The sequence below is a fragment of the Kogia breviceps genome, chromosome 5 (genome assembly GCF_026419965.1).
Source record: "Kogia breviceps isolate mKogBre1 chromosome 5, mKogBre1 haplotype 1, whole genome shotgun sequence".
NCBI lineage: Eukaryota > Metazoa > Chordata > Mammalia > Artiodactyla > Physeteridae > Kogia > Kogia breviceps.
The window spans coordinates 25,144,369-25,214,140 of NC_081314.1; positions in this window are offsets into that span (position 1 = coordinate 25,144,369).

Genomic DNA, 69,772 nt, shown 5'->3' on the forward strand with positions numbered 1-69,772 from the left:
CCGGCTAAGCTCACTTGGGAAGTACAAGTGCCAGAGTTACATTCCGGGGCACCTTCAAGACACCAAATTCGTAGTAGGCGGGTAAGGTTTCCTCCTACACTGTGCATTCGCAGGCAGGTTGAAGGTGATCATTTTGTGGATAGAGTCTCGTGGGGATGCCGGCTAAGCTCACTTGGGAAGTACAAGTGCCAGAGTTCCTTTCCGGGGCACCATCAAGAGATCAAATTCTTAGCAGGCGGGTAAAGCTTTCCTCCTACACTGTGCATTCGCAGGCAGGTTGAAGGTGAGAATTTTGTCGATAGAGTCTCTTGGGGTGCAGGCTAAGCTCACTTGGGAAGTACAAGTGCCAGAGTTACTTTCCGGGGCACCTTCAAGACATCAAATTCGTAGCAGGCGGGTAAGGTTTCCTCCTAAACTGTGCATTCGCAGGCAGGTTCAAGGTGTTCCTTTTGTGGTTAGAGTCTCGTGGAAATGCCAGCTAAGCTCACTTGAGCAGTACCAGTGCCAGAGTAACTTTCCGGGGCACCATCAAGAGATCAAATTCGTAGCATGTGGGTACTGCTTTCCTCCTAAGCTGTGCATTCACAGGCAGCTTGAAGGTGTTCATTTTGTGGATAGAGTCTCGTGGGGATGCCGGCTAAGCTCACTCGGGAAGTACAAGTGCCAGAGTTCCTTTCCGGGGCACCATCAAGAGATCAAATTCGTAGCATGCGGGTACTGCTTTCCTCCTATGCTGTGCATTCGCAGGCATCTTCAAGTTGTTGTTTTGTGGTTACACTCTCGTGGAGAAGCCGGCTAAGCTCACTTGAGAAGTACAAGTGCCAGAGTTCCTTTCCGGGACACCATCAAGAGATCAAATTCGTAGCATGCGGGTACTGCTTTCCTCCTAAGCTGTGCATTCGCAGGCAGCTTGAAGGTGTTCATTTTTTGGATAGAGTCTCGTGGGGATGCCGGCTAAGTTAACTTGAGAAGTACAAGTGCCAGAGTTCCTTTCCGGGGCACCATCAAGACATCAAATTCGTAGCATGCGGGTAAAGCTTTCCTCCTAAGGTGTGCATTCGCAGGCAGCTTCAAGTTGTTGTTATGTGGTTACACTCTCGTGGAGAGGCCGGCTAAGCTCACTTGAGAAGTACAAGTGCCAGAGTTTCTTTCCGGGGCACCTTCAAGACATCAAATTCGTAGCAGGAGGGTAAGGTTTCCTCCTAAACTGTGCATTCGCAGGCATGTTCAAGGTGTTCCTTTTGTGGTTAGACTCTCGTGGAAATGCCTGCTAAGCTCACTTGAGAAGTACAAGTGCCAGAGTTCCTTTCCGGGGCACCATAAAGAGATCAAATTCGTAGCATGCGGGTACTGCTTTCCTCCTAAGCTGTGCATTCACAGGCAGCTTGAAGGTGTTCATTTTGTGGATAGAGTCTCGTGGGGATGCCGGCTAAGCTCACTTGAGAAGTACAAGTGCCAGAGTTCCTTTCCGGGGCACCATCAAGAGATCAAATTCGTAGCATGCGGGTAAAGCTTTCCTCCTAAGCTGTGCATTCGCAGCCAGGTTGAAGGTGGTCATTTTCTGGATAGAGTCTCGTGGGGATGCCGTCTAAGCTCACTAGGGAAGTCCAAGTGCCAGAGTTCCGTTCCGGGGCACCATCAAGAGATCAAATTCGTAGCATGCGGGTAAAGCTTTCCTGCTAATCTGTGCATTCGCAGGCAGCTTCAAGGTGTGTTCTTGTGGTTACACTCTCGTGGAGAGGCCAGCTAAGCTCACTTGAGAAGTACAAGTGCCAGAGTTCCTTTCCGGGGCACCATCAAGAGATCAAATTCGTAGCATGCGGTACTGCTTTTCTCCCTAGCTGTTCATTCGCAGGCAGCTTGAAGGTGTTGATTTTTTGAAAAGAGTCTCGTGGGGATGCCGGCTAAGTTAACTTGAGAAGTACAAGTGCCAGTGTTCCTTTCCGTGGCACCATCAAGAGATCAAATTCGTAGCATGCGGGTAAAGATTTCCTACTAAGCTGTGCATTCGCAGGTAGCTTCAAGGTGTTTTTTTGTGGTTACACTCTCATGGAGAGGCCGGCAAAGCTCACTTGAAAAGTTCAAGTGCCAGAGTTCCTTTCCGGGGCACCTTCAAGACATCAAATTCGTAGCATGCGGGTAAAGCTTTCCTCCTACACTGTGCATTCGCAGGCAGGTTGAAGGTGATCATTTTGTGGATAGAGTCTCGTGGGGATGCCGGCTAAGCTCACTTGGGAAGTACAAGTGCCAGAGTTCCTTTCCGGGGCACAATCAAGAGATCAAATTCGTAGCATGCGGGTACTGCTTTCCTCCTAAGCTGTGCATTCGCAGCCAGTTTGAAGGTGTTCATTTTTTGGATAGAAACTCGTGGGGATGCCGGCTAAGTTAACTTGGGAAGTACAAGTGCCAGAGTTCCTTTCCGGGGCACCATCAAGAGATCAAATTCGTAGCATGCGGGTAAAGTTTTCCTCCTAAGCGTGCATTCGCAGGTAGCTTCAAGGTGTTGTTTTGTGGTTACACTCTCGTGGAGAGGCCGGCGAAGCTCACTTGAGAAGTTCAAGAGCCAGAGCTCCTTTCCGGGGAACCTTCAAGAAATCAAATTCGTAGCATGCGGGTAAACATTTCCTCCTACATTGTGCATTCGCAGGCACGTTGAAGGTGAGAATTTTGTGGATAGAGTCTCGTGGGGATGCAGGGTAAGCTCACTTGGGAAGTACAAGTTCCAGAGTTACTTTCCGGGGCACCTTCAAGACATCAAATTCGTAGCAGGCGGGTAAGGTTTCCTCCTAATCTGTGCATTCACAGGCAGGATCAAGGTGTCCCTTTTGTGGTTAGACTCTCGTGGAAATGCCAACTAAGCTCACTTGAGAAGTACAAGTGCCAGAGTTCCTTTCCAAGGCACCATCAAGAGATCAAATTCGTAGCATGCGGGTACTGCTTTCCTCCTAAGCTGTGCATTCACAGGCAGCTTGAAGGTGTTCATTTTGTGGATAGAGTCTCGTGGGGATGCTGGCTTAGCGCACTCGGGAAGTACAAGTGCCAGAGTTCCTTTCCGGGGCACCATCAAGAGATCAAATTCATAGCATGCGGGTACTGCTTTCCTCCTAAGCTGTGCATTCGCAGGCAGCTTCAAGTTGTTGTTTTGTGGTTACACTCTCGTGGGGAGGCCGGCTAAGCTCACTTGAGAAGTACAAGTGCCAGAGTTCCTTTCCGGGGCAGCATCAAGAGATCAAATTCGTAGCATGCGGGTAAAGCTTTCCTCCTAAGCTGTGCATTCGCAGGCAGGTTGAAGGTGGTCATTTTGTGGATAGAGTCTCGTGGGGATGCCGGCTAAGCTCACTCGGGAATTACCAGTGCCAAAGTTACTTTCCGGGGCACCTTCAAGACATCAAATTCGTAGCATGCGGGTAAAGCTTTCCTCCTAAGCTGTGCATTTGCAGCCAGCTTGAAGGTGTTCATTTGTTGGATAGAGTCTCGTGGGGATGCCGCCTAAGTTAACTTGGCTAGTACAAGTGCCAGAGTTCCTTTCCGGGGCACCATCAAGAGATCAAATTCGTAGCATGCTGGTAAAGCTTTCCTCCTAAGCTGTGCATTCGCAGGCAGGTTCAAGGTGTTCCTTTTGTGGTTAGACTCTCGTGGAAATGCCAGCTAAGCTCACTTGAGAAGTACAAGTGCCAGAGATCCTTTCCGGGGCACCATCAAGAGATCAAATTCGTAGCATGCGGGTAAAGCTTTCCTCCTAAGCTGTGCATTCGCAGGCAGCATCAAGTTGCTGTTTTGTGGTTACACTCTCGTGGAGAGGCCGGCTAAGCTCACTTGAGAAGTACAAGTGCCAGAGTTCCTTTCCGGGGCACCATCAAAAGATCAAATTCTTAGCATGTGGGTACTGCTTTCCTCCTAAGCTGTGCATTTGCAGCCAGCTTGAAGGTGTTCATTTGTTGGATAGAGTCTCGTGGGGATGCCGCCTAAGTTAACTTGGCTAGTACAAGTGCCAGAGTTCCTTTCCGGGGCACCATCAAGAGATCAAATTCGTAGCATGCTGGTAAAGCTTTCCTCCTAAGCTGTGCATTCGCAGGCAGGTTGTAGGTGGTCATTTTGTGGATAGAGTCTCGTGGGGATGCCGGCTAAGCTCACTTGGGAAGTACAAGTGCCAGAGTTCCGTTCCGGGGCACCATCAAGAGATCAAATTCGTAGCATGCTAAAGCTTTCTTCCTAACCTGTGCATTCGCAGGCAGCTTCAAGGTGTGTTTTTGTGGTTACACTCTCGTGGAGAGGCCAGCTAAGCTCACTTGAGAAGGACAAGTGCCAGAGTTCCTTTCCGGGGCACCATCAAGAGATCAAATTCGTAGCATGCCGATACTGCTTTTCTCCTAAGCTGTGCATTCGCAGGCAGCTTGAAGGTGTACATTTTTTGGATAGAGTCTCCTGGGGATGCCGGCTAAGTTAACTTGAGAATACAAGTGCCGGAGTTCCTTTCTGGGGCACCATTAATAGATCACATTCTTAGCATCTGGGTAAAGCTTTCCTGCTACGCTGTGTATTCGCAGGTAGCGTCAAGGTGTGGTTTTGTGGTTACACTCTCGTGGAGAGGCTGGCGAAGCTCACTTGAGAAGTTCAAGTGCCAGAGTTCCTTTCCAGGGCACCTTCAAGACATCAAATTCGTAGCATGCAGGTAAAGCTTTCCTCCTACACTGTGCATTCGCAGGTAGGTTGTAGGTGATCATTTTGTGGATAGAGTCTCGTGGGGATGCTGGCTAAGCTCACTAGGGAAGTACAAGTGCCAGAGTTCCGTTCCGGGGAACCATCAAGAGATCAAATTCGTAGCATGCGGGTAAAGCTTTCCTCCTAACCTGTGCATTCGCAGGCAGCTTCAAGGTGTTGTTTTGTGGTTACAGTCTCGTGGAGAGGCCGGCTAAGCTCACTTGAGAACTACAAGTGCCAGAGTTACTTTCCGGGGCACCTTCAAGACATCAAATTCGTAGCAGACGGGTAAGGTTTCCTCCTAAACTGTGAATTTGCAGGCAGGTTCAAGGTGTTCCTTTTGTGGTTAGACTCTCGTGGAAATGCCAGCTAAGCTCACTTGAGCAGTACTAGTGCCAGAGTAACTTTCCGGGGCACCATCAAGAGATCAAATTCGTAGCATGCGGGTACTGCTTTCCTCCTAAGCTGTGCATTCGCAGCCAGCTTGAAGGTGTTCATTTTTTGGATAGAGTCTCGTGGAGATGCCGGCTAAGTTAACTTGGGAAGTACAAGTGCCAGAGTTCCTTTCCGGGGCACCATCAAGAGATCAAATTCGTAGCATGCGGGTAAAGCTTTCTTCCTAAGCTGTGCATTCACAGGTAGCTTCAAGGTGTTGTTTTGTGGTTACACTCTTGTGGAGAGGCCGGCGACTCTCACTTGAGAAGTTCAAGTGCCAGAGTTCCTTTCCGCGGCACCTTCAAGACATCAAATTCGTAGCATGCGGGTAAAGCTTTCCTCCTACACTGTGCATTCGCAGGCAGGTTGAAGGTGATCATTTTGTGGATAGAGTCTCGTGGGGATGCCGGCTAAGCTCACTTGGGAAGTACAAGTGCCAGAGTTCCGTTCCGGGGCACCATCAAGAGATCAAATTCGTAGCATGCGGGTAAAGCTTTCCTGCTAATCTGTGCATTCGCAGGCAGCTTCAAGGTGTTTTTTTGTGTTTACACTCTCGTGGAGAGGCCGGCTAAGCTCACTTGAGAAGTACAAGTGCCAGAGTTCCTTTCCGGGGCACCATCAAGTGATCAAATTCGTAGCATGCGGGTAAAGCTTTCCTCCTATCCTGTGCATTCGCAGGCAGCTTCAAGGTGTGTTTTTGTGGTTACACTCTCGTGGAGAAGCCAGCTAAGCTCACTTGAGAAGTACAAGTGCCAGAGTTCCTTTCCGGGGCACCATAAAGATATCAAAGTCGTAGCATGCGGGTACTGCTTTCCTCCTAAGCTGTGCATTTGCAGGCAGCTTGAAGGTGTTCATTTTTTGGATAGAGTCTCGTGGGGATGCCGGCTAAGTTAACTTGAGAAGTACAAGTGCCAGAGTTCCTTTCCGGGGCACCATCAAGAGATCAAATTCGTAGCATGCGGGTAAAGCTTTCCTCCTAAGCTGTGCATTCGCAAGTAACTTCAATGAGTTGTTTTGTGGTTACACTCTCGTGGAGAGGCCGGCTATGCTCACTTGAGAAGTACAAGTGCCAGAGTTCCTTTCCGGGGCACCATCAAGAGATCAAATTCGTAGCATGCGGGTACAGCTTTCCTCCTAAGCTGTGCATTCGCAGGCAGCTTGAAGGTGTTCATTTTTTGGATAGAGTCTCGTGGGGATGCCGGCTAAGTTAACTTGGGTAGTACAAGTGCCAGAGTTCCTTTCCGGGGCACCATCAAGAGATCAAATTCGTAGCATTCGGGTAAAGCTTTCCTCCTAATCTGTGCATTCGCAGGCAGCTTCAAGGTGTTTTTTTGTGGTTACACTCTCGTGGCGAGGCCGGCTAAGCTCACTTGAGAAGTACAAGTTCCAGAGTTCCTTTCCGGGGCACCATCAAGGGATCAAATTCGTAGCATGCGGGTAAAGCTTTCCTCCTAACCTGTGCATTCGCAGGCAGCTTCAAGGTGTGTTTTTGTGGTTAAACTCTCGTGGAGAGGCCAGCTAGGCTCACTTGAGAAGTACAAGTGCCAGAGTTCCTTTCCGGGGCACTATCAAGTGATCAAATTCGTAGCATGCGGGTAAAGCTTTCCTCCTACACTTTGCATTCGCAGGCAGGTTCAAGGTGTTCCTTTTGTGGTTAGACTCTCGTGGAAATGCCAGCTAAGCTCACTTGAGCAGTGCCAGTGCCAGAGTCACTTTCCGGGGCACCATCAAGAGATCAAATTCGTAGCATGCGGGTAAAGCTTTCTTCCTAATCTGTGCATTCACAGGTAGCTTCAAGGTGTTGTTTTGTGGTTACACTCTCGTGGAGAGGCCGGCGAAGCACACTTGAGAAGTTCAAGTGCCAGAGTTCCTTTCCGGGGCACCTTCAAGACATCAAATTCGTAGCAGGCGGGTAAGGTTTCCTCCTAAACTGTGCATTCGCAGGCAGGTTCAAGGTGTTCCTTTTGTGGTTAGACTCTCGTGGAAATGCCAGCTAAGCTCACTTGAGCAGTACCAGTGCCAGAGTAACTTTCCGGGGCACCATCAAGAGATCAAATTCGTAGCATGCGGGTACTGCTTTCCTCCTAAGCTGTGCATTCGCAGCCAGCTTGAAGGTGTTCATTTTTTGGATAGAGTCTCGTGGAGATGCCGGCTAAGTTAACTTGGGAAGTACAAGTGCCAGAGTTCCTTTCCGGGGCACCATCAAGAGATCAAATTCGTAGCATGCGGGTAAAGCTTTCTTCCTAAGCTGTGCATTCACAGGTAGCTTCAAGGTGTTGTTTTGTGGTTACACTCTCGTGGAGAGGCCGGCGACTCTCACTTGAGAAGTTCAAGTGCCAGAGTTCCTTTCCGGGGCACCTTCAAGACATCAAATTCGTAGCATGCGGGTAAAGCTTTCCTCCTACACTGTGCTTTCGCAGGCAGGTTGAAGGTGATCATTTTGTGGATAGAGTCTTGTGGGGATGCCGGCTAAGCTCACTTGGGAAGTACAAGTGCCAGAGTTCCGTTCCGGGGCACCATCAAGAGATCTAATTCGTAGCATGCGGGTAAAGCTTTCCTCCTATCCTGTGCATTCGCAGGCAGCTTCAAGGTGTGTTTTTGTGGTTACACTCTCGTGGAGAAGCCAGCTAAGCTCACTTGAGAAGTACAAGTGCCAGAGTTCCTTTCCGGTGCACCTTAAAGATATCAAATTCGTAGCATGCGGGTACTGCTTTCCTCCTAAGCTGTGCATTCGCAGCCAGCTTGAAGGTGTTCATTTTTTGGATAGAATCTCGTGGGGATGCCGGCTAAGTTAACTTGAGAAGTACAAGTGCCAGAGTTCCTTTCCGGGGCACCATCAAGAGATCAAATTCGTAGCATGCGGGTAAAGCTTTCCTCCTAGGCTGTGCATTCGCAGGTAACTTCAAGGTGTTGTTTTGTGGTTACACTCTCGTGGAGAGGCCGGCTAAGCTCACTTGAGAAGTACAAGTGCCAGAGTTCCTTTCCGGGGCACCATCAAGAGATCAAATTCGTAGCATGCGGGTACAGCTTTCCTCCTAAGCTGTGCATTCGCCGGCAGCTTGAAGGTGTTCATTTTTTGGATAGAGTATTGTGGGGATGCCGGCTAAGTTAACTTGGGTAGTACAAGTGCCAGAGTTCCTTTCCGGGGCACCATCAAGAGACCAAATTCGTAGCATGCGGGTAAAGCTTTCCTCCTAATCTGTGCATTCACAGGCGGCTTCAAGGTGTTTTTTTTTGGTTACACTCTCGTGGAGAGGCCGGCCTAGGTCACTTGAGAAGTACAAGTGCCAGAGTTCCTTTCCGGGGCACCATCAAGGGATCAAATTCGTAGCATGCGGGTAAAGCTTTCCTCCTAACCTGTGCATTCGCAGGCAGCTTCAAGGTGTGTTTTTGTGGTTAAACTCTCGTGGAGAGCCCAGCAAGGCACACTTGAGAAGTACAAGTGCCAGAGTTCCTTTCCGGGGCACTATCAAGTGATCAAATTCGTAGCATGCGGGTAAAGCTTTCCTCCTACACTGTGCATTCGCAGGCAGGTTCAAGGTGTTCCTTTTGTGGTTAGACTCTCGTGGAAATGCCAGCTAAGCTCACTTGAGAAGTACAAGTGCCAGAGTTCCTTTCCGGGGCACCATCAAGAGATCAAATTCGTAGCATGCGGGTAAAGCTTTCTTCCTAAGCTGTGCATTCACAGGTAGCTTCAAGGTGTTTTGTTTGTGATTACACTCTCGTGGAGAGGCCGGCTAAGCTCACTTGAGAAGTTCAAGTGCCAGAGTTCCTTTCCGGGGCACCATCAAGAGATAAAATTCGTAGCATGCGTGTAAAGCTTTCCTCCTAACCTGTGCATTCGCAGGCAGATTCAAGGTGTGATTTTGTGGTTACACTCTCGTGGAGAGGCCGGCTAAGCTCACTTGAGGAGTACAAGTGCCAGAGTTCCTTTCCGGGGCACCATCAAGAGATCAAATTCGTAGCATGCGGGTACTGCTTTCCTCCTAAGCTGTGCATTCGCAGCCAGCTTGAAGGTGTTCATTTTTTGGATAGAGTCTCGTGGGGATGCCGGCTAAGTTCACTTGGGAAGTACAAGTGCCAGAGTTCCTTTCCGGGGCACCATCAAGAGATCAAATTCGTAGCATGCGGGTAAAGGTTTCTTCCTAATCTGTGCATTCGCAGGTAGCTTCAAGGTGTTGTTTTGTGGTTACACTCTCGTGGAGAGGCCGGCGAAGCACACCTGAGAAGTTCAAGTGCCAGAGTTACTTTCCGGGGCACCTTCAAGACATCAAATTCGTAGCAGGCGGGTAAGGTTTCCTCCTAAACTGTGCATTCGCAGGCAGGTTCAAGGTGTTCCTTTTGTGGTTAGACTCTCGTGGAAATGCCAGCTAAGCTCACTTGAGCAGTACCAGTGCCAGAGTAACTTTCCGGGGCACCATCAAGAGATCAAATTCGTAGCACGCGGGTACTGCTTTCCTCCTAAGCTGTGCATTGGCAGCCAGCTTGAAGGTGTTCATTTTTTGGATAGAGGCTCGTGGAGATGCCGGCTAAGTTAACTTGGGAAGTACAAGTGCCAGAGTTCCTTTCCGGGGCACCATCAAGAGATCAAATTCGTAGCATGCGGGTAAAGCTTTCTTCCTAAGCTGTGCATTCACAGGTAGCTTCAAGGTGTTTTGTTTGTGATTACACTGTCGTGGAGAGGCCGGCTAAGCTCACTTGAGAAGTTCAAGTGCCAGAGTTCCTTTCCGGGGCACCATCAAGAGATAAAATTCGTAGCATGCGTGTAAAGCTTTCCTCCTAACCTGTGCATTCGCAGGCAGATTCAAGGTGTGATTTTGTGGTTACACTCTCGTGGAGAGGCCGGCTAAGCTCACTTGAGAAGTACAAGTGCCAGAGTTCCTTTCCAGGGCACCATCAAGAGATCAAATTCGTAGCATGTGGGTACTGCTTTCCTCCTAAGCTGTGCATTCGCAGCCAGCTTGAAGGTGTTCATTTTTTGGATAGAGTCTCGTGGGGATGCCGGCTAAGTTAACTTGAGAAGTACAAGTGCCAGAGTTCCTTTCCGGGGCACCATCAAGAGATCAAATTCGTAGCATGCGGGTAAAGATTTCCTCCTAAGCTGTGCATTCGCAGGTAGCTTCAAGGTGTTGTTTTGTGGTTAAACTCTCGTGGACAGGCCGGCGAAGCTCACTTGAGAAGTTCAAATGCCAGAGTTCATTTCCGGGGCACCTTCAAAGCATCAAATTCGTAGTATGCGGGTAAAGCTTTCCTCCTACACTGTGCATTCGCAGGCAGGTTGAATGTGTTCATTTTGTGGATAGAGTCTCGTGGGGATGCCGGCTAAGCTCACTTGGGAAGTACAAGTGCCAAAGTTACTTTCCGGGGCACCTTCAAGACATCAAATTCGTAGTAGGCGGGTAAGGTTTCCTCCTACACTGTGCATTCGCAGGCAGGTTGAAGGTGATCATTTTGTGGATAGAGTCTCGTGGGGATGCCGGCTAAGCTCACTTGGGAAGTACAAGTGCCAGAGTTCCGTTCCGGGGCACCATCAAGAGATCAAATTCGTAGCAGGCGGGTAAAGCTTTCCTCCTACACTGTGCATTCGCAGGCAGGTTCAAGGAGTTCCTTTTGTGGTTAGACTCTCGTGGAAATGCCAGCTAAGCTCACTTGAGAAGTACAAGTGCCAGAGTTTGTTTCCGGGGCACCTTCAAGACATCAAATTCGTAGCAGGCGGGTAAGGTTTCCTCCTAAACTGTGCATTCGCAGGCAGGTTCAAGGTGTTCCTTTTGTGGTTAGACTGTCGTGGAAATGCCAGCAAAGCTCACTCGGGAAGTACAAGTGCCAGAGTTCCTTTCCGGGGCACCATCAAGAGATCAAATTCGTAGCATGCGGGTACTGCTTTCCTCCTAAGCTGTGCATTCACAGGCAGCTTGAAGGTGTTCATTTTGTGGATAGAGTCTCGTGAGGATGCCGGCTAAGCTCACTTGGGAAGTACAAGTGCCAGAGTTCCTTTCCGGGGCACCATCAAGAGATCAAATACGTAGCATGCGGGTAAAGCTTTCCTCCTAAGCTGTGCATTCGCAGGCAGCTTCAAGTTGTTGTTTTGTGGTTACACTCTCGTGGAGAGGCCGGCGAAGCTCACTTGAGAAGTTCAAGAGCCAGAGTTCCTTTCCGGGGCACCTTCAAGACATCAAATTCGTAGCATGCGGGTAAAGCTTTCCTCCTACACTGTGCATTCGCAGGCAGGTTGAAGGTGAGAATTTTGTCGATAGAGTCTCTTGGGGTGCAGGCTAAGCTCACTTGGGAAGTACAAGTGCCAGAGTTACTTTCCGGGGCACCTTCAAGAGATCAAATTCGTAGCATGCGGGTACTGCTTTCCTCCTAAGCTGTGCATTCGCAGGCAGCCTGAAGGTGTTCATTTTTTGGATAGAGTCTCGTGGGGATGCCGGCTAAGTTAACTTGAGAAGTACAAGTGCCAGAGTTCCTTTCCGGGGCACCATCAAGAGATCAAATTCGTAGCATGCGGGTAAAGCTTTCCTCCTAAGGTGTGCATTCGCAGGCAGCTTCAACTTGTTGTTATGTGGTTACACTCTCGTGGAGAGGCCGGCTAAGCTCACTTGGGAAGTACAAGTGCCAGAGTTCCGTTCCGGGGCACCATCAAGAGATCAAATTGGTAGCATGCGGGTAAAGCTTTCCTCCTAACCTGTGCATTCGCAGGCAGCTTCAAGGTGTGTTTTTGTGGTTACACTCTCGTGGAGAAGCCAGCTAAGCTCACTTGAGAAGTACAAGTGCCAGCGTTCCTTTCCGGGGCACCATCAAGAGATCAAATTCGTAGCATGCAGGAACTGCTTTTCTCCTAATCTGTGCATTCGCAGCCAGCTTGAAGGTGTTGATTTTTTGGATAGAGTCTCGTGGGGATGCCGGCTAAGTTAATTTGGGAAGTACAAGTGCCAGAGTTCCTTTCCGGGGCACCATCAAGAGATCAAATTCGTAGCATGCGGGTAAAGCTTTCCTCCTAAGCTGTGCATTCGCAGGTAGCTTCAGGGTGTTGTTTTGTGGTTACACTCTCGTGGAGAGGCCCGCGAAGCTCACTTGAGAAGTTCAAGTGCCAGAGTTCCTTTCCGGGGCACCTTCAAGACATCAAATTCGTAGCATGCGGGTAAAGCTTTCCTCCTACACTGTGCATTCGCAGTCAGGTTGAAGGTGATCATTTTGTGGTTAGAGTCTCATGGGGATGCCGGCTAAGCTCACTTGGGAAGTACAAGTGCCAGAGTTCCTTTCCGGGGCACCATCAAGACATCAAATTCGTAGCATGCGGGTAAAGCTTTCCTCCTAACCTGTGCATTCGCAGGCAGCTTCAAGGTGTTGTTTTGTGGTTACACCCCCGTGGAGTGGCCAGCTAAGCTCACTTGAGAAGTACAAGTGCCAGAGTTCCTTTCCGGGGCACCATAAAGAGATCAAATTCGTAGCATGCGGGTACTGCTTTCCTCCTAAGCTGTGCATTCACAGGCAGCTTGAAGGTGTTCATTTTGTGGATAGAGTCTCGTGGGGATGCCGGCTAAGCTCACTTGAGAAGTACAAGTGCCAGAGTTCCTTTCCGGGGCACCATCAAGAGATCAAATTCGTAGCATGCGGGTAAAGCTTTCCTCCTAAGCTGTGCATTCGCAGCCAGGTTGAAGGTGGTCATTTTCTGGATAGAGTCTCGTGGGGATGCCGTCTAAGCTCACTTGGGAAGTCCAAGTGCCAGAGTTCCGTTCCGGGGCACCATCAAGAGATCAAATTCGTAGCATGCGGGTAAAGCTTTCCTCCTATCCTGTGCATTCGCAGGCAGCTTCAAGGTGTGTTCTTGTGGTTACACTCTCGTGGAGAGGCCAGCTAAGCTCACTTGAGAAGTACAAGTGCCAGAGTTCCTTTCCGGGGCACCATCAAGAGATCAAATTCGTAGCATGCGGTACTGCTTTTCTCCCTAGCTGTTCATTCGCAGGCAGCTTGAAGGTGTTGATTTTTTGGAAAGAGTCTCGTGGGGATGCCGGCTAAGTTAACTTGAGAAGTACAAGTGCCAGTGTTCCTTTCCGTGGCACCATCAAGAGATCAAATTCGTAGCATGCGGGTAAAGATTTCCTCCTAAGCTGTGCATTCGCAGGTAGCTTCAAGGTGTTTTTTTGTGGTTACACTCTCATGGAGAGGCCGGCAAAGCTCACTTGAAAAGTTCAAGTGCCAGAGTTCCTTTCCGGGGCACCTTCAAGACATCAAATTCGTAGCATGCGGGTAAAGCTTTCCTCCTACACTGTGCATTCGCAGGCAGGTTGAAGGTGATCATTTTGTGGATAGAGTCTCGTGGGGATGCCGGCTAAGCTCACTTGGGAAGTACAAGTGCCAGAGTTACTTTCCGGGGCACCTTCAAGACATCAAATTCGTAGCAGGCGGGTAAGGTTTCCTCGTAAACTGTGCATTCGCAGGCAGGTTCAAGGTGTTCCTTTTGTGGTTAGACTCTCGTGGAAATGCCCGCTAAGCTCACTTGAGGAGTACCAGTGCCAGAGTAACTTTCCGGGGCACCATCAAGAGATCAAATTCGTAGCATGCGGGTACTGCTTTCCCCCTAAGCTGTGCATTCGCAGCCAGCTTGAAGGTGTTCATTTTTTGGATAGAGTCTCGTGGGGATGCCGGCTAAGTTAACTTGGGAAGTACAAGTGCCAGAGTTCCTTTCCGCGGCACCATCAAGAGATCAAATTCGTAGCATGCGGGTAAATCTTTCTTCCTAAACTGTGCATTCACAGGTAGCTTCAAGGTGTTGTTTTGTGGTTACACTCTCGTGGAGAGGCCGGCGACTCTCACTTGAGAAGTTCAAGTGCCAGAGTTCCTTTCCGGTGCACCTTCAAGACATCAAATTCGTAGCATGCGGGTAGAGCTTTCCTCCTACACTGTGCATTCGCAGGCAGGTTGAAGGTGATTATTTTGTGGATAGAGTCTCGTGGGGATGCCAGCTAAGCTCACTTGGGAAGTACAAGTGCCAGAGTTCCGTTCCGGGGCACCATCAAGAGATCAAATTCGTAGCATGCGGGTAAAGCTTTCCTGCTAATCTGTGCATTCGCAGGCAGCTTCAAGGTGTTTTTTTGTGGTTACACTCTCGTGGAGAAGCCGGCTAAGCTCACTTGAGAAGTATAAGTGCTAGAGTTCCTTTCCGGGGCACCATAAAGAGATCAAATTCGTAGCATGCGGGTACTGCTTTCCTCCTAAGCTGTGCATTCGCAGCCAGCTTGAAGGTGTTGATTTTTTCGATAGAGTCTCGTGGGGATGCCGGCTAAGTTAATTTGGTCAGTACAAGTGCCAGAGTTCCTTTCCGGGGCACAATCAAGAGATCAAATTCGTAGCATGCGGGTACTGCTTTCCTCCTAAGCTGTGCATTCGCAGCCAGTTTGAAGGTGTTCATTTTTTGGATAGAAACTCGTGGGGATGCCGGCTAAGTTAACTTGGGAAGTACAAGTGCCAGAGTTCCTTTCCGGGGCACCATCAAGAGATCAAATTCGTAGCATGCGGGTAAAGTTTTCCTCCTAAGCGTGCATTCGCAGGTAGCTTCAAGGTGTTGTTTTGTGGTTACACTCTCGTGGAGAGGCCGGCGAAGCTCACTTGAGAAGTTCAAGAGCCAGAGCTCCTTTCCGGGGAACCTTCAAGAAATCAAATTCGTAGCATGCGGGTAAACATTTCCTCCTACACTGTGAATTCGCAGGCACGTTGAAGGTGAGAATTTTGTGGATAGAGTCTCGTGGGGATGAAGGGTAAGCTCACTTGGGAAGTACAAGTTCCAGAGTTACTTTCCGGGGCACCTTCAAGACATCAAATTCGTAGCAGGCGGGTAAGGTTTCCTCCTAATCTGTGCATTCACAGGCAGGTTCAAGGTGTTCCTTTTGTGGTTAGACTCTCGTGGAAATGCCAACTAAGCTCACTTGAGAAGTACAAGTGCCAGAGTTCCTTTCCGAGGCACCATCAAGAGATCAAATTCGTAGCATGCGGGTACTGCTTTCCTCCTAAGCTGTGCATTCACAGGCAGCTTGAAGGTGTTCATTTTGTGGATAGAGTCTCGTGGGGATGCCGGCTTAGCGCACTCGGGAAGTACAAGTGCCAGAGTTCCTTTCCGGGGCACCATCAAGAGATCAAATTCATAGCATGCGGGTACTGCTTTCCTCCTAAGCTGTGCCTTCGCAGGCAGCTTCAAGTTGTTGTTTTGTGGTTACACTCTCGTGGAGAGGCCGGCAAAGCTCACTTGAAAAGTTCAAGTGCCAGAGTTCCTTTCCGGGGCACCTTCAAGACATCAAATTCGTAGCATGCGGGTAAAGCTTTCCTCCTACACTGTGCATTCGCAGGCAGGTTGAAGGTGATCATTTTGTGGATAGAGTCTCGTGGGGATGCTGGCTAAGCTCACTTGGGAAGTACAAGTGCCAGAGTTACTTTCCGGGGCACCTTCAAGCCATCAAATTCGTAGCAGGCAGGTAATGTTTCCTCCTAAACTGTGCATTCGCAGGCAGGTTCAAGGTGTTCCTTTTGTGGTTACACTCTCGTGGAGAAGCCACCTAAGCTCACTTGAGAAGTACAAGTGCCAGAGTTCCTTTCCGGGGCACCATAAAGATAAATAATTCGTAGCATGCGGGTACTGTTTTCCTCCTAAGCTGTGCATTTGCAGGCAGCTTGAAGGTGTTCATTTTTTGGATAGAGTCTCGTGGGGATGCCGGCTAAGTTAACTTGAGAAGTACAAGGGCCAGAGTTCCTTTCCGGGGCACCATCAAGAGATCAAATTCGTAGCATGCGGGTAAAGCTTTCCTCCTAGGCTGTGCATTCGCAGGTAACTTCAAGGTGTTGTTTTGTGGTTACACTCTCGTGGAGAGGCCGGCTAAGCTCACTTGAGAAGTACAAGTGCCAGAGTTCCTTTCCGGGGCACCATCAAGAGATCAAATTCGTAGCATGCGGGTACTGCTTTCCTCCTAAGCTGTGCATTCGCAGGCAGCTTGAAGGTGTTCATTTTTTGGATAGAGTCTCGTGGGGATGCCGGCTAAGTTCACTTGGGTAGTACAAGTGCCAGAGTTCCTTTCCGGGGCACCATCAAGAGATCAAATTCGTAGCATGCGGGTAAAGCTTTCCTCCTAATCTGTGCTTTCGCAGGCAGCTTCAAGGTGTTTTTTTGTGGTTACACTGTCGTGGAGAGGCCGGCTAAGCTCACTTGAGAAGTACAAGTTCCAGAGTTCCTTTCCGGGCACCATCAAGGGATCAAATTCGTAGCATGCGGGTAAAGCTTTCCTCCTAACCTGTGCATTCGCAGGCAGCTTCAAGGTGTGTTTTTGTGGTTGAACTCTCGTGGAGAGGCCAGCTAGGCTCACTTGAGAAGTACAAGTGCCAGAGTTCCTTTCCGGGGCACTATCAAGTGATCAAATTCGTAGCATGCGGGTAAAGCTTTCCTCCTACACTGTGCATTCGCAGGCAGGTTCAAGGTGTTCCTTTTGTGGTTAAACTCTCGTGGAAATGCCAGCTAAGCTCACTTGAGAAGTACAAGTGCCAGAGTTCCTTTCCGGGGCACCATAAAGAGATCAAATTCGTAGCATGCGGGTACTGCTTTCCTCCTAAGCTGTGCATTCACAGGCAGCTTGAAGGTGTTCATTTAGTGGATAGAGTCTCGTGGGGATGCCGGCTAAGCTCACTTGAGAAGTACAAGTGCCAGAGTTCCTTTCCGGGGCACCATCAAGAGATCAAATTCGTAGCATGCGGGTAAAGCTTTCCTCCTATCCTGTGCATTCGCAGGCAGCTTGAAGGTGGTCATTTTCTGGATAGAGTCTCGTGGGGATGCCGTCTAAGCTCACTTGGGAAGTCCAAGTGCCAGAGTTCCGTTCCGGGGCACCATCAAGAGATCAAATTCGTAGCATGCGGGTAAAGCTTTCCTCCTATCCTGTGCATTCGCAGGCAGCTTCAAGGTGTGTTCTTGTGGTTACACTCTCGTGGAGAGGCCAGCTAAGCTCACTTGAGAAGTACAAGTGCCAGAGTTCCTTTCCGGGGCACCATCAAGAGATCAAATTCGTAGCATGCGGTACTGCTTTTCTCCCTAGCTGTTCATTCGCAGGCAGCTTGAAGGTGTTGATTTTTTGGAAAGAGTCTCGTGGGGATGCCGGCTAAGTTAACTTGAGAAGTACAAGTGCCAGTGTTCCTTTCCGTGGCACCATCAAGAGATCAAATTCGTAGCATGCGGGTAAAGATTTCCTCCTAAGCTGTGCATTCGCAGGTAGCTTCAAGGTGTTTTTTTGTGGTTACACTCTCATGGAGAGGCCGGCAAAGCTCACTTGAAAAGTTCAAGTGCCAGAGTTCCTTTCCGGGGCACCTTCAAGACATCAAATTCGTAGCATGCGGGTAAAGCTTTCCTCCTACACTGTGCATTCGCAGGCAGGTTGAAGGTGATCATTTTGTGGATAGAGTCTCGTGGGGATGCCGGCTAAGCTCACTTGGGAAGTACAAGTGCCAGAGTTACTTTCCGGGGCACCTTCAAGACATCAAATTCGTAGCAGGCGGGTAAGGTTTCCTCGTAAACTGTGCATTCGCAGGCAGGTTCAAGGTGTTCCTTTTGTGGTTAGACTCTCGTGGAAATGCCAGCTAAGCTCACTTGAGGAGTACCAGTGCCAGAGTAACTTTCCGGGGCACCATCAAGAGATCAAATTCGTAGCATGCGGGTACTGCTTTCCCCCTAAGCTGTGCATTCGCAGCCAGCTTGAAGGTGTTCATTTTTTGGATAGAGTCTCGTGGGGATGCCGGCTAAGTTAACTTGGGAAGTACAAGTGCCAGAGTTCCTTTCCGCGGCACCATCAAGAGATCAAATTCGTAGCATGCGGGTAAATCTTTCTTCCTAAGCTGTGCATTCACAGGTAGCTTCAAGGTGTTGTTTTGTGGTTACACTCTCGTGGAGAGGCCGGCGACTCTCACTTGAGAAGTTCAAGTGCCAGAGTTCCTTTCCGGTGCACCTTCAAGACATCAAATTCGTAGCATGCGGGTAGAGCTTTCCTCCTACACTGTGCATTCGCAGGCAGGTTGAAGGTGATTATTTTGTGGATAGAGTCTCGTGGGGATGCCAGCTAAGCTCACTTGGGAAGTACAAGTGCCAGAGTTCCGTTCCGGGGCACCATCAAGAGATCAAATTCGTAGCATGCGGGTAAAGCTTTCCTGCTAATCTGTGCATTCGCAGGCAGCTTCAAGGTGTTTTTTTGTGGTTACACTCTCGTGGAGAAGCCGGCTAAGCTCACTTGAGAAGTATAAGTGCTAGAGTTCCTTTCCGGGGCACCATAAAGAGATCAAATTCGTAGCATGCGGGTACTGCTTTCCTCCTAAGCTGTGCATTCGCAGCCAGCTTGAAGGTGTTGATTTTTTCGATAGAGTCTCCTGGGGATGCCGGCTAAGTTAATTTGGTCAGTACAAGTGCCAGAGTTCCTTTCCGGGGCACAATCAAGAGATCAAATTCGTAGCATGCGGGTACTGCTTTCCTCCTAAGCTGTGCATTCGCAGCCAGTTTGAAGGTGTTCATTTTTTGGATAGAAACTCGTGGGGATGCCGGCTAAGTTAACTTGGGAAGTACAAGTGCCAGAGTTCCTTTCCGGGGCACCATCAAGAGATCAAATTCGTAGCATGCGGGTAAAGTTTTCCTCCTAAGCGTGCATTCGCAGGTAGCTTCAAGGTGTTGTTTTGTGGTTACACTCTCGTGGAGAGGCCGGCGAAGCTCACTTGAGAAGTTCAAGAGCCAGAGCTCCTTTCCGGGGAACCTTCAAGAAATCAAATTCGTAGCATGCGGGTAAACATTTCCTCCTACACTGTGAATTCGCAGGCACGTTGAAGGTGAGAATTTTGTGGATAGAGTCTCGTGGGGATGAAGGGTAAGCTCACTTGGGAAGTACAAGTTCCAGAGTTACTTTCCGGGGCACCTTCAAGACATCAAATTCGTAGCAGGCGGGTAAGGTTTCCTCCTAATCTGTGCATTCACAGGCAGGTTCAAGGTGTTCCTTTTGTGGTTAGACTCTCGTGGAAATGCCAACTAAGCTCACTTGAGAAGTACAAGTGCCAGAGTTCCTTTCCGAGGCACCATCAAGAGATCAAATTCGTAGCATGCGGGTACTGCTTTCCTCCTAAGCTGTGCATTCACAGGCAGCTTGAAGGTGTTCATTTTGTGGATAGAGTCTCGTGGGGATGCCGGCTTAGCGCACTCGGGAAGTACAAGTGCCAGAGTTCCTTTCCGGGGCACCATCAAGAGATCAAATTCATAGCATGCGGGTACTGCTTTCCTCCTAAGCTGTGCCTTCGCAGGCAGCTTCAAGTTGTTGTTTTGTGGTTACACTCTCGTGGAGAGGCCGGCAAAGCTCACTTGAAAAGTTCAAGTGCCAGAGTTCCTTTCCGGGGCACCTTCAAGACATCAAATTCGTAGCATGCGGGTAAAGCTTTCCTCCTACACTGTGCATTCGCAGGCAGGTTGAAGGTGATCATTTTGTGGATAGAGTCTCGTGGGGATGCTGGCTAAGCTCACTTGGGAAGTACAAGTGCCAGAGTTACTTTCCGGGGCACCTTCAAGCCATCAAATTCGTAGCAGGCAGGTAAGGTTTCCTCCTAAACTGTGCATTCGCAGGCAGGTTCAAGGTGTTCCTTTTGTGGTTACACTCTCGTGGAGAAGCCACCTAAGCTCACTTGAGAAGTACAAGTGCCAGAGTTCCTTTCCGGGGCACCATAAAGATAAATAATTCGTAGCATGCGGGTACTGTTTTCCTCCTAAGCTGTGCATTTGCAGGCAGCTTGAAGGTGTTCATTTTTTGGATAGAGTCTCGTGGGGATGCCGGCTAAGTTAACTTGAGAAGTACAAGGGCCAGAGTTCCTTTCCGGGGCACCATCAAGAGATCAAATTCGTAGCATGCGGGTAAAGCTTTCCTCCTAGGCTGTGCATTCGCAGGTAACTTCAAGGTGTTGTTTTGTGGTTACACTCTCGTGGAGAGGCCGGCTAAGCTCACTTGAGAAGTACAAGTGCCAGAGTTCCTTTCCGGGGCACCATCAAGAGATCAAATTCGTAGCATGCGGGTACTGCTTTCCTCCTAAGCTGTGCATTCGCAGGCAGCTTGAAGGTGTTCATTTTTTGGATAGAGTCTCGTGGGGATGCCGGCTAAGTTCACTTGGGTAGTACAAGTGCCAGAGTTCCTTTCTGGGGCACCATCAAGAGATCAAATTCGTAGCATGCGGGTAAAGCTTTCCTCCTAATCTGTGCATTCGCAGGCAGCTTCAAGGTGTTTTTTTGTGGTTACACTGTCGTGGAGAGGCCGGCTAAGCTCACTTGAGAAGTACAAGTTCCAGAGTTCCTTTCCGGGCACCATCAAGGGATCAAATTCGTAGCATGCGGGTAAAGCTTTCCTCCTAACCTGTGCATTCGCAGGCAGCTTCAAGGTGTGTTTTTGTGGTTAAACTCTCGTGGAGAGGCCAGCTAGGCTCACTTGAGAAGTACAAGTGCCAGAGTTCCTTTCCGGGGCACTATCAAGTGATCAAATTCGTAGCATGCGGGTAAAGCTTTCCTCCTACACTGTGCATTCGCAGGCAGGTTCAAGGTGTTCCTTTTGTGGTTAAACTCTCGTGGAAATGCCAGCTAAGCTCACTTGAGAAGTACAAGTGCCAGAGTTCCTTTCCGGGGCACCATCAAGAGATCAAATTCGTAGCATGCGGGTACTGCTTTCCTCCTAAGCTGTGCATTCGCAGCCAGCTTGAAGGTGTTCATTTTTTGGATAGAGTCTCGTGGGGATGCCGGCTAAGTTCACTTGGGAAGTACAAGTGCCAGAGTTCCTTTCCGGGGCACCATCAAGAGATCAAATTCGTAGCATGCGGGTAAAGGTTTCTTCCTAATCTGTGCATTCGCAGGTAGCTTCAAGGTGTTGTTTTGTGGTTACACTCTCGTGGAGTGGCCGGCAAAGCACACTTGAGAAGTTCAAGTGCCAGAGTTCCTTTCCGGGGCACCTTCAAGACATCAAATTCGTAGCAGGCGGGTAAGGTTTCCTCCTAAACTTTGCATTCGCAGGCAGGTTCAAGGTGTTCCTTTTGTGGTTAGTCTCTCGTGGAAATGCCAGCTAAGCTCACTTGAGCAGTACCAGTGCCAGAGTAACTTTCCGGGGCACCATCAAGAGATCAAATTCGTAGCATGCGGGTACTGCTTTCCTCCTAAGCTGTGCATTCGCAGCCAGCTTGAAGGTGTTCATTGTTTGGATAGAGTCTCGTGGGGATGCCGGCTAAGTTAACTTGGGAAGTACAAGTGCCAGAGTTCCTTTCCGGGGCACCATCAAGAGATCAAATTCGTAGCATTCGGGTAAAGCTTTCTTCCTAAGCTGTGCATTCACAGGTAGCTTCAAGGTGTTATTTTGTGGTTACACTCTCGTGGAGAGGCCGGCGACTCTCACTTGAGAAGTTCAAGTGCCAGAGTTCCTTTCCGGGGCACCTTCAAGACATCAAATTCGTAGCATGCGGGTAAAGCTTTCCTCCTACACTGTGCATTCGCAGGCAGGTTGAAGGTGATCATTTTGTGGATAGAGTCTCGTGGGGATGCCGGCTAAGCTCACTTGGGAAGTACAAGTGCCAGAGTTCCGTTCCGGGGCACCATCAAGAGATCAAATTCGTAGCATGCGGGTAAAGCTTTCCTGCTAATCTGTGCATTCGCAGGCAGCTGCAAGGTGTTTTTTTGTGTTTACACTCTCGTGGAGAGGCTGGCTAAGCTCACTTGAGAAGTACAAGTGCCAGAGTTCCTTTCCGGGGCACCTTCAAGACATCAAATTCGTAGCAGGCGGGTCAGGTTTCCTCCTAAACTGTGCATTCGCAGGCAGGTTCAAGGTGTTCCTTTTGTGGTTAGACTCTCGTGGAAATTCCAGCTAAGCTCACTTGAGCAGTACCAGTGCCAGAGTAACTTTCCGGGGCACCATCAAGAGATCAAATTCGTAGCATGCTTGTACTGCTTTCTTCCTAAGCTGTGCATTCGCAGGCAGCTTGAAGGTGTTCATTGTTTGGATAGAGTCTCGTGGGGATGCCGGCTAGGTTAACTTGAGAAGTACAAGTACCAGAGTTCCTTTCCGGGGCACCATCAAGACATCAAATTCGTAGCATGCGGGTAAAGCTTTCCTCCTAAGCTGTGCATTCGCAGGCAGGTTGAAGGTGGTCATTTTGTGGATAGAGTCAGGTGGGGATGCCGGCTAAGCTCACTTGGGAAGTACAAGTGCCAGAGTTCCGTTCCGGGGCACCATCAAGAGATGAAATTCGTAGCATGCGGGTAAAGCTTTCCTACTAACCTGTGCATTCGCAGGCACCTTCAAGGTGCGTTCTTGTGGTTACAGTCTCGTGGAGAGGCCAGCTAAGCTCACTTGAGAAGTACAAGTGCCAGAGTTCCTTTCCGGGGCACCATCAAGAGATCAAATTCGTAGCATGCGGGTACTGCATTTCTCCTAAGCTGTGCATTCGCAGGCAGCTTGAAGGTGTTGATTTTCTGGAAAGAGTCTCGTGGGGATGCCGGCTAAGTTAACTTGAGAAGTACAAGTGCCAGTGTTCCTTTCCGTGGCACCATCAAGAGATCAAATTCTTAGCATGCGGGTAAAGATTTCCTCCTAAGCTGTGCATTCGCAGGTAGCTTCAAGGTGTTTTTTTCTGGGTACACTCTCATGGAGAGGCCGGCAAAGCTCACTTGAAAAGTTCAAGTGCCAGAGTTCCTTTCCGGGGCACCTTCAAGACATCAAATTCGTAGCATGCGGGTAAAGCTTTCCTCCTACACTGTGCATTCGCAGGCAGGTTGAAGGTGATCATTTTGTGGATAGAGTCTCGTGGGGATGCCGGCTAAGCTCACTTGGGAAGTACAAGTGCCAGAGTTACTTTCCGGGGCACCTTCAAGCCATCAAATTCGTAGCAGGTGGGTAAGGTTTCCTCCTAAACTGTGCATTCGCAGGCAGGTTCAAGGTGTTCCTTTTGTGGTTAGACTCTCGTGGAAATGCCAGCTAAGCTCACTTGAGCAGTACCAGTGCCAGAGTTCCTTTCCGGGGCACCATCAAGAGATCAAATTCGTAGCATGCGGGTAAAGCTTTCCTCCTATCCTGTGCATTCGCAGGCAGGTTCAAGGTGTTCCTTTTGTGGTTACACTCTCGTGGAGAAGCCAGCTAAGCACACTTGAGAAGTACAAGTGCCAGAGTTCCTGTCCGGGGCACCATAAAGATAAATAATTCGTAGCATGCGGGTACTGCTTTCCTCCTAAGCTGTGCATTTGCAGGCAGCCTGAAGGTGTTCATTTTTTGGATAGAGTCTCGTGGGGATGCCGGCTAAGTTAACTTGAGAAGTACAAGGGCCAGAGTTCCTTTCCGGGGCACCATCAATAGATCAAATTCGTAGCATGCGGGTAAAGCTTTCCTCCTAGGCTGTGCATTCGCAGGTAACTTCAAGGTGTTTTTTTCTGGTTACACTCTCATGGAGAGGCCGGCAAAGCTCACTTGAAAAATTCAAGTGCCAGAGTTCCTTTCCAGGGCACCTTCAAGACATCAAATTCGTAGCATGCGGGTAAAGCTTTCCGCCTACACTGTGCATTCGCAGGCAGGTTGAAGGTGGTCATTTTGTGGATAGAGTCTCGTGGGGATGCCGGCTAAGCTCACTTGGGAAGTACAAGTGCCAGAGTTACTTTCCGGGGCACCTTCAAGCCATCAAATTCGTAGCAGGCGGGTAAGGTTTCCTCCTAAACTGTGCATTCGCAGGCAGGTTCAAGGTGTTCCTTTTGTGGTTAGACTCTCGTGGAAATGTAAGCTAAGCTCACTTGAGCAGTACCAGTGCCAGAGTTACTTTCCGGGGCACCTTCAAGCCATCAAATTCGTAGCAGGCGGGTAAGGTTTCCTCCTAAACTGTGCATTCGCAGGCAGGTTCAAGGTGTTCCTTTTGTGGTTACACTCTCGTGGAGAAGCCAGCTAAGCTCACTTGAGAAGTACAAGTGCCAGAGTTCCTGTCCGGGGCACCATAAAGATAAATAATTCGTAGCATGCGGGTACTGCTTTCCTCCTAAGCTGTGCATTTGCAGGCAGCTTGAAGGTGTTCATTTTTTGGATAGAGTCTCGTGGGGATGCCGGCTAAGTTAACTTGAGAAGTACAAGGGCCAGAGTTCCTTTCCGGGGCACCATCAAGAGATCAAATTCGTAGCATGCGGGTAAAGCTTTCCTCCTAGGCTGTGCATTCGCAGGTAACTTCAAGGTGTTGTTTTGTGGTTACACTCTCGTGGAGAGGCCGGCTAAGCTCACTTGAGAATTACAAGTGCCAGAGTTCCTTTCCGGGGCACCATCAAGAGATCAAATTCGTAGCATGCGGGTACAGCTTTCCTCCTAAGCTGTGCATTCGCAGGCAGCTTGAAGGTGTTCATTTTTTGGATAGAGTCTCGTGGGGATGCCGGCTAAGTTCACTTGGGTAGTACAAGTGCCAGAGTTCCTTTCCGGGGCACCATCAAGAGATCAAATTCGTAGCATGCGGGTAAAGCTTTCCTCCTAATCTGTGCATTCGCAGGCAGCTTCAAGGTGTTTTTTTGTGGTTACACTCTCGTGGAGAGGCCGGCAAAGCACACTTGAGAAGTTCAAGTGCCAGAGTTCCTTTCCGGGGCACCTTCAAGACATCAAATTCGTAGCAGGCGGGTAAGGTTTCCTCCTAAGCTGTGCATTCGCAGGCAGGTTCAAGGTGTTCCTTTTGTGGTTAGTCTCTCGTGGAAATGCCAGCTAAGCTCACTTGAGCAGTACCAGTGCCAGAGTAACTTTCCGGGGCACCATCAAGAGATCAAATTCGTAGCATGCGGGTACTGCTTTCCTCCTAAGCTGTGCATTCGCAGCCAGCTTGAAGGTGTTCATTGTTTGGATAGAGTCTCGTGGGGATGCCGGCTAAGTTAACTTGGGAAATACAAGTGCCAGAGTTCCTTTCCGGGGCACCATCAAGAGATCAAATTCGTAGCATTCGGGTAAAGCTTTCTTCCTAAGCTGTGCATTCACAGGTAGCTTCAAGGTGTTGTTTTGTGGTTACACTCTCGTGGAGAGGCCGGCGACTCTCACTTGAGAAGTTCAAGTGCTAGAGTTCCTTTCCGGGGCACCTTCAAGACATCAAATTCGTAGCATGCGGGTAAAGCTTTCCTCCTACACTGTGCATTCGCAGGCAGGTTGAAGGTGATCATTTTGTGGATAGAGTCTCGTGGGGATGCCGGCTAAGCTCACTTGGGAAGTACAAGTGCCAGAGTTCCGTTCCGGGGCACCATCAAGAGATCAAATTCGTAGCATGCGGGTAAAGCTTTCCTGCTAATCTGTGCATTCGCAGGCAGCTGCAAGGTGTTTTTTTGTGTTTACACTCTCGTGGAGAGGCCGGCTAAGCTCACTTGAGAAGTACAAGTGCCAGAGTTCCTTTCCGGGGCACCATCAAGAGATCAAATTCGTAGCATGCGGGTAAAGCTTTCCTCCTATCCTGTGCATTCGCAGGCAGCTTCAAGGTGTGTTTTTGTGGTTACACTCTCGTGGAGAAGCCAGCTAAGCTCACTTGAGAAGTACAAGTGCCAGAGTTCCTTTCCGGGGCACCATAAAGATATCAAATTCGTAGCATGCGGGTACTGCTTTCCTCCTAAGCTGTGCATTTGCAGGCAGCTTGAAGGTGTTCATTTTTTGGATAGAGTCTCGTGGGGATGCCGTCTAAGTTAACTTGAGAAGTACAAGTGCCAGAGTTCCTTTCCGGGGCACCATCAAGAGATCAAATTCGTAGCATGCGGGTAAAGCTTTCCTCCTAAGCTGTGCAGTCGCAGGTAACTTCAATGTGTTGTTTTGTGGTTACACTCTCGTGGAGAGGCCGGCTAAGCTCAATTGAGAAGTACAAGTGCCAGAGTTCCTTTCCGGGGCACCATCAAGAGATCAAATTCGTAGCATGCGGGTACAGCTTTCCTCCTAAGCTGTGCATTCGCAGGCAGCTTGAAGGTGTTCATTTTTTGGATAGAGTCTCGTGGGAATGCCGGCTAAGTTAACTTGGGTAGTACAAGTGCCAGAGTTCCTTTCCGGGGCACCATCAAGAGATCAAATTCGTAGCATGCGGGTAAAGCTTTCCTCCTAATCTGTGCATTCGCAGGCAGCTTCAAGGTGTTTTTTTGTGGTTACATTCTCGTGGAGAGGCCGGCTAAGCTCACTTGAGAAGTTCAAGTGCCAGAGTTCCTTTCCGGGGCACCTTCAAGACATCAAATTCGTAGCAGGCGGGTCACGTTTCCTCCTAAACTTTGCATTCGCAGGCAGGTACAAGGTGTTCCTTTTGTGGTTAGACTCTCGTGGAAATGCCAGCTAAGCTCACTTGAGCAGTACCAGTGCCAGAGTAACTTTCCGGGGCACCATCAAGAGATCAAATTCGTAGCATGCGTGTACTGCTTTCCTCCTAAGCTGTGCATTCGCAGCCAGCTTGAAGGTGTTCATTTTTTGGATAGAGTCTCGTGGAGATGCCGGCTAAGTTAACTTGGGAAGTACAAGTGCCAGAGTTCCTTTCCGGGGCACCATCAAGAGATCAAATTCGTAGCATGCGGTAAAGCTTTCTTCCTAAGCTGTGCATTCACAGGTAGCTTCAAGGTGTTGTTTTGTGGTTACACTCTCGTGGAGAGGCCGGCGACTCTCACTTGAGAAGTTCAAGTGCCAGAGTTCCTTTCCGGGGCACCTTCAAGACATCAAATTCGTAGCATGCGGGTAAAGCTTTCCTCCTAACCTGTGCATTCGCAGGCAGGTTGAAGGTGATCATTTTGTGGATAGAGTCTCGTGGGGATGCCGGCTAAGCTCACTTGGGAAGTACAAGTGCCAGAGTTCCGTTCCAGGGCACCATCAAGAGATCAAATTCGTAGCATGCGGGTAAAGCTTTCCTGCTAATCTGTGCATTCGCAGGCAGCTTCAAGGTGTTTTTTTGTGGTTACACTCTCGTGGAGAGGCCGGCTAAGCTCACTTGAGAAGTACAAGTGCCAGAGTTCCTGTCCGGGGCACCATAAAGATAAATAATTCGTAGCATGCGGGTACTGCTTTCCTCCTAAGCTGTGCATTCGCAGGCAGCTTGAAGGTGTTCATTTTTTGGATAGAGTCTCGTGGGGATGCCGGCTAAGTTAACTTGAGAAGTACAAGGGCCAGAGTTCCTTTCCGGGGCACCATCAATAGATCAAATTCGTAGCATGCGGGTAAAGCTTTCCTCCTAGGCTGTGCATTCGCAGGTAACTTCAAGGTGTTTTTTTCTGGTTACACTCTCATGGAGAGGCCGGCAAAGCTCACTTGAAAAGTTCAAGTGCCAGAGTTCCTTTCCAGGGCACCTTCAAGACATCAAATTCGTAGCATGCGGGTAAAGCTTTCCTCCTACACTGTGCATTCGCAGGCAGGTTGAAGGTGATCATTTTGTGGATAGAGTCTCGTGGGGATGCCGGCTAAGCTCACTTGGGAAGTACAAGTGCCAGAGTTACTTTCCGGGGCACCTTCAAGCCATCAAATTCGTAGCAGGCGGGTAAGGTTTCCTCCTAAACTGTGCACTCGCAGGCAGGTTCAAGGTGTTCCTTTTGTGGTTAGACTCTCGTGGAAATGTAAGATAAGCTCACTTGAGCAGTACCAGTGCCAGAGTTACTTTCCGGGGCACCTTCAAGCCATCTAATTCGTAGCAGGCGGGTAAGGTTTCCTCCTAAACTGTGCATTCGCAGGCAGGTTCAAGGTGTTCCTTTTGTGGTTACACTCTCGTGGAGAAGCCAGCTAAGCACACTTGAGAAGTACAAGTGCCAGAGTTCCTGTCCGGGGCACAATAAAGATAAATAATTCGTAGCTTGCGGGTACTGCTTTCCTCCTAAGCTGTGCATTTGCAGGCAGCTTGAAGGTGTTCATTTTTTGGATAGAGTCTCGTGGGGATGCCGGCTAAGTTAACTTGAGAAGTACAAGGGCCAGAGTTCCTTTCCGGGGCACCATCCAGAGATCAAATTCGTAGCATGCGGGTAAAGCTTTCCTCCTAGGCTGTGCATTCGCAGGTAACTTCAAGGTGTTGTTTTGTGGTTACACTCTCGTGGAGAGGCCGGCTAAGCTCACTTGAGAATTACAAGTGCCAGAGTTCCTTTCCGGGGCACCATCAAGAGATCAAATTCGTAGCATGCGGGTACAGCTTTCCTCCTAAGCTGTGCATTCGCAGGCAGCTTGAAGGTGTTCATTTTTTGGATAGAGTCTCGTGGGGATGCCGGCTAAGTTCACTTGGGTAGTACAAGTGCCAGAGTTCCTTTCCGGGGCACCATCAAGAGATCAAATTCGTAGCATGCGGGTAAAGCTTTCCTCCTAATCTGTGCATTCGCAGGCAGCTTCAAGGTGTTTTTTTGTGGTTACACTCTCGTAGAGAGGCCGGCAAAGCACACTTGAGAAGTTCAAGTGCCAGAGTTCCTTTCCGGGGCACCTTCAAGACATCAAATTCGTAGCAGGCGGGTAAGGTTTCCTCCTAAGCTGTGCATTCGCAGGCAGGTTCAAGGTGTTCCTTTTGTGGTTAGTCTCTCGTGGAAATGCCAGCTAAGCTCACTTGAGCAGTACCAGTGCCAGAGTAACTTTCCGGGGCACCATCAAGAGATCAAATTCGTAGCATGCGGGTACTGCTTTCCTCCTAAGCTGTGCATTCGCAGCCAGCTTGAAGGTGTTCATTGTTTGGATAGAGTCTCGTGGGGATGCCGGCTAAGTTAACTTGGGAAATACAAGTGCCAGAGTTCCTTTCCGGGGCACCATCCAGAGATCAAATTCGTAGCATGCGGGTAAAGCTTTCCTCCTACACTGTGCATTCGCAGGCAGGTTGAAGGTGATCATTTTGTGGATAGAGTCTCGTGGGGATGCTGGCTAAGCTCACTTGGGAAGTACAAGTGCCAGAGTTACTTTCCGGGGCACCTTCAAGCCATCAAATTCGTAGCAGGCAGGTAAGGTTTCCTCCTAAACTGTGCATTCGCAGGCAGGTTCAAGGTGTTCCTTTTGTGGTTACACTCTCGTGGAGAAGCCACCTAAGCTCACTTGAGAAGTACAAGTGCCAGAGTTCCTTTCCGGGGCACCATAAAGATAAATAATTCGTAGCATGCGGGTACTGTTTTCCTCCTAAGCTGTGCATTTGCAGGCAGCTTGAAGGTGTTCATTTTTTGGATAGAGTCTCGTGGGGATGCCGGCTAAGTTAACTTGAGAAGTACAAGGGCCAGAGTTCCTTTCCGGGGCACCATCAAGAGATCAAATTCGTAGCATGCGGGTAAAGCTTTCCTCCTAGGCTGTGCATTCGCAGGTAACTTCAAGGTGTTGTTTTGTGGTTACACTCTCGTGGAGAGGCCGGCTAAGCTCACTTGAGAAGTACAAGTGCCAGAGTTCCTTTCCGGGGCACCATCAAGAGATCAAATTCGTAGCATGCGGGTACTGCTTTCCTCCTAAGCTGTGCATTCGCAGGCAGCTTGAAGGTGTTCATTTTTTGGATAGAGTCTCGTGGGGATGCCGGCTAAGTTCACTTGGGTAGTACAAGTGCCAGAGTTCCTTTCTGGGGCACCATCAAGAGATCAAATTCGTAGCATGCGGGTAAAGCTTTCCTCCTAATCTGTGCATTCGCAGGCAGCTTCAAGGTGTTTTTTTGTGGTTACACTGTCGTGGAGAGGCCGGCTAAGCTCACTTGAGAAGTACAAGTTCCAGAGTTCCTTTCCGGGCACCATCAAGGGATCAAATTCGTAGCATGCGGGTAAAGCTTTCCTCCTAACCTGTGCATTCGCAGGCAGCTTCAAGGTGTGTTTTTGTGGTTAAACTCTCGTGGAGAGGCCAGCTAGGCTCACTTGAGAAGTACAAGTGCCAGAGTTCCTTTCCGGGGCACTATCAAGTGATCAAATTCGTAGCATGCGGGTAAAGCTTTCCTCCTACACTGTGCATTCGCAGGCAGGTTCAAGGTGTTCCTTTTGTGGTTAAACTCTCGTGGAAATGCCAGCTAAGCTCACTTGAGAAGTACAAGTGCCAGAGTTCCTTTCCGGGGCACCATCAAGAGATCAAATTCGTAGCATGCGGGTACTGCTTTCCTCCTAAGCTGTGCATTCGCAGCCAGCTTGAAGGTGTTCATTTTTTGGATAGAGTCTCGTGGGGATGCCGGCTAAGTTCACTTGGGAAGTACAAGTGCCAGAGTTCCTTTCCGGGGCACCATCAAGAGATCAAATTCGTAGCATGCGGGTAAAGGTTTCTTCCTAATCTGTGCATTCGCAGGTAGCTTCAAGGTGTTGTTTTGTGGTTACACTCTCGTGGAGTGGCCGGCAAAGCACACTTGAGAAGTTCAAGTGCCAGAGTTCCTTTCCGGGGCACCTTCAAGACATCAAATTCGTAGCAGGCGGGTAAGGTTTCCTCCTAAACTTTGCATTCGCAGGCAGGTTCAAGGTGTTCCTTTTGTGGTTAGTCTCTCGTGGAAATGCCAGCTAAGCTCACTTGAGCAGTACCAGTGCCAGAGTAACTTTCCGGGGCACCATCAAGAGATCAAATTCGTAGCATGCGGGTACTGCTTTCCTCCTAAGCTGTGCATTCGCAGCCAGCTTGAAGGTGTTCATTGTTTGGATAGAGTCTCGTGGGGATGCCGGCTAAGTTAACTTGGGAAGTACAAGTGCCAGAGTTCCTTTCCGGGGCACCATCAAGAGATCAAATTCGTAGCATTCGGGTAAAGCTTTCTTCCTAAGCTGTGCATTCACAGGTAGCTTCAAGGTGTTATTTTGTGGTTACACTCTCGTGGAGAGGCCGGCGACTCTCACTTGAGAAGTTCAAGTGCCAGAGTTCCTTTCCGGGGCACCTTCAAGACATCAAATTCGTAGCATGCGGGTAAAGCTTTCCTCCTACACTGTGCATTCGCAGGCAGGTTGAAGGTGATCATTTTGTGGATAGAGTCTCGTGGGGATGCCGGCTAAGCTCACTTGGGAAGTACAAGTGCCAGAGTTCCGTTCCGGGGCACCATCAAGAGATCAAATTCGTAGCATGCGGGTAAAGCTTTCCTGCTAATCTGTGCATTCGCAGGCAGCTGCAAGGTGTTTTTTTGTGTTTACACTCTCGTGGAGAGGCTGGCTAAGCTCACTTGAGAAGTACAAGTGCCAGAGTTCCTTTCCGGGGCACCTTCAAGACATCAAATTCGTAGCAGGCGGGTCAGGTTTCCTCCTAAACTGTGCATTCGCAGGCAGGTTCAAGGTGTTCCTTTTGTGGTTAGACTCTCGTGGAAATTCCAGCTAAGCTCACTTGAGCAGTACCAGTGCCAGAGTAACTTTCCGGGGCACCATCAAGAGATCAAATTCGTAGCATGCTTGTACTGCTTTCTTCCTAAGCTGTGCATTCGCAGGCAGCTTGAAGGTGTTCATTGTTTGGATAGAGTCTCGTGGGGATGCCGGCTAGGTTAACTTGAGAAGTACAAGTACCAGAGTTCCTTTCCGGGGCACCATCAAGACATCAAATTCGTAGCATGCGGGTAAAGCTTTCCTCCTAAGCTGTGCATTCGCAGGCAGGTTGAAGGTGGTCATTTTGTGGATAGAGTCAGGTGGGGATGCCGGCTAAGCTCACTTGGGAAGTACAAGTGCCAGAGTTCCGTTCCGGGGCACCATCAAGAGATGAAATTCGTAGCATGCGGGTAAAGCTTTCCTACTAACCTGTGCATTCGCAGGCACCTTCAAGGTGCGTTCTTGTGGTTACAGTCTCGTGGAGAGGCCAGCTAAGCTCACTTGAGAAGTACAAGTGCCAGAGTTCCTTTCCGGGGCACCATCAAGAGATCAAATTCGTAGCATGCGGGTACTGCATTTCTCCTAAGCTGTGCATTCGCAGGCAGCTTGAAGGTGTTGATTTTCTGGAAAGAGTCTCGTGGGGATGCCGGCTAAGTTAACTTGAGAAGTACAAGTGCCAGTGTTCCTTTCCGTGGCACCATCAAGAGATCAAATTCTTAGCATGCGGGTAAAGATTTCCTCCTAAGCTGTGCATTCGCAGGTAGCTTCAAGGTGTTTTTTTCTGGGTACACTCTCATGGAGAGGCCGGCAAAGCTCACTTGAAAAGTTCAAGTGCCAGAGTTCCTTTCCGGGGCACCTTCAAGACATCAAATTCGTAGCATGCGGGTAAAGCTTTCCTCCTACACTGTGCATTCGCAGGCAGGTTGAAGGTGATCATTTTGTGGATAGAGTCTCGTGGGGATGCCGGCTAAGCTCACTTGGGAAGTACAAGTGCCAGAGTTACTTTCCGGGGCACCTTCAAGCCATCAAATTCGTAGCAGGTGGGTAAGGTTTCCTCCTAAACTGTGCATTCGCAGGCAGGTTCAAGGTGTTCCTTTTGTGGTTAGACTCTCGTGGAAATGCCAGCTAAGCTCACTTGAGCAGTACCAGTGCCAGAGTTCCTTTCCGGGGCACCATCAAGAGATCAAATTCGTAGCATGCGGGTAAAGCTTTCCTCCTATCCTGTGCATTCGCAGGCAGGTTCAAGGTGTTCCTTTTGTGGTTACACTCTCGTGGAGAAGCCAGCTAAGCACACTTGAGAAGTACAAGTGCCAGAGTTCCTGTCCGGGGCACCATAAAGATAAATAATTCGTAGCATGCGGGTACTGCTTTCCTCCTAAGCTGTGCATTTGCAGGCAGCCTGAAGGTGTTCATTTTTTGGATAGAGTCTCGTGGGGATGCCGGCTAAGTTAACTTGAGAAGTACAAGGGCCAGAGTTCCTTTCCGGGGCACCATCAATAGATCAAATTCGTAGCATGCGGGTAAAGCTTTCCTCCTAGGCTGTGCATTCGCAGGTAACTTCAAGGTGTTTTTTTCTGGTTACACTCTCATGGAGAGGCCGGCAAAGCTCACTTGAAAAATTCAAGTGCCAGAGTTCCTTTCCAGGGCACCTTCAAGACATCAAATTCGTAGCATGCGGGTAAAGCTTTCCGCCTACACTGTGCATTCGCAGGCAGGTTGAAGGTGGTCATTTTGTGGATAGAGTCTCGTGGGGATGCCGGCTAAGCTCACTTGGGAAGTACAAGTGCCAGAGTTACTTTCCGGGGCACCTTCAAGCCATCAAATTCGTAGCAGGCGGGTAAGGTTTCCTCCTAAACTGTGCATTCGCAGGCAGGTTCAAGGTGTTCCTTTTGTGGTTAGACTCTCGTGGAAATGTAAGCTAAGCTCACTTGAGCAGTACCAGTGCCAGAGTTACTTTCCGGGGCACCTTCAAGCCATCAAATTCGTAGCAGGCGGGTAAGGTTTCCTCCTAAACTGTGCATTCGCAGGCAGGTTCAAGGTGTTCCTTTTGTGGTTACACTCTCGTGGAGAAGCCAGCTAAGCTCACTTGAGAAGTACAAGTGCCAGAGTTCCTGTCCGGGGCACCATAAAGATAAATAATTCGTAGCATGCGGGTACTGCTTTCCTCCTAAGCTGTGCATTTGCAGGCAGCTTGAAGGTGTTCATTTTTTGGATAGAGTCTCGTGGGGATGCCGGCTAAGTTAACTTGAGAAGTACAAGGGCCAGAGTTCCTTTCCGGGGCACCATCAAGAGATCAAATTCGTAGCATGCGGGTAAAGCTTTCCTCCTAGGCTGTGCATTCGCAGGTAACTTCAAGGTGTTGTTTTGTGGTTACACTCTCGTGGAGAGGCCGGCTAAGCTCACTTGAGAATTACAAGTGCCAGAGTTCCTTTCCGGGGCACCATCAAGAGATCAAATTCGTAGCATGCGGGTACAGCTTTCCTCCTAAGCTGTGCATTCGCAGGCAGCTTGAAGGTGTTCATTTTTTGGATAGAGTCTCGTGGGGATGCCGGCTAAGTTCACTTGGGTAGTACAAGTGCCAGAGTTCCTTTCCGGGGCACCATCAAGAGATCAAATTCGTAGCATGCGGGTAAAGCTTTCCTCCTAATCTGTGCATTCGCAGGCAGCTTCAAGGTGTTTTTTTGTGGTTACACTCTCGTGGAGAGGCCGGCAAAGCACACTTGAGAAGTTCAAGTGCCAGAGTTCCTTTCCGGGGCACCTTCAAGACATCAAATTCGTAGCAGGCGGGTAAGGTTTCCTCCTAAGCTGTGCATTCGCAGGCAGGTTCAAGGTGTTCCTTTTGTGGTTAGTCTCTCGTGGAAATGCCAGCTAAGCTCACTTGAGCAGTACCAGTGCCAGAGTAACTTTCCGGGGCACCATCAAGAGATCAAATTCGTAGCATGCGGGTACTGCTTTCCTCCTAAGCTGTGCATTCGCAGCCAGCTTGAAGGTGTTCATTGTTTGGATAGAGTCTCGTGGGGATGCCGGCTAAGTTAACTTGGGAAATACAAGTGCCAGAGTTCCTTTCCGGGGCACCATCAAGAGATCAAATTCGTAGCATTCGGGTAAAGCTTTCTTCCTAAGCTGTGCATTCACAGGTAGCTTCAAGGTGTTGTTTTGTGGTTACACTCTCGTGGAGAGGCCGGCGACTCTCACTTGAGAAGTTCAAGTGCTAGAGTTCCTTTCCGGGGCACCTTCAAGACATCAAATTCGTAGCATGCGGGTAAAGCTTTCCTCCTACACTGTGCATTCGCAGGCAGGTTGAAGGTGATCATTTTGTGGATAGAGTCTCGTGGGGATGCCGGCTAAGCTCACTTGGGAAGTACAAGTGCCAGAGTTCCGTTCCGGGGCACCATCAAGAGATCAAATTCGTAGCATGCGGGTAAAGCTTTCCTGTTAATCTGTGCATTCGCAGGCAGCTGCAAGGTGTTTTTTTGTGTTTACACTCTCGTGGAGAGGCCGGCTAAGCTCACTTGAGAAGTACAAGTGCCAGAGTTCCTTTCCGGGGCACCATCAAGAGATCAAATTCGTAGCATGCGGGTAAAGCTTTCCTCCTATCCTGTGCATTCGCAGGCAGCTTCAAGGTGTGTTTTTGTGGTTACACTCTCGTGGAGAAGCCAGCTAAGCTCACTTGAGAAGTACAAGTGCCAGAGTTCCTTTCCGGGGCACCATAAAGATATCAAATTCGTAGCATGCGGGTACTGCTTTCCTCCTAAGCTGTGCATTTGCAGGCAGCTTGAAGGTGTTCATTTTTTGGATAGAGCCTCGTGGGGATGCCGTCTAAGTTAACTTGAGAAGTACAAGTGCCAGAGTTCCTTTCCGGGGCACCATCAAGGGATCAAATTCGTAGCATGCGGGTAAAGCTTTCCTCCTAAGCTGTGCAGTCGCAGGTAACTTCAATGTGTTGTTTTGTGGTTACACTCTCGTGGAGAGGCCGGCTAAGCTCACTTGAGAAGTACAAGTGCCAGAGTTCCTTTCCGGGGCACCATCAAGAGATCAAATTCGTAGCATGCGGGTACAGCTTTCCTCCTAAGCTGTGCATTCGCAGGCAGCTTGAAGGTGTTCATTTTTTGGATAGAGTCTCGTGGGAATGCCGGCTAAGTTAACTTGGGTAGTACAAGTGCCAGAGTTCCTTTCCGGGGCACCATCAAGAGATCAAATTCGTAGCATGCGGGTAAAGCTTTCCTCCTAATCTGTGCATTCGCAGGCAGCTTCAAGGTGTTTTTTTGTGGTTACATTCTCGTGGAGAGGCCGGCTAAGCTCACTTGAGAAGTTCAAGTGCCAGAGTTCCTTTCCGGGGCACCTTCAAGACATCAAATTCGTAGCAGGCGGGTCACGTTTCCTCCTAAACTTTGCATTCGCAGGCAGGTACAAGGTGTTCCTTTTGTGGTTAGACTCTCGTGGAAATGCCAGCTAAGCTCACTTGAGCAGTACCAGTGCCAGAGTAACTTTCCGGGGCACCATCAAGAGATCAAATTCGTAGCATGCGTGTACTGCTTTCCTCCTAAGCTGTGCATTCGCAGCCAGCTTGAAGGTGTTCATTTTTTGGATAGAGTCTCGTGGAGATGCCGGCTAAGTTAACTTGGGAAGTACAAGTGCCAGAGTTCCTTTCCGGGGCACCATCAAGAGATCAAATTCGTAGCATGCGGGTAAAGCTTTCTTCCTAAGCTGTGCATTCACAGGTAGCTTCAAGGTGTTGTTTTGTGGTTACACTCTCGTGGAGAGGCCGGCGACTCTCACTTGAGAAGTTCAAGTGCCAGAGTTCCTTTCCGGGGCACCTTCAAGACATCAAATTCGTAGCATGCGGGTAAAGCTTTCCTCCTAACCTGTGCATTCGCAGGCAGGTTGAAGGTGATCATTTTGTGGATAGAGTCTCGTGGGGATGCCGGCTAAGCTCACTTGGGAAGTACAAGTGCCAGAGTTCCGTTCCAGGGCACCATCAAGAGATCAAATTCGTAGCATGCGGGTAAAGCTTTCCTGCTAATCTGTGCATTCGCAGGCAGCTTCAAGGTGTTTTTTTGTGGTTACACTCTCGTGGAGAGGCCGGCTAAGCTCACTTGAGAAGTACAAGTGCCAGAGTTCCTGTCCGGGGCACCATAAAGATAAATAATTCGTAGCATGCGGGTACTGCTTTCCTCCTAAGCTGTGCATTCGCAGCCAGCTTGAAGGTGTTCATTTTTTGGATAGAGTCTCGTGGGGATGCCGGCTAAGTTAACTTGAGAAGTACAAGGGCCAGAGTTCCTTTCCGGGGCACCATCAATAGATCAAATTCGTAGCATGCGGGTAAAGCATTCCTCCTAGGCTGTGCATTCGCAGGTAACTTCAAGGTGTTTTTTTCTGGTTACACTCTCATGGAGAGGCCGGCAAAGCTCACTTGAAAAGTTCAAGTGCCAGAGTTCCTTTCCAGGGCACCTTCAAGACATCAAATTCGTAGCATGCGGGTAAAGCTTTCCTCCTACACTGTGCATTCGCAGGCAGGTTGAAGGTGATCATTTTGTGGATAGAGTCTCGTGGGGATGCCGGCTAAGCTCACTTGGGAAGTACAAGTGCCAGAGTTACTTTCCGGGGCACCTTCAAGCCATCAAATTCGTAGCAGGCGGGTAAGGTTTCCTCCTAAACTGTGCACTCGCAGGCAGGTTCAAGGTGTTCCTTTTGTGGTTAGACTCTCGTGGAAATGTAAGATAAGCTCACTTGAGCAGTACCAGTGCCAGAGTTACTTTCCGGGGCACCTTCAAGCCATCTAATTCGTAGCAGGCGGGTAAGGTTTCCTCCTAAACTGTGCATTCGCAGGCAGGTTCAAGGTGTTCCTTTTGTGGTTACACTCTCGTGGAGAAGCCAGCTAAGCTCACTTGAGAAGTACAAGTGCCAGAGTTCCTGTCCGGGGCACCATAAAGATAAATAATTCGTAGCATGCGGGTACTGCTTTCCTCCTAAGCTGTGCATTTGCAGGCAGCTTGAAGGTGTTCATTTTTTGGATAGAGTCTCGTGGGGATGCCGGCTAAGTTAACTTGAGAAGTACAAGGGCCAGAGTTCCTTTCCGGGGCACCATCCAGAGATCAAATTCGTAGCATGCGGGTAAAGCTTTCCTCCTAGGCTGTGCATTCGCAGGTAACTTCAAGGTGTTGTTTTGTGGTTACACTCTCGTGGAGAGGCCGGCTAAGCTCACTTGAGAATTACAAGTGCCAGAGTTCCTTTCCGGGGCACCATCAAGAGATCAAATTCGTAGCATGCGGGTACAGCTTTCCTCCTAAGCTGTGCATTCGCAGGCAGCTTGAAGGTGTTCATTTTTTGGATAGAGTCTCGTGGGGATGCCGGCTAAGTTCACTTGGGTAGTACAAGTGCCAGAGTTCCTTTCCGGGGCACCATCAAGAGATCAAATTCGTAGCATGCGGGTAAAGCTTTCCTCCTAATCTGTGCATTCGCAGGCAGCTTCAAGGTGTTTTTTTGTGGTTACACTCTCGTGGAGAGGCCGGCAAAGCACACTTGAGAAGTTCAAGTGCCAGAGTTCCTTTCCGGGGCACCTTCAAGACATCAAATTCGTAGCAGGCGGGTAAGGTTTCCTCCTAAGCTGTGCATTCGCAGGCAGGTTCAAGGTGTTCCTTTTGTGGTTAGTCTCTCGTGGAAATGCCAGCTAAGCTCACTTGAGCAGTACCAGTGCCAGAGTAACTTTCCGGGGCACCATCAAGAGATCAAATTCGTAGCATGCGGGTACTGCTTTCCTCCTAAGCTGTGCATTCGCAGCCAGCTTGAAGGTGTTCATTGTTTGGATAGAGTCTCGTGGGGATGCCGGCTAAGTTAACTTGGGAAATACAAGTGCCAGAGTTCCTTTCCGGGGCACCATCAAGAGATCAAATTCGTAGCATTCGGGTAAAGCTTTCTTCCTAAGCTGTGCATTCACAGGTAGCTTCAAGGTGTTGTTTTGTGGTTACACTCTCGTGGAGAGGCCGGCGACTCTCACTTGAGAAGTTCAAGTGCTAGAGTTCCTTTCCGGGGCACCTTCAAGACATCAAATTCGTAGCATGCGGGTAAAGCTTTCCTCCTACACTGTGCATTCGCAGGCAGGTTGAAGGTGATCATTTTGTGGATAGAGTCTCGTGGGGATGCCGGCTAAGCTCACTTGGGAAGTACAAGTGCCAGAGTTCCGTTCCGGGGCACCATCAAGAGATCAAATTCGTAGCATGCGGGTAAAGCTTTCCTCCTAATCTGTGCATTCGCAGGCAGCTTCAAGGTGTTTTTTTGTGGTTACATTCTCGTGGAGAGGCCGGCTAAGCTCACTTGAGAAGTTCAAGTGCCAGAGTTCCTTTCCGGGGCACCTTCAAGACATCAAATTCGTAGCAGGCGGGTCAGGTTTCCTCCTAAACTGTGCATTCGCAGGCAGGTACAAGGTGTTCCTTTTGTGGTTAGACTCTCGTGGAAATGCCAGCTAAGCTCACTTGAGCAGTACCAGTGCCAGAGTAACTTTCCGGGGCACCATCAAGAGATCAAATTCGTAGCATGCGTGTACTGCTTTCCTCCTAAGCTGTGCATTCGCAGCCAGCTTGAAGGTGTTCATTTTTTGGATAGAGTCTCGTGGAGATGCCGGCTAAGTTAACTTGGGAAGTACAAGTGCCAGAATTCCTTTCCGGGGCACCATCAAGAGATCAAATTCGTAGCATGCGGGTAAAGCTTTCTTCCTAAGCTGTGCATTCACAGGTAGATTCAAGGTGTTGTTTTGTGGTTACACTCTCGTGGAGAGGCCGGCGACTCTCACTTGAGAAGTTCAAGTGCCAGAGGTCCTTTCCGGGGCACCTTCAAGACATCAAATTCGTAGCATGCGGGTAAAGCTTTCCTCCTAACCTGTGCATTCGCAGGCAGGTTGAAGGTGATCATTTTGTGGATAGAGTCTCGTGGGGATGCCGGCTAAGCTCACTTGGGAAGTACAAGTGCCAGAGTTCCGTTCCGGGGCACCATCAAGAGATCAAATTCGTAGCATGCAGGTAAAGCTTTCCTGCTAATCTGTGCATTCGCAGGCAGCTTCAAGGTGTTTTTTTGTGGTTACACTCTCGTGGAGAGGCCGGCTAAGCTCACTTGAGAAGTACAAGTGCCAGAGTTCCTTTCCGGGGCACCATAATGAAATCAAATTCGTAGCATGCGGGTACTGCTTTCCTCCTAAGCTGTGCATTCGCAGCCAGCTTGAAGGTGTTGATTTTTTGGATAGAGTCTCGTGGGGATGCCGGCTAGGTTAACTTGAGAAGTACAAGTACCAGAGTTCCTTTCCGGGGCACCATCAAGACATCAAATTCGTAGCATGCGGGTAAAGCTTTCCTCCTAAGCTGTGCATTCGCAGGCAGGTTGAAGGTGGTCATTTTGTGGATAGAGTCAGGTGGGGATGCCGGCTAAGCTCACTTGGGAAGTACAAGTGCCAGAGTTCCGTTCCGGGGCACCATCAAGAGATGAAATTCGTAGCATGCGGGTAAAGCTTTCCTCCTAACCTGTGCATTCGCAGGCATCTTCAAGGTGCGTTCTTGTGGTTACAGTCTCGTGGAGAAGCCAGCTAAGCTCACTTGAGAAGTACAAGTGCCAGAGTTCCTTTCCGGGGCACCATCAAGGGATCAAATTCGTAGCATGCGGGTACTGCTTTTCTCCTAAGCTGTGCATTCGCAGGCAGCTTGAAGGTGTTGATTTTCTGGAAACAGTCTCGTGGGGATGCCGGCTAAGTTAACTTGAGAAGTACAAGTGCCAGTGTTCCTTTCCGTGGCACCATCAAGAGATCAAATTCGTAGCATGCGGGTAAAGATTTCCTCCTAAGCTGTGCATTCGCAGGTAGCTTCAAGGTGTTTTTTTCTGGTTACACTCTCATGGAGAGGCCGGCAAAGCTCACTTGAAAAGTTCAAGTGCCAGAGTTCCTTTCCGGGGCACCTTCAAGACATCAAATTCGTAGCATGCGGGTAAAGCTTTCCTCCTACACTGTGCATTCGCAGGCAGGTTGAAGGTGATCATTTTGTGGATAGAGTCTCGTGGGGATGCCGGCTAAGCTCACTTGGGAAGTACAAGTGCCAGAGTTACTTTCCGGGGCACCTTCAAGCCATCAAATTCGTAGCAGGCGGGTAAGGTTTCCTCCTAAACTGTGCATTCGCAGGCAGGTTCAAGGTGTTCCTTTTGTGGTTAGACTCTCGTGGAAATGCCAGCTAAGCTCACTTGAGCAGTACCAGTGCCAGAGTTCCTTTCCGGGGCACCATCAAGAGATCAAATTCGTAGCATGCGGGTAAAGCTTTCCTCCTATCCTGTGCATTCGCAGGCAGCTTCGAGGTGTGTTTCTGTGGTTACACTCTCGTGGAGAGGCCGGCTAAGCTCACTTGAGAAGGACAAGTGCCAGAGTTCCTTACCGGGGCACCATCAAGAGATCAAATTCGTAGCATGCGGGTACAGGTTTCCTACTAAGCTGTGCATTCGCAGGCAGCTTGAAGGTGTTCATTTTTTGGATAGAGTCTCGTGGGGATGCCGGCTAAGTTAACTTGGGTAGTACAAGTGCCAGAGTTCCTTTCCGGGGCACCATCAAGAGATCAAATTCGTAGCATGCGGGTAAAGGTTTCCTCCTAATCTGTGCATTCGCAGGATGCTTCAAGGTGTTTTTTTGTGGTTACACTCTCGTGGAGAGGCCGGCTAAGCTCACTTCAGAAGTACAAGTGCCAGAGTTCCTTTCCGGGGCACCATCAAGGGATCAAATTCGTAGCATGCGGGTAAAGCTTTCCTCCTAACCTGTGCATTCGCAGGCAGCTTCAAGGTGTGTTTTTGTGGTTAAACTCTCGTGGAGAGGCCAGCTAGGCTCACTTGAGAAGTACAAGTGCCAGAGTTACTTTCCGGGGCACTATCAAGTGATCAAATTCGTAGCATGCGGGTAAAGCTTTCCTCCTACACTGTGCATTCGCAGGCAGGTTCAAGGTGTTCCTTTTGTGGTTAGACTCTCGTGGAAATGCCAGCTAAGCTCACTTGAGAAGTACAAGTGCCAGAGTTCCTTTCCGGGGCACCATCAAGAGATCAAATTCGTAGCATGTGGGTACTGCTTTCCTCCTAAGCTGTGCATTCGCAGCCAGCTTGAACGTGTTCATTTTTTGGATAGAGTCTCGTGGGGATGCCGGCTAAGTTCACTTGGGAAGTACAAGTGCCAGAGTTCCTTTCCGGGGCACCATCAAGAGATCAAATTCGTAGCATGCGGGTAAAGGTTTCTTCCTAATCTGTGCATTCGCAGGTAGCTTCAAGGTGTTGTTTTGTGGTTACACTCTCGTGGAGAGGCCGGCAAAGCACACTTGAGAAGTTCAAGTGCCAGAGTTCCTTTCCGGGGCACCTTCAAGACATCAAATTCGTAGCAGGCGGGTAAGGTTTCCTCCTAAACTTTGCATTCGCAGGCAGGTTCAAGGTGTTCCTTTTGTGGTTAGTCTCTCGTGGAAATGCCAGCTAAGCTCACTTGAGCAATACCAGTGCCAGAGTAACTTTCCGGGGCACCATCAAGAGATCAAATTCGTAGCATGCGGGTACTGCTTTCCTCCTAAGCTGTGCATTCGCAGCCAGCTTGAAGGTGTTCATTGTTTGGATAGAGTCTCGTGGGTATGCCGGCTAAGTTACCTTGGGAAGTACAAGTGCCAGAGTTCCTTTCCGGGGCACCATCAAGAGATCAAATTCGTAGCATGCGGGTAAAGCTTTCTTCCTAAACTGTGCATTCACAGGTAGCTTCAAGGTGTTGTTTTGCGGTTACACTCTCGTGGAGAGGCCGGCGACTCTCACTTGAGAAGTTCAAGTGCCAGAGTTCCTTTCCGGGGCACCTTCAAGACATGAAACTCGTAGCATGCGGGTAAAGCTTTCCTCCTACACTCTGCATTCGCAGGCAGGTTGAAGGTGATCATTTTGTGGATAGAGTCTCGTGGGGATGCCGGCTAAGCTCACTTGGGAAGTACAAGTGCCAGAGTTCCGTTCCGGGGCACCATCAAGAGATCAAATTCGTAGCATGCGGATAAAGATTTCCTGCTAATCTGTGCATTCGCAGGCAGCTTCAAGGTGTTTTTTTGTGTTTACACTATCGTGGAGAGGCCGGCTAAGCTCACTTGAGAAGTACAAGTGCCAGAGTTCCTTTCCGGGGCACCATCAAGAGATCAAATTCGTAGCATGCGGGTACTGCTTTCCTCCTAAGCTGTGCATTCGCAGCCAGCTTGAAGGTGTTCATTTTTTGGATAGAGTATCGTGGGGATGCCGGCTAAGTTCACTTGGGAAGTACAAGTGCCAGAGTTCCTTTCCGGGGCACCATCAAGAGATCAAATTCGTAGCATGCGGGTAAAGGTTTCTTCCTAATCTGTGCATTCGCAGGTAGCTTCAAGGTTTTGTTTTGTGGTTACACTCTCGTGGAGAGGCCGGCGAAGCACACTTGAGAAGTTCAAGTGCCAGAGTTCCTTTCCGTGGCACCTTCAAGACATCAAATTCGTAGCAGGCGGGTAAGGTTTCCTCCTAAACTGTGCATTCGCAGGCAGGTTCAAGGTGTTCCTTTTGTGGTTAGACTCTCGTGGAAATGCCAGCTAAGCTCACTTGAGCAGTTCCAGTGCCAGAATAACTTTCCGGGGCACCATCAAGAGATCAAATTCGTAGCATGCGGGTACTGCTTTCCTCCTAAGCTGTGCATTCGCAGCCAGCTTGAAGGTGTTCATTTTTTGGATAGAGTCTCGTGGAGATGCCGGCTAAGTTAACTTGGGAAGTACAAGTGCCAGAGTTCCTTTCCGGGGCACCATCAAGAGATCAAATTCGTAGCATGCGGGTAAAGCTTTCCTCCTAACCTGTGCATTCGCAGGCAGGTTGAAGGTGATCATGTTGTGGATAGAGTCTCGTGGGGATGCCGGCTAAGCTCACTTGGGAAGTACAAGTGTCAGAGTTCCTTTCCGGGGCACCTTCCAGACATCAAATTCGTAGCAGGCGGGTAAGGTTTCCTCCTAAACTGTGCATTCGCAGGCAGGTTCAAGGTGTTCCTTTTGTGGATAGAGTCTCTTCGGGATGCCGGCTAAGCTCACTCGGGAAGTACAAGTGCCAGAGTTCCTTTCCGGGGCACCATCAAGAGATCAAATTCGTAGCATGCGGGTACTGCTTTCCTCCTAAGCTGTGCATTCGCAGGCAGCTTCAAGTTGTTGTTATGTGGTTACACTCTCGTGGAGAGGCCGGCTAAGCTCACTTGAGAAGTACAAGTGCCAGAGTTCCTTTCCGGGGTACCATCAAGAGATCAAATTCGTAGCATTTGGGTACTGCATTCCTCCTAAGCTGTGCATTCGCAGCCAGCTTGAAGGTGTTCATTTCTTGGATAGAGTCTCGTGGGGATGCCGGGTAAGTTAACTTGGGTAGTACAAGTGCCAGAGTTCCTTCCCGGGGCACCATCAAGAGATCAAATTCGTAGCATGCGGGTAAAGCTTTCCTCCTAAGCTGTGCATTCGCAGGCAGGTTGAAGGTGGTCATTTTGTGGATAGAGTCTCGTGGGGATGCCGGCTAAGCTCACTTGGGAAGTACAAGTGCCAGAGTTCCTTTCCGGGGCACCATCAAGAGATCAAATTCGTAGCATGCGGGTACTGCTTTTCTCCTAAGCTGTGCATTCGCAGGCAGCTTGAAGGTGTTGATTTTCTGGAAAGAGTCTCGTGGGGATGCCGGCTAAGTTACCTTGAGAAGTACAAGTGCCAGTGTTCCTTTCCGTGGCACCATCAAGAGATCAAATTCGTAGCATGCGGGTAAAGATTTCCTCCTAAGCTGTGCATTCGCAGGTAGCTTCAAGGTGTTTTATTCTGGTTACACTCTCATGGAGAGGCCGGCAAAGCTCACTTGAGAAGTACAAGTGCCAGAGTTCCTTTCCGGGGTACCATCAAGAGATCAAATTCGTAGCATGCGGGTAAAGCTTTCCTCCTACACTGTGCATTCGCAGGCAGGTTGAAGGTGATCATTTTGTGGATAGAGTCTCGTGGGGATGCCGGCTAAGCTCACTTGGGAAGTACAAGTGCCAGAGTTACTTTCCGGGGCACCTTCAAGCCATCAAATTCGTAGCAGGCGGGTAAGGTTTCCTCCTAAACTGTGCATTCGCAGGCAGGTTCAAGGTGTTCCTTTTGTGGTTAGACTCTCGTGGAAATGCCAGATAAGCTCACTTGAGCAGTACCAGTGCCAGAGTTCCTTTCCGGGGCACCATCAAGAGATCAAATTCGTAGCATGCGGGTAAAGCTTTCCTCCTATCCTGTGCATTCGCAGGCAGCTTCAAGGTGTGTTTTTGTGGTTACACTCTCGTGGAGAAGCCAGCTAAGCTCACTTGAGAAGTACAAGTGCCAGAGTTCCTTTCCGGGGCACCATAAAGATAAATAATTCGTAGCATGCGGGTACTGATTTCCTCCTAAGCTGTGCATTTGCAGGCAGCTTGAAGGTGTTCATTTTTTGGATAGAGTCTCGTGGGGATGCCGCCTAAGTTAACTTGAGAAGTACAAGTGCCAGAGTTCCTTTCCGGGGCACCATCAAGAGATCATATTCGTAGCATGCGGGTAAAGATTTCCTCCTAAGCTGTGCATTCGCAGGTAACTTCAAGGTGTTGTTTTGTGGTTACACTCTCGTGGAGAGGCCGGCGACTCTCACTTGAGAAGTTCAAGTGCCAGAGTTCCTTTCCGGGGCACCTTCAAGACATCAAATTCGTAGCATGCGGGTAAAGCTTTCCTCCTACACTGTGCATTCGCAGGCAGGTTGAAGGTGATCATTTTGTGGATAGAGTCTCGTGGGGATGCCGGCTAAGCTCACTTGGGAAGTACAAGTGCCAGAGTTCCGTTCCGGGGCACCATCAAGAGATCAAATTCGTAGCATGCGGGTAAAGCTTTCCTGCTAATCTGTGCATTCGCAGGCAGCTTCAAGGTGTTTTTTTGTGTTTACACTCTCGTGGAGAGGCCGGCTAAGCTCACTTGAGAAGTACAGGTGCCAGAGTTCCTTTCCGGGGCACCATCAAGAGATCAAATTCGTAGCATGCGGGTAAAGCTTTCCTCCTATCCTGTGCATTCGCAGGCAGCTTCAAGGTGTGTTTTTGTGGTTACACTCTCGTGGAGAAGCCAGCTAAGCTCACTTGAGAAGTACAAGTGCCAGAGTTCCTTTCCGGGGCACCATAAAATTATCAAATTCATAGCATGCGGGTACTGCTTTCCTCCTAAGCTGTGCATTCGCAGCCAGCTTGAAGGTGTTCATTTTTTGGATAGAGTCTCGTGGGGATGCCGGCTAAGTTAACTTGAGAAGTACAAGTGCCAGAGTTCCTTTCCGGGGCACCATCAAGAGATCAAATTCGTAGCATGCGGGTAAAGCTTTCCTCCTAGGCTGTGCATTCGCAGGTAACTTCAAGGTGTTGTTTTGTGGTTACACTCTCGTGGAGAGGCCAGCTAGGCTCACTTGAGAAGTACAAGTGCCAGAGTTCCTTTCCGGGGCACTATCAAGTGATCAAATTCGTAGCATGCGGGTAAACCTTTCCTCCTACACTGTGCATTCGCAGGCAGGTTCAAGGTGTTCCTTTTGTGGTTAAACTCTCGTGGAGAGGCCAGCTAGGCTCACTTGAGAAGTACAAGTGCCAGAGTTCCTTTCCGGGGCACTATCAAGTGATCAAATTCGTAGCATGCGGGTAAACCTTTCCTCCTACACTGTGCATTCGCAGGCAGGTTCAAGGTGTTCCTTTTGTGGTTAGTCTCTCGTGGAAATGCCAGCTAAGCTCACTTGAGATGTACAAGTGCCAGAGTTCCTTTCCGGGGCACCATAAAGATATCAAATTCGTAGCATGCGGGTACTGCTTTCCTCCTAAGCTGTGCATTCGCAGCTAGCTTGAAGGTGTTCATTTTTTGGATAGAGTCTCGTGGGGATGCCGGCTAAGTTAACTTGAGAAGTACAAGTGCCAGAGTTCCTTTCCGGGGCACCATCAAGAGATCAAATTCGTAGCATGCGGGTAAAGCTTTCCTCCTAGGCTGTGCATTCGCAGGTAACTTCATGGTGTTGTTTTGTGGTTACACTCTCGTGGAGAGGCCGGCTAAGCTCACTTGAGAAGTACAAGTGCCAGAGTTCCTTTCCGGGGCACCATCAAGAGATCAAATTCGTAGCATGCGGGTACAGCTTTCCTCCTAAGCTGTGCATTCGCCGGCAACTTGAAGATGTTCATTTTTTGGATAGAGTCTCGTGGGGATGCCGGCTAAGTTAACTTGGGTAGTACAAGTGCCAGAGTTCCTTTCCGGGGCACCATCAAGAGATCAAATTCGTAGCATGCGGGTAAAGCTTTCCTCCTAATCTGTGCATTCACAGGCAGCTTCAAGGTGTTTTTTTGTGGTTACACTCTTGTGGAGAGGCCGGCTAAGCTCACTTGAGAAGTACAAGTGCCAGAGTTACTTTCCGGGGCACCATCAAGGGATCAAATTCGTAGCATGCGGGTAAAGCTTTCCTCCTAACCTGTGCATTCGCAGGCAGCTTCAAGGTGTGTTTTTGTGGTTAAACTCTCGTGGAGAGGCCAGCTAGGCTCACTTGAGAAGTACAAGTGCCAGAGTTCCTTTCCGGGGCACTATCAAGTGATCAAATTCGTAGCATGCGGGTAATGCTTTCCTCCTACACTGTGCATTCACAGGCAGGTTCAAGGTGTTCCTTTTGTGGTTAGACTCTCGTGGAAATGCCAGCTAAGCTCACTTGAGAAGTTCAAGTGCCAGCGTTCCTTTCCGGGGCACCTTCAAGACATCAAATTCGTAGCATGCGGGTAAAGCTTTCCTCCTACACTGTGCATTCGCAGGCAGGTTGAAGGTGATCATGTTGTGGATAGAGTCTCGTGGGGATGCTGGCTAAGCTCACTTGGGAAGTACAAGTGTCATAGTTCCTTTCCGGGGCACCTTCCAGACATCAAATTCGTAGCAGGCGGGTAAGGTTTCCTCCTAAACTGTGCATTCGCAGCCAGCTTGAAGGTGTTCATTTTTTGGATGGAGTCTCGTGGGGATGCCGGCTAAGCTCACTCGGGAAGTACAAGTGCCAGAGTTCCTTTCCGGTGCACCATCAAGAGATCAAATTCGTAGCATGCGGGTACTGCTTTCCTCCTAAGCTGTGCATTCGCCGGCAGCTTCAAGTTGTTGTTATGTGGTTACACTCTCGTGGAGAGGCCGGCTAAGCTCACTTGAGAAGTACAAGTGCCAGAGTTCCTTTCCGGGGTACCATCAAGAGATCAAATTCGTAGCATTTGGGTACTGCATTCCTCCTAAGCTGTGCATTCGCAGCCAGCTTGAAGGTGTTCATTTCTTGGATAGAGTCTCGTGGGGATGCCGGGTAAGTTAACTTGGGTAGTACAAGTGCCAGAGTTCCTTCCCGGGGCACCATCAAGAGATCAAATTCGTAGCATGCGGGTAAAGCTTTCCTCCTAAGCTGTGCATTCGCAGGCAGGTTGAAGGTGGTCATTTTGTGGATAGAGTCTCGTGGGGATGCCGGCTAAGCTCACTTGGGAAGTACAAGTGCCAGAGTTCCTTTCCGGGGCACCATCAAGAGATCAAATTCGTAGCATGCGGGTACTGCTTTTCTCCTAAGCTGTGCATTCGCAGGCAGCTTGAAGGTGTTGATTTTCTGGAAAGAGTCTCGTGGGGATGCCGGCTAAGTTAACTTGAGAAGTACAAGTGCCAGTGTTCCTTTCCGTGGCACCATCAAGAGATCAAATTCGTAGCATGCGGGTAAAGATTTCCTCCTAAGCTGTGCATTCGCAGGTAGCTTCAAGGTGTTTTTTTGTGGTTACACTCTCATGGAGAGGCCGGCAAAGCTCACTTGAAAAGTTCAAGTGCCAGAGTTCCTTTCCGGGGCACCTTCAAGACATCAAATTCGTAGCATGCGGGTAAAGCTTTCCTCCTACACTGTACATTCGCAGGCAGGTTGAAGGTGATCATTTTGTGGATAGAGTCTCGTGGGGATGCCGGCTAAGCTCACTTGGGAAGTACAAGTGCCAGAGTTACTTTCCGGGGCACCTTCAAGCCATCAAATTCGTAGCAGGCGGGTAAGGTTTCCTCCTAAACTGTGCATTCGCAGGCAGGTTCAAGGTGTTCCTTTTGTGGTTAGACTCTCGTGGAAATGCCAGCTAAGCTCACTTGAGCAGTACCAGTGCCAGAGTTCCTTTCCGGGGCACCATCAAGAGATCAAATTCGTAGCATGCGGGTAAAGCTTTCCTCCTATCCTGTGCATTCGCAGGCAGCTTGAAGGTGTGTTTTTGTGGTTACACTCTCGTGGAGAAGCCAGCTAAGCTCACTTGAGAAGTACAAGTGCCAGAGTTCCTTTCCGGGGCACCATAAAGATAAATAATTCGTAGCATGCGGGTACTGCTTTCCTCCTAAGCTGTGCATTTGCAGGCAGCTTGAAGGTGTTCATTTTTTGGATAGAGTCTCGTGGGGATGCCGCCTAAGTTAACTTGAGAAGTACAAGTGCCAGAGTTCCTTTCCGGGGCACCATCAAGAGATCAAATTCGTAGCATGCGGGTAAAGATTTCCTCCTAAGCTGTGCATTCGCAGGTAACTTCAAGGTGTTGTTTTGTGGTTACACTCTCGTGGAGAGGCCGGCTAAGCTCACTTGAGAAGTACAAGTGCCAGAGTTCCTTTCCGGGGCACCATCAAGAGATCAAATTCGTAGCATGCGGGTACAGCTTTCCTCCTAAGCTGTGCATTCGCAGGCAGCTTGAAGGTGTTCATTTTTTGGATAGAGTCTCGTGGGGATGCCGGCTAAGTTAACTTGGGTAGTACAAGTGCCAGAGTTCCTTTCCGGGGCACCATCAAGAGATCAAATTCGTAGCATGCGGGTAAAGGTTTCTTCCTAATCTGTGCATTCGCAGGTAGCTTCAAGGTTTTGTTTTGTGGTTACACTCTCGTGGAGAGGCCGGCGAAGCACACTTGAGAAGTTCAAGTGCCAGAGTTCCTTTCCGTGGCACCTTCAAGACATCAAATTCGTAGCAGCCGGGTAAGGTTTCCTCCTAAACTGTGCATTCGCAGGCAGGTTCAAGGTGTTCCTTTTGTGGTTAGACTCTCGTGGAAATGCCAGCTAAGCTCACTTGAGCAGTACCAGTGCCAGAGTAACTTTCCGGGGCACCATCAAGAGATCAAATTCGTAGCATGCGGGTACTGCTTTCCTCCTAAGCTGTGCATTCGCAGCCAGCTTGAAGGTGTTCATTTTTTGGATAGAGTCTCGTGGAGATGCCGGCTAAGTTAACTTGGGAAGTACAAGTGCCAGAGTTCCTTTCCGGGGCACCATCAAGAGATCAAATTCGTAGCATGCGGGTAAAGCTTTCTTCCTAAGCTGTGCATTCACAGTTAGCTTCAAGGTGTTGTTTTGTGGTTACACTCTCGTGGAGAGGCCGGCGACTCTCACTTGAGAAGTTCAAGTGCCAGAGTTCCTTTCCGGGGCACCTTCAAGACATCAAATTCGTAGCATGCGGGTAAAGCTTTCCTCCTACACTGTGCATTCGCAGGCAGGTTGAAGGTGATCATTTTGTGGATAGGGTCTCGTGGGGATGCCGGCTAAGCTCACTTGGGAAGTACATGTGCTAGAGTTCCGTTCCGGGGCACCATCAAGAGATCAAATTCGTAGCATGCGGGTAAAGCTTTCCTGCTAATCTGTGCATTCGCAGGCAGCTTCAAGGTGTTTTTTTGTGTTTACACTCTCGTGGAGAGGCCGGCTAAGCTCACTTGAGAAGTACAAGTGCCAGAGTTCCTTTCCGGGGCACCATCAAGAGATCAAATTCGTAGCATGCGGGTAAAGCTTTCCTCCTATCCTGTGCATTCGCAGGCAGCTTCAAGGTGTGTTTTTGTGGTTACACTCTCATGGAGAAGCCAGCTAAGCTCACTTGAGAAGTACAAGTGCCAGAGTTCCTTTCCGGGGCACCATAAGGATAAATAATTCGTAGCATGCGGGTACTGCTTTCCTCCCAAGCTGTGCATTCGCAGCCAGCTTGAAGGTGTTCATTTTTTGGATAGAGTCTCGTGGGGATGCCGGCTAAGTTAACATGAGAAGTACAAGTGCCAGAGTTCCTTTCCGGGGCACCATCAAGAGATCAAATTCGTAGCATGCGGGTAAAGCTTTCCTCCTAAACTGTGCATTCGCAGGTAACTTCAAGGTGTTGTTTTGTGGTTACACTCTCGTGGAGAGGCCGGCTAAGCTCACTTGAGAATTACAAGTGCCAGAGTTCCTTTCCGGGGCACCATCAAGAGATCAAAATCGTAGCATGCGGGTACAGCTTTTCTCCTAATCTGTGCATTCGCAGGCAGCTTGAAGGTGTTGATTTTTTGGATAGAGTCTCGTGGGGATGCCTGCTAGGTTAACTTGAGAAGTACAAGTACCAGAGTTCCTTTCCGGGGCACCATCAAGTCATCAAGTTCGTAGCATGCGGGCAAAGCTTTCCTCCTAAGCTGTGCATTCGCAGGTAGCTTCAAGGTGTTGTTTTGTGGTTATACTCTCATGGAGAGGCCGGCGAAGCTCACTTGAGAAGTTCAAGTGCCAGCGTTCCTTTCCGGGGCACCTTCAAGACATCAAATTCGTAGCATGCGGGTAAAGCTTTCCTCCTACACTGTGCATTCGCAGGCAGGTTGAAGGTGATCATGTTGTGGATAGAGTCTCGTGGGGATGCCGGCTAAGCTCACTTGGGAAGTACAAGTGTCAGAGTTCCTTTCCGGGGCACCTTCCAGACATCAAATTCGTAGCAGGCGAGTAAGGTTTCCTCCTAAACTGTGCATTCGCAGGCAGGTTCAAGGTGTTCCTTTTGTGGATAGAGTCTCGTGGGGATGCCGGCTAAGCTCACTCGGGAAGTACAAATGCCAGAGTTCCTTTCCGGTGCACCATCAAGAGATCAAATTCGTAGCATGCGGGTACTGCTTTCCTCCTAAGCTGTGCATTCGCAGGCAGCTTCAAGTTGTTGTTATGTGGTTACAATCTCGTGGAGAGGCCGGCTAAGCTCACTTGAGAAGTACAAGTGCCAGAGTTCCTTTCCGGTGCACCATCAAGAGATCAAATTCGTAGCATGCGGGTACTGCTTTCCTCCTAAGCTGTGCATTCGCAGGTAGCTTCAAGGTGTTTTTTTGTGGTTACACTCTCATGGAGAGGCCGGCAAAGCTCACTTGAAAAGTTCAAGTGCCAGAGTTCCTTTCCGGGGCACCTTCAAGACATCAAATTCGTAGCATGCGGGTATAGCTTTCCTCCTACACTGTGCATTCGCAGGCAGGTTGAAGGTGATCATTTTGTGGATAGAGTCTCGTGGGGATGCCGGCTAAGCTCACTTGGGAAGTACAAGTGCCAGAGTTACTTTCCGGGGCACCTTCAAGCCATCAAATTCGTAGCAGGCGGGTAAGGTTTCCTCCTAAACTGTGCATTCGCAGGCAGGTTCAAGGTGTTCCTTTTGTGGTTAGACTCTCGTGGAAATGCCAGCTAAGCTCACTTGAGCAGTACCAGTGCCAGAGTTCCTTTCCGGGGCACCATCAAGAGATCAAATTCGTAGCATGCGGGTAAAGCTTTCCTCCTATCCTGTGCATTCGCAGGCAGCTTCAAGGTGTGTTTTTGTGGTTACACTCTCGTGGAGAAGCCAGCTAAGCTCACTTGAGAAGTACAAGTGCCAGAGTTCCTTTCCGGGGCACCATAAAGATAAATGATTCGTAGCATGCGGGTACTGCTTTCCTCCTAAGCTGTGCATTTGCAGGCAGCTTGAAGGTGTTCATTTTTTGGATAGAGTCTCGTGGGGATGTCGCCAAAGTTAACCTGAGAAGTACAAGTGCCAGAGTTCCTTTCCGGGGCACCATCAAGAGATCAAATTCGTAGCATGCGGGTAAAGATTTCCTCCTAAGCTGTGCATTCGCAGGTAACTTCAAGGTGTTGTTTTGTGGTTACACTCTCGTGGAGAGGCCGGCTAAGCTCACTTGAGAAGTACAAGTGCCAGAGTTCCTTTCCGGGGCACCATCAAGAGATCAAATTCGTAGCATGCGGGTACAGCTTTCCTCCTAAGCTGTGCATTCGCAGGCAGCTTGAAGGTGTTCATTTTTTGGATAGAGTCTCGTGGGGATGCCGGCTAAGTTAACTTGGGTAGTACAAGTGCCAGAGTTCCTTTCCGGGGCACCATCAAGAGATCAAATTCGTAGCACGCGGGTAAAGCTTTCCTCCTAACCTGTGCATTCGCAGGCAGCTTCAAGGTGTGTTTTTGTGGTTAAACTCTCGTGGAGAGGCCAGCTAGGCTCACTTGAGAAGTACAAGTGCCAGAGTTCCTTTCCGGGGCACTATCAAGTGATCAAATTCGTAGCATGCGGGTAAACCTTTCCTCCTACACTGTGCATTCGCAGGCAGGTTCAAGGTGTTCCTTTTGTGGTTAGACTCTCGTGGAAATGCCAGCTAAGCTCACTTGAGCAGTACCAGTGCCAGAGTAACTTTCCGGGGCACCATCAAGAGATCAAATTCGTAGCATGCGGGTACTGCTTTCCTCCTAAGCTGTGCATTCGCAGCCAGCTTGAAGGTGTTCATTTTTTGGATAGAGTCTCGTGGAGATGCCGGCTAAGTTAACTTGGGAAGTACAAGTGCCAGAGTTCCTTTCCGGGGCACCATCAAGAGATCAAATTCGTAGCATGCGGGTAAAGCTTTCTTTCTAAGCTGTGCATTCACAGGTAGCTTCAAGGTGTTGTTTTGTGGTTACACTCTCGTGGAGAGGCCGGCGACTCTCACTTGAGAAGTTCAAGTGCCAGAGTTCATTTCCGGGGCACCTTCAAGACATCAAATTCGTAGCATGCGGGTAAAGCTTTCCTCCTACACTGTGCATTCGCAGGCAGGTTGAAGGTGATCATTTTGTGGATAGAGTCTCGTGGGGATGCCGGCTAAGCTCACTTGGGAAGTACAAGTGCCAGAGTTCCGTTCCGGGGCACCATCAAGAGATCAAATTCGTAGCATGCGGGTAAAGCTTTCCTGCTAATCTGTGCATTCGCAGGCAGCTTCAAGGTGTTTTTTTGTGTTTACACTCTCGTGGAGAGGCCGGCTAAGCTCACTTGAGAAGTACAAGTGCCAGAGTTCCTTTCTGGGGCACCATCAAGAGATCAAATTCGTAGCATGCGGGTAAAGCTTTCCTCCTATCCTGTGCATTCGCAGGCAGCTTCAAGGTGTGTTTTTGTGGTTACACTCTCGTGGAGAAGCCAGCTAAGCTCACTTGAGAAGTACAAGTGCCAGAGTTCCTTTCCGGGGCACCATAAAGTTATCAAATTCGTAGCATGCGGGTACTGCTTTCCTCCTAAGCTGTGCATTCACAGCCAGCTTGAAGGTGTTCATATTTTGGATAGAGTCTCGTGGGGATGCCGGCTAAGTTAACTTGAGAAGTACAAGTGCCAGAGTTCCTTTCCGGGGCACCATCAAGAGATCAAATTCGTAGCATGCGGGTAAAGCTTTCCTCCTAGGCTGTGCATTCGCAGGTAACTTCAAGGTGTTGTTTTGTGGTTACACTCTCGTGGAGAGGCCGGCTAAGCTCACTCGGGAAGTACAAATGCCAGAGTTCCTTTCCGGTGCACCATCAAGAGATCAAATTCGTAGCATGCGGGTACTGCTTTCCTCCTAAGCTGTGCATTCGCAGGCAGCTTCAAGTTGTTGTTATGTGGTTACAATCTCGTGGAGAGGCCGGCTAAGCTCACTTGAGAAGTACAAGTGCCAGAGTTCCTTTCCGGTGCACCATCAAGAGATCAAATTCGTAGCATGCGGGTACTGCTTTCCTCCTAAGCTGTGCATTCGCAGGTAGCTTCAAGGTGTTTTTTTGTGGTTACACTCTCATGGAGAGGCCGGCAAAGCTCACTTGAAAAGTTCAAGTGCCAGAGTTCCTTTCCGGGGCACCTTCAAGACATCAAATTCGTAGCATGCGGGTATAGCTTTCCTCCTACACTGTGCATTCGCAGGCAGGTTGAAGGTGATCATTTTGTGGATAGAGTCTCGTGGGGATGCCGGCTAAGCTCACTTGGGAAGTACAAGTGCCAGAGTTACTTTCCGGGGCACCTTCAAGCCATCAAATTCGTAGCAGGCGGGTAAGGTTTCCTCCTAAACTGTGCATTCGCAGGCAGGTTCAAGGTGTTCCTTTTGTGGTTAGACTCTCGTGGAAATGCCAGCTAAGCTCACTTGAGCAGTACCAGTGCCAGAGTTCCTTTCCGGGGCACCATCAAGAGATCAAATTCGTAGCATGCGGGTAAAGCTTTCCTCCTATCCTGTGCATTCGCAGGCAGCTTCAAGGTGTGTTTTTGTGGTTACACTCTCGTGGAGAAGCCAGCTAAGCTCACTTGAGAAGTACAAGTGCCAGAGTTCCTTTCCGGGGCACCATAAAGATAAATGATTCGTAGCATGCGGGTACTGCTTTCCTCCTAAGCTGTGCATTTGCAGGCAGCTTGAAGGTGTTCATTTTTTGGATAGAGTCTCGTGGGGATGTCGCCAAAGTTAACCTGAGAAGTACAAGTGCCAGAGTTCCTTTCCGGGGCACCATCAAGAGATCAAATTCGTAGCATGCGGGTAAAGATTTCCTCCTAAGCTGTGCATTCGCAGGTAACTTCAAGGTGTTGTTTTGTGGTTACACTCTCGTGGAGAGGCCGGCTAAGCTCACTTGAGAAGTACAAGTGCCAGAGTTCCTTTCCGGGGCACCATCAAGAGATCAAATTCGTAGCATGCCGGTACAGCTTTCCTCCTAAGCTGTGCATTCGCAGGCAGCTTGAAGGTGTTCATTTTTTGGATAGAGTCTCGTGGGGATGCCGGCTAAGTTAACTTGGGTAGTACAAGTGCCAGAGTTCCTTTCCGGGGCACCATCAAGAGATCAAATTCGTAGCATGCGGGTAAAGCTTTCCTCCTAACCTGTGCATTCGCAGGCAGCTTCAAGGTGTGTTTTTGTGGTTAAACTCTCGTGGAGAGGCCAGCTAGGCTCACTTGAGAAGTACAAGTGCCAGAGTTCCTTTCCGGGGCACTATCAAGTGATCAAATTCGTAGCATGCGGGTAAACCTTTCCTCCTACACTGTGCATTCGCAGGCAGGTTCAAGGTGTTCCTTTTGTGGTTAGACTCTCGTGGAAATGCCAGCTAAGCTCACTTGAGCAGTACCAGTGCCAGAGTAACTTTCCGGGGCACCATCAAGAGATCAAATTCGTAGCATGCGGGTACTGCTTTCCTCCTAAGCTGTGCATTCGCAGCCAGCTTGAAGGTGTTCATTTTTTGGATAGAGTCTCGTGGAGATGCCGGCTAAGTTAACTTGGGAAGTACAAGTGCCAGAGTTCCTTTCCGGGGCACCATCAAGAGATCAAATTCGTAGCATGCGGGTAAAGCTTTCTTTCTAAGCTGTGCATTCACAGGTAGCTTCAAGGTGTTGTTTTGTGGTTACACTCTCGTGGAGAGGCCGGCGACTCTCACTTGAGAAGTTCAAGTGCCAGAGTTCCTTTCCGGGGCACCTTCAAGACATCAAATTCGTAGCATGCGGGTAAAGCTTTCCTCCTACACTGTGCATTCGCAGGCAGGTTGAAGGTGATCATTTTGTGGATAGAGTCTCGTGGGGATGCCGGCTAAGCTCACTTGGGAAGTACAAGTGCCAGAGTTCCGTTCCGGGGCACCATCAAGAGATCAAATTCGTAGCATGCGGGTAAAGCTTTCCTGCTAATCTGTGCATTCGCAGGCAGCTTCAAGGTGTTTTTTTGTGTTTACACTCTCGTGGAGAGGCCGGCTAAGCTCACTTGCGAAGTACAAGTGCCAGAGTTCCTTTCTGGGGCACCATCAAGAGATCAAATTCGTAGCATGCGGGTAAAGCTTTCCTCCTATCCTGTGCATTCGCAGGCAGCTTCAAGGTGTGTTTTTGTGGTTACACTCTCGTGGAGAAGCCAGCTAAGCTCACTTGAGAAGTACAAGTGCCAGAGTTCCTTTCCGGGGCACCATAAAGTTATCAAATTCGTAGCATGCGGGTACTGCTTTCCTCCTAAGCTGTGCATTCACAGCCAGCTTGAAGGTGTTCATTTTTTGGATAGAGTCTCGTGGGGATGCCGGCTAAGTTAACTTGAGAAGTACAAGTGCCAGAGTTCCTTTCCGGGGCACCATCAAGAGATCAAATTCGTAGCATGCGGGTAAAGCTTTCCTCCTAGGCTGTGCATTCGCAGGTAACTTCAAGGTGTTGTTTTGTGGTTACACTCTCGTGGAGAGGCCGGCTAAGCTCACTTGAGAAGTACAAGTGCCAGAGTTCCTTTCCGGGGCACCATCAAGAGATCAAATTCGTAGCATGCGGGTACAGCTTTCCTCCTAAGCTGTGCATTCGCAGGCAGCTTGAAGGTGTTCATTTTTTGGATAGAGTCTCGTGGGGATGCCGGCTAAGTTAACTTGGGTAGTACAAGTGCCAGAGTTCCTTTCCAGGGCACCATCAAGAGATCAAATTCGTAGCATGCGGGTAAAGCTTTCCTCCTAATCTGTGCATTCGCAGGCAGCTTCAAGGTGTTTTTTTGTGGTTACACTCTCGTGGAGAGGCCGGCTAAGCTCACTTGAGAAGTACAAGTGGCAGAGTTCCTTTCCGGGGCACCATCAAGGGATCAAATTCGTAGCATGCGAGTAAAGCTTTCCTCCTAACCTGTGCATTCGCAGGCAGCTTCAAGGTGTGTTTCTGTGGTTAAACTCTCGTGGAGAGGCCAGCTAGGCTCACTTGAGAAGTACAAGTGCCAGAGTTCCTTTCCGGGGCACTATCAAGTGATCAAATTCGTAGCATGCGGGTAAACCTTTCCTCCTACACTGTGCATTCGCAGGCAGGTTCAAGGTGTTCCTTTTGTGGTTAGACTCTCGTGGAAATGCCAGCTAAGCTCACTTGAGCAGTACCAGTGCCAGAGTAACTTTCCGGGGCACCATCAAGAGATCAAATTCGTAGCATGCGGGTACTGCTTTCCTCCTAAGCTGTGCATTCGCAGCCAGCTTGAAGGTGTTCATTTTTTGGATAGAGTCTCGTGGGGATGCCGGCTAAGTTAACTTGAGAAGTACAAGTGCCAGTGTTCCTTTCCGTGGCACCATCAAGAGATCAAATTCGTAGCATGCGGGTAAAGATTTCCTCCTAAGCTGTGCATTCGCAGGTAGCTTCAAGGTGTTTTTTTGTGGTTACACTCTCATGGAGAGGCCGGCAAAGCTCACTTGAAAAGTTCAAGTGCCAGAGTTCCTTTCCGGGGCACCTTCAAGACATCAAATTCGTAGCATGCGGGTAAAGCTTTCCTCCTACACTGTACATTCGCAGGCAGGTTGAAGGTGATCATTTTGTGGATAGAGTCTCGTGGGGATGCCGGCTAAGCTCACTTGGGAAGTACAAGTGCCAGAGTTACTTTCCGGGGCACCTTCAAGCCATCAAATTCGTAGCAGGCGGGTAAGGTTTCCTCCTAAACTGTGCATTCGCAGGCAGGTTCAAGGTGTTCCTTTTGTGGTTAGACTCTCGTGGAAATGCCAGCTAAGCTCACTTGAGCAGTACCAGTGCCAGAGTTCCTTTCCGGGGCACCATCAAGAGATCAAATTCGTAGCATGCGGGTAAAGCTTTCCTCCTATCCTGTGCATTCGCAGGCAGCTTGAAGGTGTGTTTTTGTGGTTACACTCTCGTGGAGAAGCCAGCTAAGCTCACTTGAGAAGTACAAGTGCCAGAGTTCCTTTCCGGGGCACCATAAAGATAAATAATTTGTAGCATGCGGGTACTGCTTTCCTCCTAAGCTGTGCATTTGCAGGCAGCTTGAAGGTGTTCATTTTTTGGATAGAGTCTCGTGGGGATGCCGCCTAAGTTAACTTGAGAAGTACAAGTGCCAGAGTTCCTTTCCGGGGCACCATCAAGAGATCAAATTCGTAGCATGCGGGTAAAGATTTCCTCCTAAGCTGTGCATTCGCAGGTAACTTCAAGGTGTTGTTTTGTGGTTACACTCTCGTGGAGAGGCCGGCTAAGCTCACTTGAGAAGTACAAGTGCCAGAGTTCCTTTCCGGGGCACCATCAAGAGATCAAATTCGTAGCATGCGGGTACAGCTTTCCTCCTAAGCTGTGCATTCGCAGGCAGCTTGAAGGTGTTCATTTTTTGGATAGAGTCTCGTGGGGATGCCGGCTAAGTTAACTTGGGTAGTACAAGTGCCAGAGTTCCTTTCCGGGGCACCATCAAGAGATCAAATTCGTAGCATGCGGGTAAAGGTTTCTTCCTAATCTGTGCATTCGCAGGTAGCTTCAAGGTTTTGTTTTGTGGTTACACTCTCGTGGAGAGGCCGGCGAAGCACACTTGAGAAGTTCAAGTGCCAGAGTTCCTTTCCGTGGCACCTTCAAGACATCAAATTCGTAGCAGCCGGGTAAGGTTTCCTCCTAAACTGTGCATTCGCAGGCAGGTTCAAGGTGTTCCTTTTGTGGTTAGACTCTCGTGGAAATGCCAGCTAAGCTCACTTGAGCAGTACCAGTGCCAGAGTAACTTTCCGGGGCACCATCAAGAGATCAAATTCGTAGCATGCGGGTACTGCTTTCCTCCTAAGCTGTGCATTCGCAGCCAGCTTGAAGGTGTTCATTTTTTGGATAGAGTCTCGTGGAGATGCCGGCTAAGTTAACTTGGGAAGTACAAGTGCCAGAGTTCCTTTCTGGGGCACCATCAAGAGATCAAATTCGTAGCATGCGGGTAAAGCTTTCTTCCTAAGCTGTGCATTCACAGTTAGCTTCAAGGTGTTGTTTTGTGGTTATACTCTCGTGGAGAGGCCGGCGACTCTCACTTGAGAAGTTCAAGTGCCAGAGTTCCTTTCCGGGGCACCTTCAAGACATCAAATTCGTAGCATGCGGGTAAAGCTTTCCTCCTACACTGTGCATTCGCAGGCAGGTTGAAGGTGATCATTTTGTGGATAGGGTCTCGTGGGGATGCCGGCTAAGCTCACTTGGGAAGTACATGTGCTAGAGTTCCGTTCCGGGGCACCATCAAGAGATCAAATTCGTAGCATGCGGGTAAAGCTTTCCTGCTAATCTGTGCATTCGCAGGCAGCTTCAAGGTGTTTTTTTGTGTTTACACTCTCGTGGAGAGGCCGGCTAAGCTCACTTGAGAAGTACAAGTGCCAGAGTTCCTTTCCGGGGCACCATCAAGAGATCAAATTCGTAGCATGCGGGTAAAGCTTTCCTCCTATCCTGTGCATTCGCAGGCAGCTTCAAGGTGTGTTTTTGTGGTTACACTCTCGTGGAGAAGCCAGCTAAGCTCACTTGAGAAGTACAAGTGCCAGAGTTCCTTTCCGGGGCACCATAAGGATAAATAATTCGTAGCATGCGGGTACTGCTTTCCTCCCAAGCTGTGCATTCGCAGCCAGCTTGAAGGTGTTCATTTTTTGGATAGAGTCTCGTGGGGATGCCGGCTAAGTTAACATGAGAAGTACAAGTGCCAGAGTTCCTTTCCGGGGCACCATCAAGAGATCAAATTCGTAGCATGCGGGTAAAGCTTTCCTCCTAAGCTGTGCATTCGCAGGTAACTTCAAGGTGTTGTTTTGTGGTTACACTCTCGTGGAGAGGCCGGCTAAGCTCACTTGAGAATTACAAGTGCCAGAGTTCCTTTCCGGGGCACCATCAAGAGATCAAAATCGTAGCATGCGGGTACAGCTTTTCTCCTAATCTGTGCATTCGCAGGCAGCTTGAAGGTGTTGATTTTTTGGATAGAGTCTCGTGGGGATGCCTGCTAGGTTAACTTGAGAAGTACAAGTACCAGAGTTCCTTTCCGGGGCACCATCAAGTCATCAAGTTCGTAGCATGCGGGCAAAGCTTTCCTCCTAAGCTGTGCATTCGCAGGTAGCTTCAAGGTGTTGTTTTGTGGTTATACTCTCATGGAGAGGCCGGCGAAGCTCACTTGAGAAGTTCAAGTGCCAGCGTTCCTTTCCGGGGCACCTTCAAGACATCAAATTCGTAGCATGCGGGTAAAGCTTTCCTCCTACACTGTGCATTCGCAGGCAGGTTGAAGGTGATCATGTTGTGGATAGAGTCTCGTGGGGATGCCGGCTAAGCTCACTTGGGAAGTACAAGTGTCAGAGTTCCTTTCCGGGGCACCTTCCAGACATCAAATTCGTAGCAGGCGGGTAAGGTTTCCTCCTAAACTGTGCATTCGCAGGCAGGTTCAAGGTGTTCCTTTTGTGGATAGAGTCTCGTGGGGATGCCGGCTAAGCTCACTCGGGAAGTACAAATGCCAGAGTTCCTTTCCGGTGCACCATCAAGAGATCAAATTCGTAGCATGCGGGTACTGCTTTCCTCCTAAGCTGTGCATTCGCAGGCAGCTTCAAGTTGTTGTTATGTGGTTACAATCTCGTGGAGAGGCCGGCTAAGCTCACTTGAGAAGTACAAGTGCCAGAGTTCCTTTCCGGTGCACCATCAAGAGATCAAATTCGTAGCATGCGGGTACTGCTTTCCTCCTAAGCTGTGCATTCGCAGGTAGCTTCAAGGTGTTTTTTTGTGGTTACACTCTCATGGAGAGGCCGGCAAAGCTCACTTGAAAAGTTCAAGTGCCAGAGTTCCTTTCCGGGGCACCTTCAAGACATCAAATTCGTAGCATGCGGGTATAGCTTTCCTCCTACACTGTGCATTCGCAGGCAGGTTGAAGGTGATCATTTTGTGGATAGAGTCTCGTGGGGATGCCGGCTAAGCTCACTTGGGAAGTACAAGTGCCAGAGTTACTTTCCGGGGCACCTTCAAGCCATCAAATTCGTAGCAGGCGGGTAAGGTTTCCTCCTAAACTGTGCATTCGCAGGCAGGTTCAAGGTGTTCCTTTTGTGGTTAGACTCTCGTGGAAATGCCAGCTAAGCTCACTTGAGCAGTACCAGTGCCAGAGTTCCTTTCCGGGGCACCATCAAGAGATCAAATTCGTAGCATGCGGGTAAAGCTTTCCTCCTATCCTGTGCATTCGCAGGCAGCTTCAAGGTGTGTTTTTGTGGTTACACTCTCGTGGAGAAGCCAGCTAAGCTCACTTGAGAAGTACAAGTGCCAGAGTTCCTTTCCGGGGCACCATAAAGATAAATGATTCGTAGCATGCGGGTACTGCTTTCCTCCTAAGCTGTGCATTTGCAGGCAGCTTGAAGGTGTTCATTTTTTGGATAGAGTCTCGTGGGGATGTCGCCAAAGTTAACCTGAGAAGTACAAGTGCCAGAGTTCCTTTCCGGGGCACCATCAAGAGATCAAATTCGTAGCATGCGGGTAAAGATTTCCTCCTAAGCTGTGCATTCGCAGGTAACTTCAAGGTGTTGTTTTGTGGTTACACTCTCGTGGAGAGGCCGGCTAAGCTCACTTGAGAAGTACAAGTGCCAGAGTTCCTTTCCGGGGCACCATCAAGAGATCAAATTCGTAGCATGCGGGTACAGCTTTCCTCCTAAGCTGTGCATTCGCAGGCAGCTTGAAGGTGTTCATTTTTTGGATAGAGTCTCGTGGGGATGCCGGCTAAGTTAACTTGGGTAGTACAAGTGCCAGAGTTCCTTTCCGGGGCACCATCAAGAGATCAAATTCGTAGCATGCGGGTAAAGCTTTCCTCCTAACCTGTGCATTCGCAGGCAGCTTCAAGGTGTGTTTTTGTGGTTAAACTCTCGTGGAGAGGCCAGCTAGGCTCACTTGAGAAGTACAAGTGCCAGAGTTCCTTTCCGGGGCACTATCAAGTGATCAAATTCGTAGCATGCGGGTAAACCTTTCCTCCTACACTGTGCATTCGCAGGCAGGTTCAAGGTGTTCCTTTTGTGGTTAGACTCTCGTGGAAATGCCAGCTAAGCTCACTTGAGCAGTACCAGTGCCAGAGTAACTTTCCGGGGCACCATCAAGAGATCAAATTCGTAGCATGCGGGTACTGCTTTCCTCCTAAGCTGTGCATTCGCAGCCAGCTTGAAGGTGTTCATTTTTTGGATAGAGTCTCGTGGAGATGCCGGCTAAGTTAACTTGGGAAGTACAAGTGCCAGAGTTCCTTTCCGGGGCACCATCAAGAGATCAAATTCGTAGCATGCGGGTAAAGCTTTCTTTCTAAGCTGTGCATTCACAGGTAGCTTCAAGGTGTTGTTTTGTGGTTACACTCTCGTGGAGAGGCCGGCGACTCTCACTTGAGAAGTTCAAGTGCCAGAGTTCCTTTCCGGGGCACCTTCAAGACATCAAATTCGTAGCATGCGGGTAAAGCTTTCCTCCTACACTGTGCATTCGCAGGCAGGTTGAAGGTGATCATTTTGTGGATAGAGTCTCGTGGGGATGCCGGCTAAGCTCACTTGGGAAGTACAAGTGCCAGAGTTCCGTTCCGGGGCACCATCAAGAGATCAAATTCGTAGCATGCGGGTAAAGCTTTCCTGCTAATCTGTGCATTCGCAGGCAGCTTCAAGGTGTTTTTTTGTGTTTACACTCTCGTGGAGAGGCCGGCTAAGCTCACTTGAGAAGTACAAGTGCCAGAGTTCCTTTCTGGGGCACCATCAAGAGATCAAATTCGTAGCATGCGGGTAAAGCTTTCCTCCTATCCTGTGCATTCGCAGGCAGCTTCAAGGTGTGTTTTTGTGGTTACACTCTCGTGGAGAAGCCAGCTAAGCTCACTTGAGAAGTACAAGTGCCAGAGTTCCTTTCCGGGGCACCATAAAGTTATCAAATTCGTAGCATGCGGGTACTGCTTTCCTCCTAAGCTGTGCATTCACAGCCAGCTTGAAGGTGTTCATTTTTTGGATAGAGTCTCGTGGGGATGCCGGCTAAGTTAACTTGAGAAGTACAAGTGCCAGAGTTCCTTTCCGGGGCACCATCAAGAGATCAAATTCGTAGCATGCGGGTAAAGCTTTCCTCCTAGGCTGTGCATTCGCAGGTAACTTCAAGGTGTTGTTTTGTGGTTACACTCTCGTGGAGAGGCCGGCTAAGCTCACTTGAGAAGTACAAGTGCCAGAGTTCCTTTCCGGGGCACCATCAAGAGATCAAATTCGTAGCATGCGGGTACAGCTTTCCTCCTAAGCTGTGCATTCGCAGGCAGCTTGAAGGTGTTCATTTTTTGGATAGAGTCTCGTGGGGATGCCGGCTAAGTTAACTTGGGTAGTACAAGTGCCAGAGTTCCTTTCCAGGGCACCATCAAGAGATCAAATTCGTAGCATGCGGGTAAAGCTTTCCTCCTAATCTGTGCATTCGCAGGCAGCTTCAAGGTGTGTTTTTGTGGTTACACTCTCGTGGAGAGGCCGGCTAAGCTCACTTGAGAAGTACAAGTGGCAGAGTTCCTTTCCGGGGCACCATCAAGGGATCAAATTCGTAGCATGCGAGTAAAGCTTTCCTCCTAACCTGTGCATTCGCAGGCAGCTTCAAGGTGTGTTTCTGTGGTTAAACTCTCGTGGAGAGGCCAGCTAGGCTCACTTGAGAAGTACAAGTGCCAGAGTTCCTTTCCGGGGCACTATCAAGTGATCAAATTCGTAGCATGCGGGTAAACCTTTCCTCCTACACTGTGCATTCGCAGGCAGGTTCAAGGTGTTCCTTTTGTGGTTAGACTCTCGTGGAAATGCCAGCTAAGCTCACTTGAGCAGTACCAGTGCCAGAGTAACTTTCCGGGGCACCATCAAGAGATCAAATTCGTAGCATGCGGGTACTGCTTTCCTCCTAAGCTGTGCATTCGCAGCCAGCTTGAAGGTGTTCATTTTTTGGATAGAGTCTCGTGGAGATGCCGGCTAAGATAACTTGGGAAGTACAAGTGCCAGAGTTCCTTTCCGGGGCACCATCAAGAGATCAAATTCGTAGCATGCGGGTAAACCTTTCTTCCTAAGCTGTGCATTCACAGGTAGCTTCAAGGTGTTGTTTTGTGGTTACACTCTCGTGGAGAGGCCGGCGACTCTCACTTGAGAAGTTCAAGTGCCAGAGTTCCTTTCCGGGGCACCTTCAAGACATCAAATTCGTAGCATGCGGGTAAAGCTTTCCTCCTACACTGTGCATTCGCAGGCAGGTTGAAGGTGATCATTTTGTGGATAGAGTCTCGTGGGGATGCCGGCTAAGCTCACTTGGGAAGTACAAGTGCCAGAGTTCCGTTCCGGGGCACCATCAAGAGATCAAATTCGTAGCATGCGGGTGAAGCTTTCCTGCTAATCTGTGCATTCGCAGGCAGCTTCAAGGTGTTTTTTTGTGTTTACACTCTCGTGGAGAGGCCGGCTAAGCTCACTTGAGAAGTATAAGTGCCAGAGTTCCTTTCCGGGGCACCATCAAGAGATCAAATTCGTAGCATGCGGGTAAAGCTTTCCTCCTAGGCTGTGCATTCGCAGGTAACTTCAAGGTGTTGTTTTGTGGTTACACTCTCGTGGAGAGGCCGGCTAAGCTCACTTGAGAAGTACAAGTGCCAGAGTTCCTTTCCGGGGCACCATCAAGAGATCAAATTCGTAGCATGCGGGTACAGCTTTCCTCCTAAGCTGTGCATTCGCCGGCAACTTGAAGGTGTTCATTTTTTGGATAGAGTCTCGTGGGGATGCCGGCTAAGTTAACTTGGGTAGTACAAGTGCCAGAGTTCCTTTCCGGGGCACCATCAAGAGATCAAATTCGTAGCATGCGGTTAAAGCTTTCCTCCTAATCTGTGCATTCACAGGCAGCTTCAAGGTGTTTTTTTGTGGTTACACTCTCGTGGAGAGGCCGGCTAAGCTCACTTGAGAAGTACAAGTGCCAGAGTTCCTTTCCGGGGCACCATCAAGGGATCAAATTCGTAGCATGCGGGTAAAGCTTTCCTCCTAACCTGTGCATTCGCAGGCAGCTTCAAGGTGTGTTTTTGTGGTTAAACTCTCGTGGAGAGGCCAGCTAGGCTCACTTGAGAAGTACAAGTGCCAGAGTTCCTTTCCGGCGCACCATCAGGAGATCAAATTCGTAGCATGCGGGTACTGCTTTCCTCCTAAGCTGTGCCTTTGCAGCCACCCTGAAGGTGTTTATTTTTTGGATAGTCTCGTGGGCATGCCGGCTAAGTTAACGTGGGAAGTTCAAGTGCCAGAGTTCCTTTCCGGGGCAGCATAAAGAGATCAAATTCGTAGCATGCGGGTACTGATTTCCTCCTAAGCTTTGCATTCACAAGCAGCTTGAATGTGTTCATTTTGTGGATAGAGACTCGTGGGGATGCCGGCTAAGCTCACTCGGGAAGTACAAGTGCCAGAGTTCCTTTCCGGGGCACCGTCAAGAGATCAAATTCGTAGCATGCGGGTAAAGCTTTCCTCCTAAGCTGTGCATTCGCAGGGAGCTTCAAGTTGTTGTTTTGTGGTTACACTCTCGTGGAGAGGCCGGCTAAGCTCACTTGAGAAGTTCAAGTGCCAGAGTTCCTTTCCGGGGCACCATCAAGACATCAAATTCGTAGCAGGCGGGTAAGGTTTCCTCCTAAACTGTGCATTCGCAGGCAGGTTCAAGGTGTTCCTTTTGTGGTTAGACTCTCGTGGAAATGCCAGCTAAGCTCACTTGAGAAGTACAAGTGCCAGAGTTCCTTTCCAGGACACCATAAAGAGATCAAATTCGTAGCATGCGGGTACTGCTTTCTTCCTAAGCTGTGCATTCACAGGCAGCTTGAAGGTGTTCATTTTGTGCATAGAGTCTCGTGGGGATGCCGGCTAAGCTCACTCGGGAAGTACAAGTGCCAGAGTTCCTTTCGGGGGCACCATCAAATGATCAAATTCGTAGCATGCGGGTACTGCTTTCCTCCTAAGCTGTGCATTCGCAGCCAGCTTGAAGGTGTTCATTTTTTGGATGGAGTCTCGTGGGGATGCCGGCAAAGTTAACTTGGGAAGTACAAGTGCCAGAGTTCCTTTCCGGGGCACCATCAAGAGATCAAATTCGTACCATGCGGGTAAAGCTTTCCTCCTATGCTGTTCATTCGCAGGCAGCTTCAAGTTGTTGTTTTGTGGTTACACTCTCGTGGAGAGGCCGGCTAAGCTCACTTGAGAAGTACAAGTGCCAGAGTTCCTTTCCGGGGCACCATCAAGAGATCAAATTCGTAGCATGCGGGTACTGCTTTCCTCCTAAGCTGTGCCTTTGCAGCCAGCTTGAAGGTGTTTATTTTTTGGATAGAGTCTCGTGGGGATGCCGGCTAAGTTAACTTGGGAAGTTCAAGTGCCAGAGTTCCTTTCCGGGGCACCATCAAGAGATCAAATTCGTAGCATGCGGGTAAAGCTTTCCTCCTAAGCTGTGCATTCGCAGGTAGCTTCAAGGTGTTGTTTTGTGGTTACACTCTCGTGGAGAGTCCGGCGAAGCTCACTTGAGAAGTTCAAGTGCCAGAGATCATTTCCGGTGCACCTTCAAGACATCAAATTCGTAGCATGCGGGTAAAGCTTTCCTCCTACACTGTGCATTCGCAGGCAGGTTGAAGGTGATCATTTTGTGGATAGAGTCTCGTGGGAATGCCGGCTAAGCTCACTTGGGAAGAACAAGTGCCACAGTTCCTTTCCGGGGCACCACCAAGAGATCAAATTCGTAGCATGCGGGTAAAGCTTTCCTCCTAACCTGTGCATTCGCAGGCAGCTTCAAGGTGTTGTTTTGTGGTTACACTCCCGTGGAGAGGCCCGCTAAGCTCACTTGAGAAGTACAAGTGCCAGAGTTACTTTCCGGGGCACCTTGAAGACATCAAATTCGTAGCAGGCGGGTAAGGTTGCCTCCTAAACTGTGCATTCACAGGCAGGTTCAAGGTGTTCCTTTTGTGGTTAGACTCTCGTGGAAATGCCAGCTAAGCTCACTTGAGAAGTACAAGTGCCAGAGTTCCTTTCCGGGGCACCATCAAGATATCAAATTCGTAGCATGCGGGTACTGCTTTCCTCCTAAGCTGTGCATTCGCAGCCAGCTTGAAGGTGTTCATTTTTTGGATGGATTCTCGTGGGGATGCCGGCTAAGTTAACTTGGGAACTACAAGTGCCAGAGTTCCTTTCCGGGGCACCATCAAGAGATCAAATTCGTACCATGCGGGTAAAGCTTTCCTCCTAAGCTGTGCATTCGCAGGCAGCTTCAAGGTGTTGTTTTGTGGTTACACTCTCGTGGAGAGGCCGGCAAAGCTCACTTGAGAAGTACAAGTGCCAGAGTTCCTTTCCGGGGCACCATCAGGAGATCAAATTCGTAGCATGCGGGTACTGCTTTCCTCCTAAGCTGTGCCTTTGCAGCCAGCTTGAAGGTGTTTATTTTTTGCATAGAGTCTCGTGGGGATGCCGGCTAAGTTAACGTGGGAAGTTCAAGTCCCAGAGTTCCTTTCCGGGGCAGCATAAAGAGATCAAATTTGGAGCATGCGGGTACTGCTTTCCTCCTAAGCTTTGCATTCACAAGCAGCTTGAATGTTTTCATTTTGTGGATAGAGACTCGTGGGGATGCCGGCTAAGCTCACTCGGGAAGTACAAGTGCCAGAGTTCCTTTCCGGGGCACCATCAAGAGATCAAATTCGTAGCATGCGGGTAAAGCTTTCCTCCTAAGCTGTGCATTCGCAGGGAGCTTCAAGTTGTTGTTTTGTGGTTACACTCTCGTGGAGAGGCCGGCTAAGCTCACTTGAGAAGTTCAAGTGCCAGAGTTCCTTTCCGGGGCACCATCAAGACATCAAATTCGTAGCAGGCGGGTAAGGTTTCCTCCTAAACTGTGCATTCGCAGGCAGGTTCAAGGTGTTCCTTTTGTGGTTAGACTCTCGTGGAAATGCCAGGTAAGCTCACTTGAGAAGTACAAGTGCCAGAGTTCCTTTCCAGGACACCATAAAGAGATCAAATTCGTAGCATGCGGGTACTGCTTTCCTCCTAAGCTGTGCATTCACAGGCAGCTTGAAGGTGTTCATTTTGTGCATAGAGTCTCGTGGGGATGCCGGCTAAGCTCACTCGGGAAGTACAAGTGCCAGAGTTCCTTTCGGGGGCACCATCAAATGATCAAATTCGTAGCATGCGGGTACTGCTTTCCTCCTAAGCTGTGCATTCGCAGCCAGCTTGAAGGTGTTCATTTTTTGGATGGAGTCTCTTGGGGATGCCGGCAAAGTTAACTTGGGAAGTACAAGTGCCAGAGTTCCTTTCCGGGGCACCATCAAGAGATCAAATTCGTACCATGCGGGTAAAGCTTTCCTCCTATGCTGTGCATTCGCAGGCAGCTTCAAGTTGTTGTTTTGTGGTTACACTCTCGTGGAGAGGCCGGCTAAGCTCACTTGAGAAGTACAAGTGCCAGAGTTCCTTTCCGGTGCACCATGAAGAGATCAAATTCGAGGCATGCAGGTACTGCTTTCCTCCTAAGCTGTGCCTTTGCAGCCAGCTTGAAGGTGTTTATTTTTTGGATAGAGTCTCGTGGGGATGCCGGCTAAGTTAACTTGGGAAGTTCAAGTGCCAGAGTTCCTTTCCGGGGCACCATCAAGAGATCAAATTCGTAGCATGCGGGTAAAGCTTTCCTCCTAAGCTGTGCATTCGCAGGTAGCTTCAAGGTGTTGTTTTGTGGTTACACTCTCGTGGAGAGTCCGGCGAAGCTCACTTGAGAAGTTCAAGTGCCAGAGATCATTTCCGGGACACCTTCAAGACATCAAATTCGTAGCATGCGGGTAAAGCTTTCCTCCTACACTGTGCATTCGCAGGCAGGTTGAAGGTGATCATTTTGTGGATAGAGTCTCGTGGGAATGCCGGCTAAGATCACTTGGGAAGAACAAGTGCCACAGTTCCTTTCCGGGGCACCACCAAGAGATCAAATTCGTAGCATGCGGGTAAAGCTTTCCTCCTAACCTGTGCATTCGCAGGCAGCTTCAAGGTGTTGTTTTGTGGTTACACTCCCGTGGAGAGGCCCGCTAAGCTCACTTGAGAAGTACAAGTGCCAGAGTTACTTTCCGGGGCACCTTCAAGACATCAAATTCGTAGCAGGCGGGTAAGGTTTCCTCCTAAACTGTGCATTCGCAGGCAGGTTCAAGGTGTTCCTTTTGTGGTTAGACTCTCGTGGAAATGCCAGCTAAGCTCACTTGAGAAGTACAAGTGCCAGAGTTCCTTTCCGGGGCACCATCAAGAGATCAAATTCGTAGCATGCGGGTACTGCTTTCCTCCTAAGCTGTGCATTCACAAGCAGCTTGAATGTGTTCATTTTGTGGACAGAGACTCGTGGGGATGCCGGCTAAGCTCACTCGGGAAGTACAAGTGCCAGAGTTCCTTTCCGGGGCACCATTAAGGGATCAAATTCGTACCATGCGGGTAAAGCTTTCCTCCGAAGCTGTGCATTCGCAGGCAGCTTCAAGTTGTTGTTTTGTGGTTACACTCTCGTGGAGATGCCCGCTAAGCTCACTTGAGAAGTACAAGTGCCAGAGTTACTTTCCGGGGCACCTTCAAGACATCAAATTCGTAGCAGGCGGGTAAGGTTTCCTTCTAAACTGTGCATTCGCATGCAGGTTCAAGGTGTTCCTTTTGTGGTTAGACTCTCGTGGAAATGCCAGCTAAGCTCACTTGAGAAGTACAAGTGCCAGAGTTCCTTTCCGGGGCACCATCAAGAGAT